The sequence below is a fragment of the Dipteris shenzhenensis genome, chromosome 14 (assembly GCF_047967505.1).
Source record: "Dipteris shenzhenensis isolate YYH24624 ecotype China chromosome 14, Dip_SZ_1.0, whole genome shotgun sequence".
NCBI classification, from domain to species: domain Eukaryota; kingdom Viridiplantae; phylum Streptophyta; class Polypodiopsida; order Gleicheniales; family Dipteridaceae; genus Dipteris; species Dipteris shenzhenensis.
The window spans coordinates 38,739,330-38,804,367 of NC_141609.1; the positions used below are offsets into that span (position 1 = coordinate 38,739,330).

At 42.4% G+C, this 65,038-nt stretch overlaps 1 protein-coding gene across 4 annotated transcripts; it reads left to right on the plus strand.

Annotated features, from left to right (window-relative positions):
* The first annotated feature begins 5,783 nt into the window (after positions 1 to 5,783).
* On the plus strand, positions 5,784 to 50,772 carry LOC147894594 (uncharacterized). 4 transcript variants are annotated; one of them, XM_087385127.1, is made up of 11 exons: positions 5,784 to 6,032; positions 7,409 to 7,501; positions 7,687 to 7,791; positions 7,975 to 8,088; positions 16,332 to 16,388; positions 16,548 to 16,673; positions 28,703 to 28,780; positions 35,657 to 35,758; positions 48,967 to 49,086; positions 50,405 to 50,477; positions 50,657 to 50,772. In XM_087385127.1, the coding sequence occupies exons 2-11, from the start codon at positions 7,490 to 7,492 to the stop codon at positions 50,770 to 50,772; spliced, it is 903 nt and encodes a 300-aa protein (XP_087241253.1). In that variant the 5' UTR covers positions 5,784 to 6,032; positions 7,409 to 7,489. The 4 variants fall into 4 exon arrangements, with proteins under 4 accessions (XP_087241253.1, XP_087241252.1, XP_087241254.1 ...); XM_087385126.1 differs by lacking the exon at positions 5,784 to 6,032 and having other exon boundaries at positions 7,205 to 7,501; XM_087385129.1 differs by lacking the exon at positions 5,784 to 6,032 and having other exon boundaries at positions 7,486 to 7,604; positions 7,968 to 8,088.
* The last annotated feature ends 14,266 nt before the right edge of the window (positions 50,773 to 65,038 follow it).

Sequence of the window (65,038 nt, forward strand, 5' to 3'; positions counted from 1 at the left end):
TGCTGACTCTACATGGTTTTGTCAACATCTAATCGGAAGTACAATTGATTTTCTTTCAAGAGTGAAAAGACTAGCTTCAGATGTTCTTTATGCTCCTCAACATCTTTGCTAAACACCAGAATATCATCGAAAAATACTACCACACAATCTTGGTGTTTAAGAAAGATTCGATTCATCATCCTACTAAAAGTAGCTGGAGCATAGTTAGCCCAAAAGGCATAACTAAGAACTCATAATGTCCCGTTTGAGTTCTAAAAGCAGTCTTACCAAAATGAATTTAGACATTGAAGAGTCCAAAATTAATGAAATGTGTGTTATAAATAATATATATCCTCTTCTACCATACGAACTTGATGATAGCCAGATTTGAGATCTATCTTACTGAAAACCTTGGCCCCTTTCAATTTGTCCAAAAGATCATCAATTCCAGGGATTGGATATCTGTTCTTCACTATGATTTTGTTCAGTGCACGATAGTCTATGCACATTCAATAGGTTCCACTTTTCTTTTTGACTAATAAGACATGTGCTCCATAAGGAGAACTGTTGGGTCTTATCAATCCTCTCTCTATCAGTTCCTCCACTTGGTTTTGTATTTCCTTTTGCTCTAGCTCGTTGACTCTATAAGGAGCTTTGCAAGGTGGAGTGTTGCCCGGTAGGATTTCTATCCTATGATCTTTAGGTCGAGAACATGGTAGTCCAGGCAGTCAATCCTCTAAGAAACAATCAGAAAATTGAGAAAGAAATTTTTGGTACGAAGGCTTAGTGTTTGGCTAAGTAGCCGTAACTGTTTTCACCAAAATAAGATATGTCTTCTCACATTTTCTAATTGCTCTTTTGACTTGTGTGTGGTTGAGTAAAGGAATGACCTCAGATTTCATTGGGCTTTTCAGACATATTTCTTGTTTGTCCTTAATCCACATCTGATGTGAATCGTAATCTATCTTAGGATTGTATTGATGCCTCCATGGCATTCCTAAGATGATGTCCACTCCTTGTAGGGGTGCCACTAGAAAGTCTCGTGTATCCTTGTAGGGTTTGATTGAGACTTCAAGATTCTTGACTTCTCTAGTGCAATTTGCTTCGTCATCAATTATGTGCACTTTCGCTGTCGGGGTCTTCTTTCTTTCAGGACACTCAGTGGCTATGTGTCCCAGCTTGTTACACTTGAAACACCTTATTTCTTTCTTCGGAAAAGTCCCACCGTTTGGCTTCGAAAAAAAATCTATCTTCTATGGTATAAAACCATTTTTAGATTTAAAGAAGGGCTTTTTATCAAATCTCTTTTTCTTATGGAAGTGTACATGCCGTTCCTGATCTTTTCCTTCTTTTGGAATCCCATTCTTCCTTTCACAATTCATTGCAAGAGAAATTGTAGAGCTCAGTGAGTGAGGATGAAACATGTTAATCTCGGCTCTCAGCTTAGACTTTAGACCTGCCACATACTTCCTTCGTTGATCATGCTCATAAATTTTCTCTAAAGACTTTAATTAGATCAACGTTTGCCAAAATCTATTAGTATATGTGGAGATCGTTTCCTTATCGAACTGCCTGAAAGTGTCCCATTGTTGTCTAGCTTTTGCTTTGAAATGTGAGGGAAGGAAATCTCGCTTGATGAGCTTTTGAAAAGACTTCCAAGATTTTGGTCACCTTTTACTATGCTTAGTGATGTTCCACCAAAGTGCAGCACTCTCTACTAAATGATTTGCGGCACATTTAATCTTATCTTTTTTAGAGAATTTCTCCCCTGAAAAATAATCACCTAGCTGACTGATCCAAGACAATACAGTGCGTGCTTCTTTCTTTTCATCAAAACTTTGAAATGAGAAAGCTTTACTACTTATCTTACTCTTCTTCCTCGAATTTTGTGCTCTCAGTGTGGTTTTGACTGTCCTGATAATAGTATCATCGTCAGAATCATCGTCGGATGACTCATCATCAAATGAATGCCTCTTCCTTTTCTTACCATTGATTTTCTTTTCCAATCTCTCCCTATGCTCACGCTCATCGATCAACTGTGCTTGAAGTGCGTCTAACTGCTCTTGGAGCGTGGGTGGTTGTGGCTGATGTGCCATGATTTTGCGATAAGTACAAATATAGCAGAGCGGAGAAAATAAAGATACTAAGTGTATGAGAATTAAACAGATGAAAAAGTGTGTTTCGAGTGTATGGCAAAAATGGATGGCGAAAAATAATGAGTGTATGAAATATAAAGCAAAAGAAATCACTTATCTCGCTCTTTGATTCAAAGGTAAAAAGGACTAGAGTGGGAGATATGTGATTGATGATGTCGCTTGTAGTCGTCTTGCACTCGACTGATCTCCAATTAATTGCTCGATGATTTCGTGGTTCCAAATCACCTTCTTGATTCGAGCTTTCAGATTTGGCAATGGTCCTCGCCTTGTCGAGCTCCGATCGCGCTCCCGATCGCGCTCCAATCGCCTTGTTGAATTTTCCTCTTCTTCTCCCCCTTAAAAAAAAAAAAAAGGGCCTTTGAACCTTTGGGGTCCCTTCCTCTCTTTTTTTTTATAAAAGAAGTCAAGGGAATCCTTTGACTTCGAAAGCCTGTGCTTCAATCCTCAAGAGAGCCGCAGACGCAAAAAAGACTCTCAATACCTCGTTCAAGCGGCACACGGATTAAGGAGTAGATTTTTATTTATTTATTTATTTTTTTTCGTGATGGTAGAAGACCTGCTTCCCTGTACTTCCATTCGAAAGTCGGAGTGCAAGAGTACGTGGGCCAAAATCTGCAGGCGGCTGCACGTTTGCTGACGAACGTGCGCAGAGGGAAAGAGACTTTCAAACTCTCTTAAGGCGACTGGCTGCTCGATTACTATAGGTCTACGATCCGCAGATGGGGTCGCACAACAAAAAGAGAGACAAGGTCTCGAAAGAGTGCTGCTTGGCTCCTTCTCCCAAATCTAGCAGCGTTTTTTGAAGTCTGCAGAGCTGCAAGACTACAGGTTACGGACTGTGGGATTGGGCAGAATTGAAGGAAGAGAGATTCAATGGTCCTGTGGCCCAATGGGTAAGGCGCCGGTCTATGGAACCGGAGATTCTGGAAGATTCTACAACGGCTGCTGGTTTGTGGCTGCAGTGAGGCACGCGCAGATGAAAAGACTCCCATAACTAGGGGTGGCTGCGCAAAAGGACGTATTTACTGAAGGCCATTCCGCACGTGATGATAGCGCTGACTGCACGAATGCTGGCTGGCGCGGATTTCTTTTTTTTGAAGATGCAGATGGGCGCACGTAGACCAAAAGAACCTCAAGTTCCCGAGGTGACTTCGCGGCTAACTGAGGAGTTGCGCAAGAAGAGCCGCATACCTCTTTCTTTCCGTGGGCTTTCTTTTTGAATCCACACGAGGAAGCTTCAAACTTTCTTTTCTTCACAAGAGCATGAACCAAGCTATGATACCACTGAAACCAGAAGGTAATTATCTTCACACGAATTCACCACTTAATCAATTGGAGTAAGAAAACACAATCACACCATGAAAACAACAATAGAATGGGTACAATCTCCCCCCCCTAGATGAGTGGCTCACGCTTCCTCATCTAAAGTATTTATGATATTTCATAAAAGCACCAAGGAGCCAAAATTATCCCTCTCATCCAAAAATGAGGGATTTGCTTTACATAGCCATCTTAGGGCCCAAAATGATTTATGTTTCTCAACAAAATAAATTGCTCAAACTTGCAATAATTAAACAATACAAAAATTGGCCCATGGCCATATATAATGCGTTGTGCGACACCTCAATCGGTACCCTCGCACTAACTCCAATCCTCGCTATGAGTTCCATCACCTGTACTCAAGCCACCAATTACATTAGTTATTAACAATCGATTGAAAGAATCACCAAATCAACCGATCCCAACACAACCGCGCTCAAAGCACAATAATCAAGCACAACATCAATAACACTAGCGACATCAGTATTAACATGGAATCACCCACAATACCGATCATCTAGTATGGCAAAACACAAGCTACTCAGGCGTCCCTAACTAACCACACAAAGTATCCACTAGGACCCCTGCCGCATTCGGTGCGCTCCTATGGAGTACTTTGCCATAGTCACACTCAACTAAAAATAATAATGTCCAAAACAAGATATATCATAAATATAATTTCCGTAACAATGATGCACCTAATAAAGTAATTGATTCAAACATCAAGAAGGGCAATGACTAAACTCAAATGTCAAAGTCAGCCTTAAAAGTGAATGTAGACAAAAGTAGATGCTAGGAAGCAGAAATGAAGCATAGAATTTGTGGAAGGACGAACATCTACAAGAATAGTTGTAATCAATTATTTTGAAATAATGAAAGCATTTGTTGGTCTACCAAAACTCTAGATGTAGTGGTAGTTTACCAAAACCTTGCATGTAGTGGTTAGGTTTCCAATTAGCCTTATTACCTTGAAAAGGTTATTGGATTGGCCCTTTTGAGATGGCTCTCTAAGATGCCATGTGTGCATCTAGCTATCCTTTGTCTCGAATCAGCATCTTGGCACGGTCCCTAGAGGCAGCACGATGACCATGCCCTTTGAATGGCCATCCCATGCTCTAAAAACAATGTGAGTTAACCTAAGATATGCGAATCCTAGCATCCATCGTGCCTGCTTTCGACAGGAGTAGGTGGTCCGCTATTCGTGTTGTGGAAAATTATGAAAATCACGAGAAGTTGTTAGAATAAGATGACGTGTTGCCCTCCCTGCGCCCTTCGATGCTCAACACGGATTGCATGCATACAAGTGGATGGGCTGATCGAGATCTCCTTCAATGGGAATGCTAGTACCATTGTTCACAAGAAAGCCAAAAACTATATACAATGAACCTGCAGCATTTTCATTTTCACATGTAAAGATTATTTTTACATTATGTTCTCAAATTTGTAAAGTTGTCAAAATTTTAGGCAGTTCGGTTCTATTTTAGCTAAAAAATCTGCAGATTCTCAAGTGAAAATTTTCAAAGATTTGTGAAATGTATGTTGAAAAACAAGGTAAAAATGTCAGTAGGAGTGTGAAAGGCCCTGAGATGTACGAACCCCCTCACCCTTAAAGTATGACAAAGTGTAAAGCCACTCTATGAAGGTACCCTTGTATGATAGCATTCATGTAAGCTGTTGCACAATTCAATAATAAGAGAACAAGGTGAATGGGATTCAACGGGCCTGCCCAACGAGGAGGAGAGATGAATGACCCAAAAGAGAATGATGTGCTAAACAAGCAGACGTGGCACAAAGCCAATTAGATCACCACAAAATGAAGATGCCAAATAATCACACAGGTTCTGAAAGGGCTTAGCACATGGAAAGAAATAGGATGGGAATGGGAAAAGGTGGTCCCAAGTGGTCCCATGCATATTTCTATCCTATTCCCATCCCACCATGTGCTAACAAAAAAGGAACTAGGGATGGGTTTAGGAGGAAGAGGACACATGGCATCATTTCATGTGTTTAAGAAGTGGGGACCTTGTGGGGACAAGGACACATGTCCTCCTTCCATGTTTTTGAATCCCTAGAAAAGGGGAACCCATTTTGGCTACGAGGGTCTAGAGGCCATGGTCCAGGATGGGAGAAAAAGTGGCTACTCCCATTCTAAATCCACTTGGTGTAGGATGGGAGTAATGATGACAAAAAGATTCCCATCCTAAACCCATGCTAGCCCCATCCATGTGCTAAGGCCGTAAGACCTAGCCTTAAGAGGGCAGGCTAATGATAATACGCAATGGTTGCGGTTGGAATGCCAAAAAAATATGTTTGAATAAGTGGCAGGGTTGGATGTGAAGAGTTTCTGAAATGCAAAGGCAAATGCATTTGTTAAACCAACGAACTGTGGGGATATCAAAGCCCCGTCCCTGCCTACAACAATGGCTAACAATCGTCCTTCCGCCGATTCTGCCTCCCACCAAATCTCAGAGTTGAAGAATGCTTCCAAAAAATCCACCTCAAAGATTACCATTATCCCTCCCACAGAAGTTCTTCCCACCGCCGCCAACCCTAATGTTTCGCTCTTCCCCCCCCCCCCTCCCTCCGAGGTCTCTCTCCCTTTGCATTTCATTTCCTTGTCATCGAAAATGCTTACGCGTTTCCTCGGAAAAATAAGCTTCGGGTTGAGCCCTGAAACAAAAAAAAAAAGTTAACGTTCCCGATGACCGTACTGTTACACATTACCGTCCCAGTCTGTAGCTGAACCAAAGTCAACCGTTGTGCTGTATTTCGCTATGCGAGTAGCACACTTTTTGACGAGAAAGGCATAGGGAAATTAAATTCATAGTCTACTATCATGTTTTCAAGAGGATCTATGAGTGAGTGTCTTGAGATTGTTAATGAGAACCTACATTCACAATCCGGACAATAATTTTGGAAAAGTTGAGCATTTACAAGTTGTATTTTGTGATTTTGCAGCTTCAAGCAAAGATTGAAGCTCAAGACATCGAAATTGCAAGGCTTATGTATTAATATATTTATTTCGTACAACTCTAAGTTAAAACGCAACCATTTTGTTTTCCTGGGGAAAAAAGGCAATCAATTGTTGTAAGAAAACGTTCGATAGTAAGAAATCATAAAGGCACTGCACATGAAATACTCACGTGTTCTTGCTGTCATGAACATTTATGGCAGGCACATGCTGCAAGTGCTTGCAGGGAGTGAAGGGCAAAACATCAGAGAAGCAAAAATCTTAGAGCTCTCAAAAAGGGCATGGCTCTTTCTCGTCATGCCTGCTGTTTCTATCATTATTAGGCTTGTGCATTTGTATTGTTTTACATATGCGGAATGAGATGCTGTGAATAACCAACATAGAAAACCTGGAATCTAGTTCCTGGTTGAAAATGGCCTGCATGCCACACTGCCATTTAGACTTTTTGGGAACCAACATCTCTTTAGCCGTCACTTGCTCTCCTTCCAGATTTCAATTGAATGTCTCTCGACAGTTTTAACATCAAAGGCATACACGAGTTGCTCATTGGCCCCTTTATCTCATCTGCATGATATAAAAGTGGAATTTGTTACCCCATGGGTATATTTGTTGGCCATGACTCTTAAGGCTTTTAGTGTAAAACTTGTGGTAGAGTCAAACTTGGAAGTTGCATGCTCACGTGATCGCGAAGTAAGGCCTTCTCCAGCCGAGTCCAACATTGTTTTCTATCTCATCCTCTGATCTGCATGATACCTTAAACATCCATGAGCAGGGGAACTTGAGAGGACTCTTCTGTGTTTAAAGTGCCTATGGGCTCTAGAAACATAACTAATTTTGATTTGACTTGATTCTTTTTCCTATATGAAATCTAACCACCAAAACCGTGAAAATGTTGGCCATCACCATGAGACATAATGTTTGTCACACGTAATTTTACTAATTATTTGGGAACTGGGGTACAAAGCTGACCAAAGTTTACTACCTATAGCAGAATCGTGATCTCAACTTGGCTTTAGAGAAAGAGCGACGATGTTCTAGGAAGTGGAAGTACCAGCTGGACTTAATGAAAGAGGAGGTATCATGCATGAAACTGACGTTCATCAACGCATACAACTACAATTAATGAGGCATTTGTGAGGCTTTTATTGATTAAAGCAGCTGTACTGAAATGTCCTCAGGTTCTGACCAGGAGATACTGTTTCTATTTCATTCCAACTTTTATTCAGTAAAATGGCTCTATATATCTTTGTCTCTTTGCAGCTATTGAAGCAGAAGCAAGAGGAAGAGGCGTTAGGGCTTCCAGCTGAAAAAAAGGCAGAGAAAGAAACTAAAGAAATCCAAGAATGGAAGGAAAAATACAATCAGGTAGAGGATTCTCACTCTATGCATACACAAAACCCAGCAAAATGACAAAATGCTTGTTGGTTATTGCATTAAAAGCATGACTGTTTAACCGAAAAACCTATTCATTATAAGCAACTGACAAAATGCTGGTTGGTTATTGCATTAAAAGCATGACTGTTTAACCGAAAAACCCTCAGTTTGTAGACGAATGCAAAACTACTAGAGGTTCAGGCAGCTCGATCGATGCTCAATGCAGAAGTGAGCAAGTTGCAACATGCCTTGCAACGTGAAGTTGGGGAGCATGTACCAATCTCTAAGGTTTGATCTGGACTACGAATATACATTTGCATCAACACATTTTTCATGTAATCCATAAAGACATTCTGTTTCGTTTTTATTAGATACAATTGTCTTATCAATCACGGGCGTAGGCACAAGGATTGTCCTCCCAGCCAACCTCAGTGGTAGTAAGCTCTCTATATCTTTCGCTACGTGAAGGCTTCTGCTTACAAATTCCACCAAGCCCCAAAATTCCCTAGATGGATCTAGTATGCCACATGTCTTCATTCTAAGGTATCTCCTAAATGCATCATTTACCCCTCTCTTGGGATAACATTGAATCATTTGCATTTAATGCATTCAGACCCTTTAGCCTTAGATCCACCTAGTCTAGTGCCATATCACCCTCACCAAGGACCTTGACTTTAATTCCTTTCTGATCATTTACGTAAAGCCCAACAAATATAATACAAACATTGATCCTCTAAAGGAAAACGTCGACTGACCCTTCCGAGGTCATGTTACCTCAACTTGAGCGTAACATTCCTTCCCTCTTCAGGCATCAGCGTCCTCGATGATAAAGTCTGGAAACACTCTCCGTAGCTGGTATACAGATTCCCAGGTAGCTTTTGATAGAGGTAAACCATGCCTTGCAACTAACACCGTGGGTATCCTCCTCCGATTGCGTACTTGCATTATTCCTCGGTCCAGGATTCTTGTTGGTTTGCGTCTTGCATTATCCTCTATCTCCTGAAACAAAACAACACCCTCGATTAGTGAGTCACCTGTATGCAAAAATTTCTTTAAACGAGAAACATGAAACACTGGGTGCACCTTACAACCCTGTGGTAATTCTAATCTATAGGCTACCTTGCCTATTCTTTTTAGAATTAACCATGGCCCACAATATCGAGGTGATAACTTAGCACACTCTCCTGCAGTCAAAGACTTAGAGTGCGAAGGAACTCTGAGAAAAACTTTTTCTCCTTAAATTCTCTAGCGGATTTGTTTTCATCCGCATACGCCTTAGTTCTATCCATAGCTTGGTGGATGTTAGCTCTCGCAAGTGCTAGCATCTCCCGCATCTGAACCACAAAGTTCGCGGCACTAGGTACTTTCTGAGGTATTCCAACTATAGTTGGATTCGTTGGTCTATAACCATAGTTCAGCTCAAACGGACTGAACCTTGTAGAGGAATGTTTTCTATCATTGTAGGCAAATTCTAACAATGGCAACCACTTGTCCCATGTATGTTGCCTCAATGACACATATGCTCTAAGCATATCCTTTAAAATTTGGTTGATTCTTTCCGTCTGACCATCCGTTTCTGGATGATTCCCACTACTCATTCCCAACTCAATCCTTAGTGTCTTAAACACCGCAATCCAAAAATGACCAGTAAATTTGACATCCTTGTCTGACACTATGGATTTGGGTAATCCATGCAAACGAAATATATGTTTAATAAACAAATCCGCCGCTTGCGTGGCACTAACAGACTCTCTAGTTGAAATGAAGTGAGCCATCTTGGTAAGACAATCAACCACCACAAGGATAGAATCATATCCCCCTTGTGTCGTAGGCAGACCTACAATAAAGTCCATGGAAATGCTCTCCCACCTACCTAGTGGTATTTCCAAAGGTTGTAAAAGTCCGGGTGGCTTCACCCGCTCTGCCTTACTTACCTGACACGAAAAACAATGTGTCACATATTCATGAATATGTTTTTTCATCTTTGGCCAAAAGAAATCTCATCTCACGAGATCATATGTCTATCATGGCATTGTTGACTGGCTCTCTGCCTGAGATCATTATGATTAGGTACTACTACCTTGTCATTTCTTTTTAGCATACCATCACTTATGGCATATCTTGCATAAGTTTGGCCTTTTCTGGATGCTAGGTCATCCTTTTCCCCGGGTTTGAATACATGAGCCTTAGGCCAAAGGCTCTAGACGAACTCGTCCACCTTTTGAGTTTCTCTAATCTCGGTCATTAGAGCACTCTCTAATACCGTGAAACTCATATTATGCATAATGCGTGACAACGCATCAGCAAGTTTATTATCCTTCCCTCTTCGGTACCGAATCGTTAAGTCAAACTCCTGCATGAGTTTTGCCCACCTAGCTTGGCGGCCTCTCAAGTCAGGTTGTTTACAAAAATGTTTCAGAGTATCATGATCAACATCAACATAAAAGTCTAACCCATACAAATAATGTCTCCATGTTTTCAAAGCATGGATAACAGCATACAACTCTAATTCATGAGTTGGCCTTTTTCGTTGAGAGGGAGAAAGCTTCTTGCTTTCAAAGGCTACTGGCCTTCCCTCTTGGAGGAGAACTGCTCCTAGCGCAATGCCACTTGCATCGGTTTAAAGGAAAAACGGTTTCTGGGGATCAACTATTTTTAACACCGGTCCTGAGACCACAGCTTATTTTATGGTGTTAAAAGTTTCATGTTGATTCTGTCCCCATATAAAAGGTACTTTATCTGAGGTCAGATCAGTCAATGGCGATACTATTTCGGAATATCCTTTGATATGCCTTCGATAAAATTGGACAAATCCCAAGAATGATCGCAAAGCGGTCAAACTTTGAGGGATTGGCCAAGTCAGTATCGCAGCCACTTTCTTTGGATCCATTTCTACCCCCTCAGGAGTAATTATGAATCCTAAATAATCAAGTCTTACCATACACAGTATAGTTTTCTTTTTATTTACATAAAGACTGGCTTTCCTCAAAGTACTGAACACTATTCTTAAGTGTTCGTGATGCTCATTAATACTTTTACTGAATACCAGAATATCGTCAATAAAGTCTACTACAAACTTTCCGATATACGGACGTAGTAAATCGTTCATAAGCATGACGAATGTAGCTGGAGCATTGGTAAGTCCAAACGGCATAAGCAAAAACTCATAATGTCCAAACCTGCTTCTAAAAGCGGTTTTATGTACATCCTCGGCTCTAATATGGATCTGATGGTAGCCACATTTAAGATCTATCTTACTGAAAATTACAGCCCCATGTAACGCATCTAGCAAATCATCGATCTGAGCCATCGGATACCTGTGCTTAATAGTGATATTATTCAATGCTCTGTAATCTATACAAAGGCGAAAAGTATCATCTTTCTTCTTCTTTAATATCACTGGCGAAGCAAAAGGTGAGAAACTTGGTTGAATCTGCCCCAGCTTGAGGTATTCTTCTAGTTGTCTTCGTACCTCCGCTTCTTCGGTAAAACTCAACCTATAGGGAGGTCTATTTACAGGTTCTGCCCCTGGGATTAGTTCAATCTTATGCTGAACATTCCGCTCTGGAGGTAATCCATAAGCTAACTCATCCCTAAAACAATAAGAGAACTCCTTTGTTATTTGATCAGCCAGCTTGACCATCTCTCCATTTTGGGCAACATTAGTGCTAGCCGAAGAATCATTAATCGGCTCTACCAATGCTGTACAAAGGAAAAAAAACTCTTCTTGAGCTTTTCGAATTTCCATTACGGAAACCAACGGTCCTTGAGGTATATCTTTTCCACCTCGTAAGACATACAGCACACCATTCATCTTGAATTGATAAATGTGCTTTTTCCAATCTATGGCTGGATTCTTCCTAGAATGCCAAGCCTTACCCAGGGCTATGTCTGCATGAGCAAGCTTTGTCATTTCAAAATCAAGCTTCTCAGCATAGTCCTGAATTCGAAGCTCTAACTGGGTAACCCTTTGGTCCCATACTTGAGTTGAACTTCCATCTGCCATTCTGATTGTATATGCATACTCAAATGGGCTAGTCTTTAGTTTCAGCCTCTTTATAAGCTTGGAGTTAAATCACTATTGCATCAAATGTCCTAGGTTGAAGAAGAAATAAGTAAGAGAAATAGCCTTAATAGAAGCCTTTTTAGGGGAAGAGGAAAGGAAGGTAATGATTGCTAAGTCATGGGTGGCTGAGTGTGCGCTACACTTCCGGGTGTCGATGGAAACTCGATACGAAGACCTTTGTATAAATGGATGCTGAAGTATGTGTGGGTGTGTATATTGTATGTGTGAGAGCATGTGTTTATACTATGGTCTATTGTATATTGTATGTGTTAGAGCATGTGTATATTGTATGTGTGAGAGCATGTGTGAGGAAGACATTATATGAGTAGATAGTGAATCTCTTGGAAATCAAAGTTGTCTCTTGAGTCCTTTCACCCTCTCTGTCCTTCCCTTTTTTCTTTCATCAATGTCACTCCAGGAACCAAATCACACCATGTATGAAAAGGCCATTCAGATCTAGAGAGAGAATATTCAGATCAACAGCCAAGAAATTATGTATGAATATGAAGAACCAAGTACAGAATCTGTCAATATATGCACAGGTTGGCCCACTTTAGGGGCCCTTACAGCTTGCTTGTTGGCCATCTAAGGATGGATGGGGGAGGGGCAGATTATGTTGGCAAATCTTTGTCTCTGTTCACTGACTGTTGTGTGCTCTTCCTAGAGATTCAATATCTTCCAGTGGATTGATGGCTAATGCACAAGGTGATTGATGACCAAAAGATTGCCATTGTAACCACCGAGTCTTATCTTTTGCCATCGAGCTGTATCAGTCCCTTGGACCTTGTAGAGGATGTTAAAGCCTAATGTCTTTCATAATTGAAGAAACAAAACCTAGTCTTTTGTCAATCTTATCAGTGGTGCAAAGAAGAGTGATTGGTCTCCAATTATTGAACAGGGTTTATTTTTTCCCTTGGTGGAATAAACGGGATCAAGCCTGAGAAACTCCTGGCCCAAAGATATCACAATCCCTTAGTAAGATGTCGGGAAAGATGATGGCCTATCAGATCCCAAAATTTTGCAAAGGAAGTGGTACAAGGGCCATCTCGCAACCTAAACATCTATCTAGAGAGTTAGCCTCATCAAACTTTGCCGAGGTCAATGGCTCATTCAACACCTCTATTGTGTGAGGTGTCACCACCTTGGGGATATGAGTCCAACCAAATTTCTAAGTTGTACTAAGAGCATGGTTGCTGTGTAGAGATCTAAAAGGGCTGACAGTCCAACCTCTTTAAAAACACTCTCGCAGAACAAGTTGACCTTTTGAATTCAAAAACTTTGTTTTTGCTGATTTGAGATTATATTTGGTCAATGCACGACCGCCTAGAGCATCTCGGAGTGAGGGGAGGCCTATGTTCCACTTGCTATGAATCTATGAATAAAAAGGGTCACTATTGCATCAAATGTCCCAGGTTGATGAAGAAATAAGTAAGAGAAATAGCCTTAATAGAAGCCTTTTTAGGGGAAGAGGAAAGGAAGGTAATGATTGCTAAGTCATGGGCGGCTGAGTTTGCGCTACACCTCCGGGTGTCGACAGAAACTTGATACGAAGACCTTTGTATAAATGGATGCTGAAGTATGTGTGGGTGTGTATATTGTATGTGTGAGAGCATGTGTTTATACTATGGTCTACACCCATAGACTTAATAGAAGCCTCTTTAGGGGAAGAGGAGAGGAAGGTAATGATTGCTAAGTCATGGGTGGTTGAGTCTGCGCTACACCTCCGGGTGTCGATGGAAACTGGATACGAAGACCTTTGTATAAATGGATGCTGAAGTATGTGTGGGTGTGTATATTGTATGTGTGAGAGCACTAGATTGGATTGAATTATGTGGGTGTGTATATTGTATAAATGGATTGAAGTATGTGGGTGTGTATATTGTATAAATGGATGTATGAGAGCACTAGATTGGATTGCATACTAGTGATTATAGATCATGTTGCTTGATCGCCTCATCTAGAGTGAGGCACCTACCCCACACAATCGCAAAGTTTGTAGTGAGGGGCTCTTTAGCTGAATTAGCATTATGATGGAAACGAATTAGTCTCCTTTTTGTATGTACAGCCGTTGTCAACATGCCTAATGGCAAAGGGATCCTAGTGTCTTATAGCAACTACTATCTTGTGAGGTTCTCTACTGATTTGACACATATTGGTTCTGCTAAGATGAAGCCCGGTTTATGTGCCATGTTGGAATAGGCACGAAGCTTACATACTCTATCACTAACTGAGCCTATACTCTACAGATTGTGGAAGCGTGAATGCTAAGGGATTAAAGGAAGAGAGATTCCTTTGGCATCAACAACTCATCATATTTTACAAATAACTATGATGGAAGTATGCTTACTACTATCTTTATTAGGGTTAGCCTTGGCAATTGCCAACAGACCACTGAATACACTTGTTGGATACCCTTAATGAATTGATGTGAACACAACATCTGGATCCTCAATGGAGAGGTTGTATCTGCTAAGTGAAGAGGCTAGGGTTTAACTTGGGTATGGCTTATGGCTGCAAACTGCTCCCACATAAGCACTAGATACGGAGAGGCTATGGTGGCCGTAGAGGCTGCTTAGGAAAAACTGATGGCTTCTGGCCGCAGTGCTGCTCTGATTGATGGTCCCAAATGAGGCCTGAGGGCTCTTTTCATAGCCTGATGCTGCGCCAAATCTGTCTGACTTGTAGGCAACTGGCCAACCCCAGCAAGCTGTTATACTGCTTTTAGGGACCTGAACTAGTCGTTTATATGCAAGTTTTAAGTGGGTAGATATTTTTCCCAGTTTGTTTCTTGTTTACTTAGATATACGTGTGGCATTATGCGTATCCTCTATGATATTATTGACCCATTCAATTCGACCATTACTTTGTGAATGATCTGTAGTAATCATATTTAGAGTAGTATCCAAGCTCTAAAAAGCAGCCCTTCAAAAGTGATTGTTAAATTTAATATCCAATCTCGACCAGGTCTGTGGACTATCCAACTTGATTTGCCCTCTATAAACCTCCTCCTGCCCCTGTACTCACTGCAGATTGGCTGGCAAGCTCTGCTTGCTCGTGTGGCTTTGTTGGAGGGTTGATCTGCCCCGTTTGCTGTTGTATATTGTAGTGGACGATACGCTAGTGTTTGCGATTGCCAACTGGACCTTCTACTGCTGTTGGATTGCTGCCATGCCTCCCATGGCTAAATCTAAGCCTTTACTGTTTGTGGACATGGCAGCCCTGAGACTGCTGGCCTGTGGTAAAGTAGATGGCCAGGGTATTCAAAATTGGAATAGAGGAGGGTAAGTCTGTAGACACTTGCTCAACGACTGGCAGCACCTGAGGAGCTGAGGAAATGGCGGAGTCCCCTTCCATTAACTAACCTACTATGCTATATTTTGAACAATGTGATTGTCAAATTGGGGCCTAGCCTTGAGATTCAGATTAGAGTCTCAGCTTGTCTTAGGTTTTCTCTCCGATCCCCTAGGCATGGAATTTGGGCCTTAGGCATCTCACCTTATCACTTTATCTTTGTGTCCTTGGATGGACTTATCACAAGTTGTATCAATGCCTCCATCTTGGCCTACATTTCATTTCCTTACTAGTGAATGCTATAAAAACATTTTGAGGCTTCGAAGGTGAACTTGATTTGTACCTCACATAGGTGCCCCTTTGAGATCGGTACCTTGTCAACTACCTCATTCACCTATGCCTCAATTACATGTGTATTTGCCTTGAGCTCCAAATTTTCCTTAAATGTTTCATCTTTATAGCCTGAGTGCTGCTCCAGATCTGAGCAACCAGGTCTCTGACCTGTATGCTTTTGGCCAGGGTCCAACCCCATCTGTAGCTGACCTGACTAGATCTGTGGGCTACCCAACTTGATTTGGGACGGCATGAACTCCTCATGCCCCTGGAATCTGCTGCAAATATGCTGCCTAGCTCTGCTTGCTTGCATGGCTGTATACTGTTGTGGATGATGTGGCAGCCTGCATGGCTACATGGACCTTTTTCTGCTGTTGAATTGCTGCTATATCTACTGTGACAGCATCTAACCCTGGCTGAGGGTTTGGTAGCCCTTGAGGCTGCCCTGTGGTCAAGTAGATGTCCACAAGCTATTTGATGCTCGCGACACGTCTAGAGCAGCCCCCTTATGCCTCCACTGTAGCTTGAGCTTTGGCATCCTATCCCTTTACCCTCTTAGAGTTTGCCCTTGATCCTCTTATTCCCCCCCAGGCTTTTGCATTTTTGGCGGGCTTTCAGTGGCATATTTCGTCTATGTTGCAACTGTTCTTGTTTCACAGATAATCTAGTCCCCCACACACATTGACGTACATTCTGCTAAACTGTGCTGCAGATTGCAGGATTTTTCTTTCCAAAATGTATTTCCATTTCTTTCCCCCATTTTGATTTCATATGAGTTGATAAAAGCGTGGAAGTGAAATTTTACAACGCATGTAATGTTTCAATTGATGTATGTGGGAAGGTTTTAGAAGATGGTGGAGATTGGAAGGGTCGCAGCCAACGGATATGTATATTAAAGGTGCATTCCTTTTAAATTGGTCCTTTTGAAATTGTATGCATAGTTTTGAATTTCTCACATGCGTAAACCAAAAAAATGTACTTTTGGGAAAGTTTGGATTTCTGCAAGTAGACTGCGATTTTTCCTTTTCATAGCTTCTTTTAAAACGAGTTGATGCAGGATAAAATAGCTGAGCTGAAGTCCAAATTAAAGAAGAGTACTGTTGATGAATCTGAGCATAATCAGTGTGAATCTTTTGACGCTGCTCAACGGAGGGACTACGAACAAATGGGCATAAAGCTGCTGGTTCGATCAATACCTTTTTACCTTTACAGTTTGATGACAAGCAGCAAACTTGAAACGTTGTCCAAATATCTTGATTCAAAATCCAACAAAGCAATTGACAAAGAATTGCCCATGTAAGAGCATGTGCAAGAAAGATAAGGCTACGATAGGATTAAATCTGATATTAGAACCCAGTAGGTAAAAAGTGTCACTTAAAAATTCAATGCTTGAGCAACCCCTGAGTTCAGGACCCTCTGCACGAAAGGTGACTTTTGAATGAGAAGCATTGAAGTACTGCTATACCCAAACCATAATGGGCCCTCTTCAACCATTATTAGGGCGTCTGTAAAATCTTCACTGCTGAATCATCTAAAGCATAAAATAAGTACGTGTGTCAGAAAGGAAGAAAAATATCAGATGTAGGAGAACAGATTCTGCAGAGAGTGTGATGAAATGCCTTGACAAGATCAATAGGGAATGCATGTGTAAGGAACCATTTAAGAAAATATCAACAATGGAGGTAGATTTTCTTTTATGTTGGGGAAAAGAGCACCCAAGGGTTTTACTCCTAGGGGGTATGAACGGCCGAAGATCTCCCTCAATCACAATTAACTAAATGTTGTAGGTAGCACATCAATTCCCTTTTATGTTTGGGGAAAGTCCACTTAAGGGTTTTACTCCAAGGGAAAATGAATGGCCGAATGTTTCCTAGAGTCACATAAGTAACGTCATAGGTAACATGGTTGTAAGACACGTTAAGACACAACACGTTAGACACGCTTCAGACACGAGTGTCTAAAGTGTCTTAAAGATAAGACACGTCATTGTAATAATAAATATTTAATTAATATATGTATAAGTATACAAGTGTACAATTTGCTAGCATAGCTAGCTGCTTGATTCTAGAAGTACAATAAGCTACACTTAAACAATGCAAGAAGTAACAATGCAAGACTCACTACTCAAGAGCTTGCAAGTTAAGAGTCACGACTCAAGAGCTTGCAAGTCATGACTCACAATTTTAAAGATTTAACAACATCATTAATCAATACACATAAATATCATGGCAACACTCTGTCAATCACATGTGACATGAATGCAGTATGCATCTCGATACATATAATTGAAAGGAAACTTTTGACTCTCAAGATTCATCCTAATCCGAATCTGCGAGGTCACTGCCACTGCTAGATCCGAAGTCACCATCAATGATAGCATGGTTAAGTCAAACTCGATGTTTGTTGTTACACCCAACCCACTTAAAAAAACAAGAGTGTCTAAAGGTGTCTTAAGGTAAGACACGTGTCTTAAGTGTCTTATCGTAAGACACGAGTGTCTTAACAACCATGATAGGTAACGCATTAATTGGACACCATTTGTTAGCATTCTTATCCCTTCAATGTATCGTGAAGTTGACCATTTCGTGATGCCCTTGATGTTTCCAGGCCTTTGACTTGCAGTCTTGCAACTTATATTTTACCATTAAGTTCATTTCATTGTGCAGTAAAGGCTCAGACCCAATGCCCATGCATGCATTTCACTACACCCGACAGTGATGCCCTTGATGTTTTGGGCCTTTGACTTGCAGTCTTACAACTTACATTTTACCATCAAGTTCATTTCGTTTGCAATAAAGGCTTAGACCCAATACCCATGCATGCATTTCCATTATACCTAAGTGATACTCCATGCGCATGAATGGTTGTGATGGACTCATATGAAGTGCGTTTAAATATATTTCTCATCACATCAAACAATGGTGCATGTTGCATAAGGCCTTGTGCATATTCCATTAGCATATTAATGATATATGATGATTTTATCGCATTTTTATATAAACTGCAAAAACTAGGGTGATAATTGTACTAAAGTAATAGGGTTCATCCTGTGCATAGATTCCAATCTCTCGCACAAGGGGGCATTGGTAGTAGTGGCACCATTGGATTTTTCACAAAGGTCCCTCTAATGGCAAAGGGGCTGCCTTTATGAGGAGCATGATGAGGGTGTGGTGGCATCTCTCAATCGGACTCATCCGGACCAGCCGTGGTACAAAGAGGAGTTCGAGTGTCAGCCCCTGATCAGAAGGTACACATGCTTGGACACGGTCCTCAAATCGGCAAGGCACAGTGGGAGAGAGGACATGCCTGATCCTTGGGAGCTTAGATCTTGTTCTAGAGGAGCTAGAGGAGCAAATTCATCACACTTGAGGGGAGCTAGTCTCAGGATAGAGGAGATTGGTGCAACCATCCTAGAGGTGAGGTGGCGGGAGGGGATCAAGGCGGCCCCAAATCCAACAGATCCCCTCGATGGTTTGGCTATTTTCTAAGATGGGTTTTCCACTCAAAAGTCTTCTATCTAGATTGAGCCTCATCAACTCTTGTATAGCATGGATTGTGAGGTCTAGTGTAACTTGATTCAAGATGATTCCAAAGGATCAGAGTGGTTGGGTGCTTGGAGAGGAGATGGACCATCAACCCTAGACCTTATAGTGATGAGCTCACTCAATGTCATCTATGGATTTACATGGGCGCACTGCTCCAAGATATGCATTGGGATTTTAGGGAGTGGTTTTGGACATCCATAATAGAGTAGTTAGAGAGGGTAGACGAGGTGGCCTTCTTCCCTTATGCCATCCACATTGGCAAATGTCTACAATTGGATGTCTCATTTTACTAGAGCGACATTACCTAGAGCAGCATGTGGAACCCTTATCAAGAAATTGGGCAAAGAAGCGGTGATGAGAAGTTTGTGCATGCTTTAGAAAGCTACTTTCACCGCTCTTACCTGAATTCGATCTAGTGGAGGAGGATAGATAGGTACATCTTTTCACCATTACTTGATTGTGGACATTTGGCAAAGTTTGTTCCTTCTTCCATTTGTCGACGTCACCCTTCCAAGTCATATTGATAGAGCGCCGATCTCCATTGGTTCGGGGTTCTTGGCCCCAATGGGTTTTCCTCCCTTGGCTGCTTCCTTTACTCCAGGAGACAATCCTCGCAAGGAGGAGTTGATTCCGCCACTAGGTTGGGGAAGTAGTTCCATGCTTCTTCCTGAACGCATAGGACTGTGGCGGTATTCCTCATTGCCACCGTAGGCAGCTGATTCGTAGTCAGCTTCACTGAGATGTCACTAAGGGTCATATCAAACTTCTTTTCATCTAGGAGCATAAGTTGGTTGATAGAAGAATGCAATAAGTTAGGTAAGTTGCTTTCGTGTCACACTTTTAGTCTTCCGCTCTTGGCACTAGGGAGGAGAGATTTCTGTGTTTCAATGGCTTCTATGCAGGCTTTGGAGTGCTAGGGATGTACTCTCTACTTGTTCTACCTACTTCAAACAAGAAACAACAAAAACAAGCAAGTTTGAAGCAAAATAGAGTGTTTTTCTCAAAAAGAGAATTGTTTTCATTTCCACGACCTTGAAATACTTACCCAATCATCACTTTTTAGCTTTTCTTTGAGGATTGGACAGCATACAAAGCTTAACAATGACCATCTATACCTTTTCCTAGATTTGTGCAACTCAAATGACTCGAAATGACTACCTATCTCTCTTCTCACTCACTCTTCTCTTTTCTCAGCTCATACCTTACCAAAAAACACCAAAACCAACTACTTTTCACCTAGCTACTCAGTGCTTGGGCAATGAGAGAAGCACATGCAAGCAAGAGCATACCTCTAACCCCCCGGCAATGGAGGAATAAATGTGTAGTTCGGCGGTGACTCACGTGTCGTGGGGACCTTGGAGGGATGCATGATGTCGATAGAACCTCCTCCTCCAAGCTACTCCTTGTGGGAGTTATGCAAGCATGAACGGTCCAAAAGTGTCTCTCAAATGGCTCTTTGGAGTTGTTACAAATGTGAATCCTCATGAGAAGAAAGGGGAGGAGAGAGAGGAAGAGGGAGAGGGGATGGGAAGCAAGAGGCTAGAGAAGGGGAAGGGGGATGAGAGGCGTTCACAAAAGGCAAAATGCAAGAAGAATACAAGACACAACTCTTGGAAAAAAAGAGAGCTTCTAGTCCTAAAACTTGCAAACAGCAAGTGAAGACCAAAGTGAACCACTTGGCCTTTTATACATGCCACCTTTGAAGGGAGGGCCAACCCTATTCTCTTTATACCACTCTCAATCCTCATTCTTTACAATCATCTTGGGCCCATTTGGCTTCAAGGCACAAGCTCTATGTACTTGCCATCATCCATCAAATGACATTGCCAACCAATGTAGAAAAAGTGGATTGAGATATTTGGAGAGCACTCTGCTGCATTATGGTTTTTGAGATGCTTGGATTAGGGGGTTTCCTCTTTATATGAGTCAGCCCACAACCAAGTGCTATCAGACGAGTTAGAGGAGAAGAATTTCAGACTTCCAAATCAGTCCGTCAAGGATGCCCTTGCCCCCTTTTTGTTTTATTCATGGATGAAGCTATGAGCATCTTCTTGAGATCTTAGGCAGATATTATTGGCTTGAGACTTCCCTCAGGTATGATGAGGAGTTCCTGGATACTGAGCTTGCAAATGACATTGCTGTTTTTTTGGATGCCACTCCACAAACTCTTACCTCCTTTAGGAAAGCCTTGGATTTATTCTGCATTGCAGCCGGTACACATATTTATTGGAATAAATCCAATGGCTTTTGATAAGTGATAATGGCACCTGAGATTGGGTGACTGATTTTGGTTTTACCTAGATTTGGAGGGCATCTTTGTAGGTACTTGTGATGTCAAGTTGGTGTGGGCATCTCTCCTTTGTGGTAGTGTGCTCTAGTATTGGAGAGCATCAGGAGAAAACTCCTCTTCTGGAGTTCTTTTAGACTTGGCCTTGCTTCTAGAGTGGAGTTGTCAACCAAGTGCTGCTAGCCACAACTTCGTTTGCTTACTTATGTTGGTGCCATTTTAGGGATTACATTACTCAGCTCAAAAGGCCAACTAGGAATGTTTTTGTGGAGTGGGCTTCATGGTTTTGTAGATACGACATGGCTTGGGAGACCTTGATTCTCCCTTGCATGAAAGGGGCCTTAAGCCATCATTAGGTGGTGATTGAACGGACAACAGCAAGTAGGTTTTTACTTCAGCACACCTTAGGATACCTTCCTCCCCCCTTATGGCTGCCATTCTAAAAGCCTGAACCAACTTAAAAAATCTCTTTTGAGGATCCCTCCATCCTCAATAGGAAAAGATTGATAGACAACCTATCATGATACAACCGACTTTGATGGTTTGTGGCTTTGTGGCATAGAAGCAGTCCACTAAAAACCATTCCACATTTGATAAAAACACTATGCCATGTGAATACACACATTTTTAAAGTGTGTAAGCAGGGGCTAGTCTGCTTAACTAGTAGGTGCTTCTCTTTTTCTCTTCTCTGAAAAAAATGAAGCCTTGCAAACTGCCCAAAACTAAATCCCACAAAAATCAAGCACCCTTATCACTTTAGCCCAACTTTTTTTTTTTTGGCAAGAAAAAGACTTATATTAACCGCCCTTGAGAAAACTCTCGGGAGAAAAGCATCATGCCGTACATGAAATACACCTTGGAAGGGCAAAAAATAAACTCCTAAACGGAGCAATGAAACAACCAAGGTTGAGGCTGAAAGTGCCATCTCAACCTTGTAGGTGATTTCGAGAAGAAAGGGGAGCCACTCCATTCCCTGAGAAATACCGCCCTCCTCGTAGAGGCTGCGCGAGTGCATCCTCACCTCTATGGCCATCAAAGTATGTACTATGTATGTCCAGATACTAGCCAAGGTGTGAGCGAGATGGACCTGGGAGCCATCCAAGGTATCCGTACATCTAGACCTCCAAATATGCCAAGCTGATATGGTCGCCATAATATCCCAAGACGTACTGACCTATGTATGTGCAAGTCTGTGCGGAAGTATTGGAACATCATCCAAGGAACGTGACTCAACTACATGTCGTCGAATCAATAGAGTCTAAGAGAAGTCATGCCTTGTATAGCACCTAACTTTAGCCAAACTTTGGAAGTCTACTTAGGAAAAATATGATGAAATTTGCTCGGAGAACTACGTAGCAGCAGCCCCGTCAAAGTAATCCGCTGGTACAGAGAGAAATGTTCAGTAAACAAAGAATACAGATATTTTACTCCAATACTCAAAGCTTTCCTCTAACAAACAAGATGCAACAGCTTCCATGGCGTGACTTTTGAGAAACAACAACGGAACAACCGCCTTTATGAAAAAGCGGTGCCGTTGCTTGTTGTGTACTATTCAATGCAAGTCCAGTTGTTGCTTCTGCTCCAAACATCTACTGAACATTTTTATTTCACTTGGTGCTTACTATGCACCTTGCTTTGATTCTGTTGGAGTCACGTCTGCTGGTTGCTACTTGCTAACAACCAATCGCTTGTTGCTACTAGTTGATACTTTGCTGCTTATTGTTATGGGCTTTGTTGGCTACTGGGCTCTTGGCTTCATGTCATGTGCATGGTGTACCTAGGGTTGGATAGCAGGTGAACGTGGGTTACAGGATAGCATAGGGCTGGATGGCTATTTTTAGCTGAGATCGCTATATATACAGATTGATTCATATATAGTGCTCGCTTTATATGGAGGGAGCTATTCATAGCATTGTGCTATCTATAGCGGGTTTCCTTCTATATAGAGGGAGGGCCAGTGCTATTGTGTAGATCAGTTGAGCGTTCCTCAATTGATGGATGGGGCTTGCACCCAGGCCGGGAGTCTGGCCATCTACATGGCGGATCATAGGTGGTGTATCGAAGGTCCTTTGGATGGGCTCAGGTGGTATGGGATGCCTGGGTTAGATACGGGCCTATGGATGAGTCGAGCTGTAGCCCACATGCTCGGGGGTGGTCGGGAGGATCGAGGCACCTGCTCTATGATTCTGGTTGTATTGAGGACAAGATTCTAGGTCAGTGATAGGGTCAGATCCTGTGGGGTCGTGTCATCTGGTATCAGAGCCATCCTATCATGATTGAATTCAACGCAAGGTATGCAGAAAATATGTCTTCCAGGTACGTTTTTTGAGATTGCTATTGCAAATCTGAATTTTCGCTCATGTATGGGCCGAATTGTTGGCTGATGATGTGCGCTCATGATTGGGAGAGTTGTGGAAGAAATAGAAGTCCATAGGCTGTGTGCTCTCTCTCGGTTGCTATGTGTTTGGAAATCGTGATTCCCTAAGAAGGGTAGGCGATGAGAAGACTTGATGCTTTCAGCAAGATGGATCGTTTCTGACCCTATAACTACCCACGCTTGGGTTGTTGATGTGATTGGCTGTGTGGGGACGTGTGAGAGTGGGCTGGTTAGGGAAAGAATTTGCTCTAGGTTCTCAAGGATGAGATTCCTACCCTAGAGACCTAGATTTGCTGCAGTTGAGAAGTAGGAGGAAAGAGAGGGCGTTCATAAGCCGGAAAGCGGCTTGTCTAGGAGATTCGGGCACCAAAGACAGGGGCGATATGATTGGGGGCAGGCGCTTGGCTCTGGGAAGGAGCGTATGGCTTGATTTTAGCGTGTTTTGGCTATTTTTGGCTGGCTGGAGAAAAGCGGGACAGGATCTATTAAAAGCGAGACTGTTTTTTGGTTAAAAAGCAGGTTGCTTTTTTGTTTTTCTCTAGCAAGGAAAGCACTTGCTCTAAATCTAGCGTGTTTTGGCTATTTTTGGCTAGCTGGAGAAAAGCGGGACCAGATCTATTAAAAGCGAGACTGTTTTTTGGTGGCCCTTCCTGGCTATTTATATACCTGGGATTCCTATCTCTTTCTCACTTCAGCACTTCAGCGCATGAAGGCAATTTCTCACCCTCTTTCCGTCTGAGATCAGCCTATCAGATTCTGCCATCTTTCTTGCTGTCCTCTACTCGCCTTCTTCCTTGATTCCACGCAGCACCAAATTCCCTTTTGTTAGTGTGAAGAGCATGCGTTTGGACACAGCTGCTTTTCTTCTAGTCCCTCTCCCATGCGAGATATTTTCCAGCCATGGAAGGACATGAAAGTAATGAAACACCTACGTTGGATTACTGTTTTATTGAGATGAGATGGAGGGCGAGGCTACATCTGAGATTATTCCTTGTAGACCTCATGACCTGCTACGAGAGATGGATTCCTTGATGGATGAACTCTGGGCAGCTCTTCACTACTATAAAACCCCTCAGTACCAGAAATATATTGAAGAAGGCTCATGCTGTTCTAACTGTAGACAGCTTGTTTTAGAGTCTTTGTACTGCTTCCAAGTTATTGAGAAGCGATGAAGAAGTTGAAATCCTCAGTTTCGACTGACACCTAATTATTTTTTGCTCGACTGGATCTTTTGAACCACTCTTGGTTCAAGAAGCTCCCCAATTTTGTATGAATTATGTTCTAAATTGTCTTGTTATTAAATTGACCAGGTTTTGGTTAATTTTGGATTTGATATGTAACTAAGTGGCATTTATAATTTGATTGGTTTTTTCAAATTATATAACATGTACTTTTGTTCCATATATCTTGCAGTTTTTTAGATATATGGTACATTGAGGATGCCTGAGACTTTGTTACATCTTCAACTGGACTCAACTAAGACAATTGGATTTCCCTTTCTCGAATCTTGGTGCGTAGATTCCTGTTTGGTTTCTATTTGAAGTTTTGGTCTCGATGTGATTGTGAGTTATGGCGTTTCTTCGAGTTACCGTTTGGACATATCAAGGTTCTTATTGATTAGACCAGGATGAGTCTTGTTGGATACCTTCTTTGAATCATGTCCAAAGGCGGGGTCATTCTCTTTTAGCCCGAGGTCATGGATAGTCCGGATTCAAGAGTTGTTAGGGATGCTACCTACTGGTTTTCTTCTTTGACCTATTGGTAGGGGTATTGTAACACGAGGGGGTGATATAATCACATTAAGAAAAGGATTGAGAACAGATTTGCCACCCTGACTCAATCTGGGATCATCTGAGTTGAAGAGGGATTGACTACCTGATTCACTCATATTGTCCACTGAGTTTTTTATTTGTAGTATACTTTGGTGGTATGGGACACTAAGGTATGTTACATTTAAGATTCTCTGATGGGGTGGTATAATCCAACGTGAAATAATACCCAAGGACCTCTAGGGTGAAGTACAAGTAGGCTGAATTGAATTGGGGGCAACCTGATTAGATTTTTTACGAGGGCTGACTAAGATTTTTTACCCTGAGTGAAGCCATATACTTTTTGGGTTCAACCCTGGAGCTCCATAGTCTAGAGTCAATCTTAGGGAGGGTTACCACATCTCTTCTGATGATGGTCTGTCAGTGCCTTGTTTGGAACTTGATGTTCCTAGATGAGAGATCCTAAGAACTGGATGATCCTGTGATAGGAGCGGTTTATTGTGTGCACAAGTTTATGCAAGATATCCGATGGTGGATCTTATTTTAAGAGATCTCGGATTTTATATTTCCGTAGTCTTTGGATCATATAGGATGTTATTCCTATAATGGTTGACTATAAACATGTCTAGAATAGTACCATTGACTGGATATAGCCAACTGAATTTTTACTGATTATCCTCATGTAGGGGCATTCCGAGGATAGATCAAGGGGATTATATTTTTTGTCAGGATTTTGCCTATTGATACTTCCATGAAGATTCTTCCATCATGAGTTATGAACGGATACCTAATTGTTATGCGATGGAAAGTCTGTCATGTATTTCAACCCAAGAATTTGAATTACAAGGGTATTCCGTTGAGGGATTTTCAGAATACTAAGTAATTCAAGAATCAGGGTTGATAGAAATTGGAATCCAAAAATTGACCTCGAGGGTTCAATTGATGGGGTTGTTCAAACAATGATTCCTCGATCTCAACCTAAGATTTTGAGTTCAAGGATACTCAATAGTTTAGGTTGATAGAATCTTGTCAACGGAACTAACTCTGTGGATTCAGGCGTTACTTGATTTTTTGAGGAGAATACTCGATGATACGTAACCTTGTTTAGATTGCGAGATTTAATTTCCTTGGGTTGGTTATCAAAGATTGTGGCTTTGGCCTTAGATTCTCTTTGATAGGAATCTCATACTCAAATTGATAGTCAGAGTATAGTTATTGGCATTGACTCATCTTCACAGAGAGTTTTCGGGCTTTCTGGTGAACTCAGGAGTGAGTTCTTAGAGGAAGGGGAGTATGTCATATGCATGGTGTACCTAGGGTTGGATTGTTTGAAGTATTGCTATAATTTAGCAGTGACCAATGTAATGTAATAAGTAGGTTAGGGGCACTTTTCCCTCACTTAGAGGTTTTTCCCCCTAACCACAGTTAGTTCACTAACTATGGTTAGTGAAGGATAAGGTTTTGTCACTTAGACAAAACCTATCACTCCATTCAGTTGTACTACACAATCATCTAATTGCAACTACGTTTTCAGCTCTCTCTCTCTCCTGCTTCTTGTTCTCACCTTTGCTCTCTCTCCCATTCTCACATTTGGTATCAGAGCAGGTTGATCCTGCTCCCTGCTTCTTTCTTGTTGTCCTCCAGCTCCAACCCACAAGCTCTCGTGCTAGCTCGCCGTAACGTCCGTACAGATCTATACGGACTGATTTCGTAAAGTCCGTACAGTATCTGCGACGCCCGTACCAGCACCTCCTGCATCATCGTCGTACAGCCTCTACTTGCATCGTACTACCTATTTCGTACGTACCTGCACGTATCATCGCTGCTCGTTTGTACCTTTTGCTGGCAGTTCGTCTGTACTGCCGTACGCCCATCTCCCGAAGCACGCTGGGTAGCTGTTGTTCCATACAATTCTTGTGTTGCAGGCATCCGTACAGGTCTGTTGCACGTTCGTCTCCTGTTCGCTACCTGCCCGTACAGTGGGTGTCCGTAGATCGTATGGTCGACCAGCTGTTGGTACACGTCGTACGGCACTCCTGCGCCAATCCGTACCTGCTTTGCCGGAGCCATTGTTTGGCTAGGCAGATTTTTGAATAGATTTGAGCACATTCTGTGAATTGGGCATTTTGTTAAATTTGGGGCTTTTGTCAAACTGCCCCAGGTTGTGCTCAATTTCAATTTGAAGCTTGGGGCTTTTGTCCATTTTTTGGCACACATTGCAAGCAAATTTGCAAAGATTGACCAAGAAATTGGGGCTTTTGCAGGAGATTAGCTATTTGGGTGAAATTTGGCTCAATTTCAACTCCAAATTTGGGGCTTTTGTTTCGAAATTGCAGATTTGGGGCTTTTAGTAAATTTGCCCCTTTTTGGTTGCAATTTCAAGCCACAAATTGGGGCTTTTGTGTTGGGAGAGCAATTTGACAGATTTCAGTTCACACTGCCTCTCTGTGAGTGTTTTGAAGCACTCTTGGCAGGTTTTGGGAGAGATTGAATGCCCTGGCAGATTTTTGACAGAGACATTACAGAGATTTGAGTTGCATTTTTAAGCCAGTGTTCCACCGCTGGTCTGGATAGGAGAGGAAATGGGCTAAAATCCCATAACTATCTTTGAAGAGGCAGTGGAAACGTCCTCGGGTCTCATAGTACACAGGACACCTGAGTGGCCGACAACACTCTATTGCCGACTTCATGCCTCCACTGCCTCATCCATCTTGATATCTTGCTGTTGCTGGGGATGATGATGATATTGATGATGATGCTGAGATTGATATATAGTCGACCACTGACATGACTATGTTGTACTTAGGACTTAGTACTGCCATTCTGCATTTTTGGCATTTTGCATTTTGCATTGGTATGGACGCTCGTTTAGTAGCTCCACTACCACAGCTCGTTGTATCAGGATTTTCACAGTCTCATAGACCCATTGGTCTTCTGAAGACTTTAATAAACTTTCTTTCTTCTTTCTTTCTTTCTTTCTTACATGCCTCATTCTAGGTCTCTTACATGGTAGTAGATATCCTTGCACTTTCTCTCAATCATGATTCAGAGCACAGTTAGCTTAGATTTGCATTCTCCCCTCTTCTAGTCAAGATGCTCAATACAAGTCCTTTATAATGTGTGGCAACTCTATGCTGTGGATGCTATAACTTTTGTATACCCAAATCCTTTTGATCAAATTGTGAGTGTGTGCACTAAACATGCATCTGTTATGTTCTGCTGGTGACTTTTCAGACCTGCAGGGAGGAGTTGAGAAGCACCAAACAAAAGCTAGAAGGAGTGCTTGCCCGAAGAAGTGTGCTGGAGAATGAGGTAAATCCACGTCATAAATAAACGTTTGGTTTTTTTCATTTGAAGGTGCATGTAAGGTGTATTTCCCTCTTTCAATAAATGCATATTGGATTGATCTTGTACAGCGAGATTAAAGAAGAACATTGCAAAGTATTGCTAGAGTCAGTTTGTCCACCAATTATGTAAAGTAATGCAAAAGAAAGAGATTATTGGAATTCAAAGTTGATTTTTTTTGTTTGACTGATGTTTAGGGATCTTGATTGTGTGCACTTAAACATGGGAGATAATCTTGGCAGACAATGTAGGGGGAGAGCCCAAGAAATAATTCTCCCTATCCTCTCCAAGGCTCCAAAAAAACCGAAAGCGACCAAAATTTTACGTGTCTTTAGAATAGCCATAGGGCAGGGCTGGTTGGCATTGCTGAGTAATACCCTTTGCCACCCTTGTGAAGAAGACCATGGTTCCATGATATTAGAAACTCCTATCTATGGTCATTCCTCTCTCCAATTTCTTTATAATTTATTAATGATGATAAGATTCCTGTCAAAACTATGTTTGTCGAGGTTGTAACATCCTCAAAACCTCTCAATGCTGTTGAAAGTACATTTTGAAGATACTCTTAACCTCTTGGAGATCCCTCATTCCTCCCATGCATCTCCTCCACTTTTTGCCCATGCTGTTCTCTTCGCTGAAGCCAGTTTTCTCAGTCCATTCCGGCGAGTATGATGGGCTTCCTCATACCTACATGTTTGCAGCTGGAAAAGGAAGAGATAGTAATAGTAATAGAAACTAATAACTTGGTCCTCACTTCTATTGGATTTTTTTCTGCATTTCTTTTTTATTACTCGAGTCTCATTGATACAATATAAGCCATATGTATAAGAGGCATAGCTGCAGGATCCTAACCCTCTACCTGTATCGAGAATGAATGGGTGAGACTTCCTCCCTTTTAGTGTTAGACGTGGTGCTGATTAAATATGGAGAGAGAAAGGAGAAGAGTGAGATGATAAGAGAGGGGACAGCTAGAGAGTGCACCACAAATGACTGACTCTACACTAGATTAGTTGTAGATGAAACCAATGTATACAAACTCCTTATGATTAGGGTTTCCTACTCTTTTCCCTTTTTAGCACTCAAATGGATTAGTGATTATCCAAATTATAAACATCATGTCGAGATGAATCTTCAACACCTTCCCTCAAGATCAAGATTATGAAGAAGTAGGCCTTCCTCAAGAGGATTACTCTGGGGTTTGAAGGAGGAGTGACCTTAATTGCTCTGTCGGGTTGCTTTAATGTCCTTTCTCTGAGTTAAACAAAGAGCTTGTCGGTGTTTCTATAAAAGCCCTTTTCCAAGTGGTTTGGTGAAAATATATGCAACATTATCTTGCTTGCACAGTGTTGCAGGGTGATATCTGCATTGAGTACTCTTTCATAGATGAAATGTTCTCCAACATCAATATCCTTTATCCTTGAACATTATAGTGGATTCTTTGCCATGGCTTAAACTGATTGATTATCACAATATATTATTGTTGGCTTTGTTTCATTAAAGTAATTTGTTTGGATGGTCATTGGTTGAGCGTGTAGGGATCCTCAGGAGTGTTTTTTCCTCCAGGAGTGGAGAGGTTATCCTTTCAGGTGGCATTTTCAGTCTCAAACCTAGATCTTCTCCAAATTTTTTTGTTGAGTAGGGATTGATTCTCTCTGGTCTTTTCGGATGGTGTATTCTTGCCTTGAGAACTTTGTTGTTGGGACATTTTTCATACTTAATAGAAGCATTAAGTTTTTTTTAAAGATAATCTACTTTTCTCGGAATGCATTCCTCTTTTAGTTTAGTGTGGTAGAGACTCTTGGTCAGATGATGCCTTTCATGCTATGCCTTCCTTACTCCTATTCTCTTGGTTGAATAGGAGACCTCACATGCCCGTTCATGCATGGATTGATAGATTCTATGTTGATGATTGGTCATTGGATAGAGGTGGCACTATTTGCATTGCCCTAGGGGTCTCCCCTTTGGATAATTTTCCAGTGGTTTTGTTTATTTTAAAGCCACGTTTGCAAGCCCACTCTCCCAGTATCAGGATTCCAAATGCATTGTTTACAGACGAGGGCCTCTCAGAGGGTGTGTTACAAATTTGGTGTCTTACTTGCAGGGTGGTGGTGTGTTCTCACCTTCAAATCTTGGAGCAGCCCTTTTTGCTATCAGTGGTTGCTATCATTGTATTGCTCGTACCATGAAACAGACTCTAGTACTAGGCTTGATTCAATTATAGAGGGTCTCATTCATCTTATCCCAAAGTGGGGATGCAGAAATTAGATCTCTCTGTGGGGGCCCATCACCCTTTTGGGCAAGAGCAATTAGCATGCATTTGGAACCCTTTCTAATCCATGATACGCAAATAGGCTTTGTGCGTAGATGGAGCATTTATTAAGCTGGAGCATTTTTCATAACATGTTTTCATTCTGGGAGGCTTCAGAGAGGGCTATGCGTAGAGACCAAGCTTTGGGCATTCTACTTTTGGACTTTAAAAAAGCTTATGAGAGAGTATACTGGGATTTCTTGGAGGGTACCTTGTTGTGTTTTTGTTTTTCAGATGCTTGGATCAAGGGGGTTCTCTCTTTGTATATATTAGTCCACAACCAATTGCTTATCAAAGGGGTTAGAAGAGGCAGATTCAGATCTCCTGATTAGTCCCTTTAGCCCCTTTTTTGTATTTATTCATGATTGAAGCCATGAGCATTTTTTTGAGATTCTAGGAAGATATTCTTGGGTTGAGACTTCCTTTGATGTAGGATGAAGAGCTTCTAGATAGTGAGCTTGCAGATGACATTGCTATTGGTTTGGATGTACTCCACAGACTTTGAGGCACTTCCTAGTGTCTTGGTTTCCTATCATAGTGGGATTGCCTCCTCTGGGCTAAAGGTGTTCACTTCTCTGGTTCTTGGTGAACCCTATTCAGGACAACCTTGGTTTTATTTTGTATTGCAAATGAATCCATAGGTTTTTGGATCAATGAGGAGGAGACCTCAGATTAGGGGCTGATCTTGGCTTCACTTGGAATCGAAGTATGTCTCTGTCAGATATGTGGACTGCCAGGTCAGGGTGGGCATCTCTTCTTCACAACAGTTTGCTTCAGTGCTAAAGTGCATAAGGAAGAAACACCTGATTGGAGCTTGGATAGACTTGACCTTGCTTCTAGAGTGATATTAGTCAACTAGGTATTGTTGGCCACAGCCTGGTTTGTTTGCTCATGTTAGTGTCACTGTAAAGGTTGCATCATTGAACTCAAGAGGCGATCAGAAATTTATAATGGAGAAGGCTTGATGGTTCAGCAGATATTAGAGAAAGGGTGACTTGAAAGACCCTAATTCTCCTTTTGTAGGATGGGGGCCTTAAGCCATCTCTGACAGGTACACGAGCGGTGGAAAAGACATAGAAGGTGGATGGGGAGTCTGAAAGGCATGGATGGTGCAAAAGGCATGACTAGGTCAAGAGCTATGGCAAAATGAGAATTTAGAGGAATGGTGATAGTAGAAGTTGGAAGTGACAAGAAGCCAGTGTTGTAGGTCACAAGGTGATAGTAGAAGTTGGAAGTGACAAGAAGCCAGTGTTGTAGGTCACAAGGTGATAGTAGAAGTTGGAAGTGACAAGAAGCCAGTGTTGTAGGTCACAAGGAAGAGTAGTAGTAGCGCTAGTCGAGCTGCTAAGTCAGGTGGTCTAGTTGTTGCCATCCTTTACGAAGTGGCTACTGCTGAAGACATGGCTTCAGAAGAGGAAGGGATGTACTCTTGACCTTTGTGAGATTCAAATGAAGCTTTGTCCTCTTCGCCTTCCTCCTTTACTCATTCTTTGCCTTGCACCTCTTCCTCCGAGTCACAAATTTGGTTTGACCACCACCACTCTTGCTGGTCCAAGTCCACAAGGGCTTCAATGAAATTGGTGCTTTGGCCATTGCTCTCAGATTGGTTCACTATGCTCTACTAGAGGACTTCTTGAGCTTTCTCTACTTTGCACCTCTTTCTCCAAGTCACAAATATGGGTTGACTGCCACCAATCTTGCTGATCTAGGACCACAAGGGCTTCAATGAACTTGGTGGCTTTGGCCATTGCTCTCAAATTGGTTCACTTGCTCTATTAGAGGACTCTGTCTCACGTACCGCCGATACCTCCTTTGGTCTGCAAGGGCTCCCAATTCTGTCCCAATCATACGTGGCCTATATACCTCCCCCACTGCTACTACCTCAATCATATTGACCTGAGGTGTTGGTTCCTCTCTCCCATTGGGATAGTCTCTATTATAGTGGTCATTGGTGCTACATTGTGTGCAAGATGATCTCCCAAACAATCGTGTACAATCAACTTGGTAGTGGTCGTACTCACCACATCTACAACACATGATTGGGGTGCGAAGGTTGGGCCCTCTGCCTGGTCCTCCACGACCTCCTCGAAAACACTTCGCCGACCTCGTGGGTAATATGGTCCATACCCACCTCTTGGAGCAAGTGGTTGGTACAGTGGTTGGTATAGTGTATAATACTGTGCGAGAATAGTAATATGGGGAACCAACTTGATTGATTGCAAGAGCTTGAAGCAAAGGGGGATTAGGAAGCAATGGAGGCGAAACAGTAGAAGGTAAAAGTGGCTTTGATACATTCATAGAAGAAGGGGGTGTACGTAAGCTAGGAGGCATCATCTCCATGAATTTCTCAAAAGGTGCAAAAGGAGGTAGAAGTGGGTACCTTACATTTGAAGGTAGAAGTGACCATGACTAGAACCTTTGCACTCGATCCACTGGAGACCACCTTTGATCTCGGTTTCAAAGGATGAAGACCCCTCTACCCTTGTTCTTTCTTTAAGTCCTCCTTTGTTTTCTTTCAAGTCCTTCTTGAGGTGCTGTGCCATTTGATGATTCCAGAGAGAGAGAAAGTAGACGATACACAGCACCAGGGGGCAGAAAGAAGAATTGCACCCCAGAGTACAACTCTTCAAGGATCTTGACTTTTATAGACTTGGCCTAGCAAAAAGTTAGACCTACTTTTTTGGAGCTATCTTTTACAAAAGCTAAGCTTTCTTGCTTTTGCCCACCTTGTGCAGCTTTTATAGAGTTTTTAGAACCCATGGGGTCCTACACAAACACCAACAGTTTAACCCATTAAAGGTTAGCAAAATGCATGCATTCCTAGTTCTTGGACTAATCCTAGTCCCTTGTGGGCATCTCCACAGTTCTCTTTTACCAATGCAAAGTAAAAGTAAAAACAACAAAACTTATTCTAGTTAATCAAAGTCAACATTCTTTGAGTAGAGTCAATATAATAAAGATTCTTCTTTGTTTTTTGGGAGAGGTACCAAATGGTGGAGACAGCTTGTTTCTTCAAAGCACGTGATGTATGCTTGTAGACTGCATCCTTAGTTATTTTCTTTCCACAGTATAACATTACCAGCCTTACGTTTGTTGATGAGTTCAAAGAGGTTTTATCTCTTGCTCCTCTTAAAAGCATAGGATGTATTGAGCTTGTAGACTGTATTCTTGGTTGTTGTTTACATGGTCTAAAATTTAGAGTAGATTTTCAAATGAGTTGGATTCAAACTTATAATTTATCTTTCAGGTTCATGCAGGAGGCAGACTCCACAGATCTTTAGAGGACATTCTCTTGGAGGCTCCTTTTCAGCCTGTCAAGATTGCAGGATACATGGAGATGGGTAGAGACTCATAGTGGTATCTTGATCCAGACCCCGTTCTCCTGGGTCTTGGATCTTGGAGGCTTTGGTTGTATGGAGGTTCCCCTATTAGATCCTTGCAGTGGGATCCAGGAGAATGGGAGTGGATAGAGGAAGGGCACCAAGAGAAGAGCATCTCCTTCTTTCGTTACACGGTCAGAAATGCCAGGAGATTCTAGCTCAGTTGTAGAGGTTGGAGGCCCTCTAGAGCTCCTCATTGGGATACCTTTCAGATTTCTACAGAGATGCAGAAAAACTTTTGGAGGAGACTTTGGAAATCCCTCAAGAATAGGAAAATCACGTTAGTCATTTGGCTTACTATTCATGGAGGGATTGCAGTGAACTTGTGGAGATTCAGGTTCAGAGCTGACCCTACATGTCCTTGATGCCACTCAGCGATTAAGTCAGTGCAGCACTGCCTTTGGGAGTGCACTCAGGCGAGGACGATTTGGAAGGGTTTTGCTAGGATACTTTGCATTTTTCATAGAGAACCCTTCTTCTTGACCTGGGGATCAGTTGCTTGGTTATCACTCACTGGTCCACAGGCTTTTTTCGAGGGACATGACACGGACACAACTTTCTTTGTTCGACGACACCTTGTGGAGTTATGCTCCCTCTGGGATGTTCCATTTACTCCACTCAGAGCTCCCCATGCTTTTGTAGACACATCTTGGGAGATTCTAGCTAGTATTACAGCATGGCATATTTGGAGAGCCAAATGTACAGACGCTTTGGAGGACTTCCAGGTTCACCCTTCTTAGACTATGGCCAGTAATATCTGGGCAGATACTATACACACTTTGATGGCCATTTGGGCAAACATACAGGGAACCTCCAGGACTGCTACTGCTAGGAGGGTTGCTTTTCTCAGAGTCTGAAGGGGTTCTCCTTTCTTCTTTGACTCGCCTTCAGGGATGAGGTGGCATTTTCAGCCGCCACTTGGGATTTTTATTTGGTCATTCTGAGCTGTTTTTTCTCATGCTTGACATGATGTACTCTTGCACTTGAGCTTGCTCTGTGGTTTTTATGCATACTTAATGAAGTACTTTTCTTGCAAAAAAAAAAAAAACTTATAATTTATGTGTATTCACATCTTTCTGTGTACACCAGTTGATTGTACAGGAGTAACATGATGGGAGATATCCTCTGAATATTCTTCATTGTATGGTGTTGCAGTTGAAATGTGCAAAAGAGAAGATGTCTATGTTGATAGGGAAAAGCGACAACGATGACAGATTGATTACTGCCCTCCGCCTTGAAGTTGAGGCGCAAAAGCAGGTTATTAAATACATTGTTTCCTAGCCTCTAGTTCACAAGGTTTCTACATTCAAATATGTTCAGCATATGTATATCACTGCTTATATTATGTATTGTTTATGGTTGTGGAAGAAAATCTCCATGTGAGAAAAGGTTTATTGTTGAGACATGTCTAAAGATGTTGCTGTAAAGCTACTTAAAATCTTCTACTGCTGTATTGCCCCTTTCCCTCTTTAAATGATATCCCAAATGTGGTCTTTAGAGAATGCTTGACAATATCTCTACGAAGAGTGACTAAGATGAGATCCAAGCCAGGGGTTCCCAATCATTACAAAGAAAAGTATCTTCATGCTATGGATTAAATAGTGGTTCATTTTATACTCAGTAGATGTAAACTTATCAATTGTGCAGGAATTTCGTGAACTGAGTTTTCTCTTAAACTCTGGGGGATGGTTTGCGAGCCAGGGGTTCCCAATCATTACAAACAAAAGTATCTTCATGCTTTGGATCAAATAGTGGTTCATTTTATACTCAGTAGATGCAAACTTAATCAATTGTGCAGGAATTTCGTGAACTGAGTTTTCTCTTAAACTCTGGGGGATGGTTTGCGAGTGTGATTCCTTAAGTACAACTGCCATACCAGTTTAAAAAATACCACATTACTTCCCTTTATAACTTTCAAGAATGCAGCCCAATCGTATGCAATTATTTGGATCTCCCTGTTATCTTAGTCCCAATGAGCTTCTCTGCACCATTCCAAGTCACAGCCAGCAGGGATAATTCTTCCCTATAATCAGAAATTTTCCTGGAATTACTCAAGAAGAGGGGAAAAAATAGAAATAAACAAAGATTTCTAACAAGTATAACAAAAAATTGAAAGAATTGGCAGTGACCCCTGTGAACATCAACATCCAATATGTTGGTTACAAGAATCAGGCTGAAAACGGGGTTGGTGCAGTCAGGGGGGCCTGGAAATGTCACGAAGGGCATGTCGGAGAAATCTATGGTCTCAATCTTTCATGAAATGCTCTCCTAGCCAGAGTGGTCTGTGTGGGCCCTGAGTTTGATCCAGGTGACCATGAGAGCGTGAATAATGTTATGCCAGGTGATGCAGATAGACTGAGAGGTATAAGACCTGAGTGCCCTCTATGAACTCTGTACATTGGATTTGAGATATGCCAATATGTGAGAAAGCAATAATCTCCCATGCTAAGTCTATGGACGAGGGTTGGGGTCTGAACGTGGAAAGTGGTATTGAATTCAGTTCAATGACTTGGGAAAGGCTCTAGAACATTGATGTTCTTAAATGTGTGAGCTGGGCAATGGGTTAGATGCGAAGCAAAGCCTATAATGCATGGCCTCACCCCAAGTTTGAATCCCTGTATTCCATCAAGCGGGACTACAAACTTGTGGATGAAAATCATGACTATTTATAAGACTATTTCAAGTGTGAGATGATGCCAATGATAAAAGAGCGTGCAGAGATGAAAGGTGGAGCTTATTGAAGCTGAAAGAGAGAGTAATTAGCTTTGGAAAGAGAGCGTGCAGAGATGAAAGGTGGAGCTTATTGAAGCTTTGGAAAGAGAGAGTAATTAGCTTTGATCTATTTCCTCTCACAATTCAGACACAGACAATTTGCGTAGATTGTGTAAATGGAACACACAACAAAAGACAGGTCTAGTCCTACACCATATACGATTCTGGAGTGTCATGTGTCAAGCTAATATTTTTTACTGAACCCTTCAATTCATAAGCTACCCTAGCTGAGCTTAAGTTATGCTAGATTTTTAAACATGATATTTGTAATGGGTTAATGAGCATTAACTTTTGGATTTATCATGAACCATTTCTCATAATTTGAACTATCGTGTGGGTCCTCATACAAAAGTAGGGTTTTCCATTGATAAAATGCCAATCTCTCGCTTGCCCGTGACTCCATGGGCCCTCCAATGTGGAAAGAGTGTCCTAGTGAGAGACTTGTTTCTGTTTTCAACCTATATGCAAGGTGACTGAGAGATGGCTGATGAATGATTGACTCTGGCAGGGTTTTGCATACAGATCTAGATATTGTCATGCAAGTTGCCTCAGATTATTATAACTCCCTCCTCTCTATGAAACGTGACACAATTGATAGAGATAGTGCCAGATTAAGGGCTTGCATATAGCCCCACTGTTGGTGAAGATCTCACTTGATACACCGTTCATCAACGTGAAATTCAAGACTGCATTACTTGCCCTTCAAACGGTGCCCACGTTGAGATGGATGGGCCCTCTCTTTCTTCAATGCCTTTGGTAGGATATTGATAATATATCACTACAGCTCTGTAGACATATGGGATGCTAGTGTTATGCTTGCTTTACTTTCTAACATTCTTATTCATCTTATCCCTAAGGGGGGGCGTAGGAACTTGATACAATAGTGGAGGCCGATCACACTTCAATGTTTGTCGGACTAGGGATATAGCCAACGGAGGTGGCAGTGGCACTTGTCCGATGGAGAGCTAGTGCAAGGAGACCACAACAGACCTCGCACGTTGATTGACATCACGGGTTTTATCCCTCCACAGTGCCAGTTCCTAGAAGAGCCTTCGTCTACTGACTCTCCTATCCATTCTTAGGTGCCTCAGTGGAGTTGGTTCCTCAAACAATGTACAAACGACCGTCATAGTGATACCTCATTGAAGATCCATCTTTCTACCCATGTGTTTATATATTTTGTATTAGTCTTGGGTGCAAATGCCCAATTAGGAGCTCAACCCATTTAGCTCATTTTACCTGGTTTTTTCAGTTTCATAGGCCCTTTTAATAAACTCTCTTTCTCTCTCGTCATTTGCAAGTTCATTGTCTAAAAGCTCCTCATCTTGTCTAGGAATCTCAAACCAAGGATGCCCACTTTAGATCTTAGGTAGAGACTCATAGCCTCTACCAATAAATATCACATGGGAGAAAGTGGGCACCCTTGTTAAACAGATCTCATAATCTGAAATCTCTCGTGTCACCCTTGATATAAGAATGGGATTGTGGACTTATCTATAAAGAGAAGACATACCTCTGAGGGAACATCAATGCGTTGGTGAGTCTAGCGTGTCTCTCGCTTCAAGTTCTCGACTGCATTGCCTCCTTGGGGACTTCTGGTCCGTACTATCTAATTGAAAAAATCAGTAATCACCCTTTGAGTGGAGTCTTTTCTGGGCCTCACATTTTTGTCTCTATGTCTTGAGCAGCTTGTCTTTGTGTCATACAGCCTCGTGAATGAAGCTCGCTAATCCAAGAGGTTGGAAAGGGGTCCAAATCTATGTCTAAAAGATAGTAGTGGCAGCCTTGGATCTCATAATACACATGACGTCTCAAGCGAAGTGCTCGTCCAACTCAACCTCCTATAGATCGTAGATTGCAGATGCGTCCCTCTCTAGGTAGGCCTTCATCTTGTCCGATCTTAATATGTATCAATGGAAAGAAACACGGAGATTCCCGATTGAGATCCTCAAGCACTGGGGAAGGTGGATCCGTGGGTGGATCAATGAAGCCCTTCTCTGATATCTATAGGTAGTTCTCTCTGTAGAAGCTAAGCTTCACAAGAAGCTTGATAGGTGCTAGCTAGGTCTTGTATGTGTGTAGCTGTGTAAGATGGTTGATTGGAATCAGTGACGAGGACACTCCGGATTGGGGAGCTGAAATTGGTTTCACTTGGATTTAGAAGGCAGATACTTGAGGTCGGTATGGGCATCTCTCCATCACAGCAATTTGCTCCCGTTTTGGAGAGTATCAGGAGGAAGCTTTTTTGGAGTTCATCCAAACTTGACCTTGCTTCCAAAGGGGTGATTGTTAACCAAATTCTGCTGGCCACAACACTCCAAGGATTGCATCACTCAGCTTAAGAGCCCTTTAAGGAATTTTCTTTGGAGTAGGCTAGATGGTACAATAGATGCTTTGGCTAGGGTGGCTTGGGAGACCTTGATACTTTCCACATTGGAAGGAGGCCTCAATATCATAGATCCAGATCTGCAGTGAAGAGCCTTGCTTTGCGTGGACAAGAGCCATGGAAAAGTTTCTTTATTCGTTGCATACGGTCCTGACCCCTCCTTCAGGTGGAGAGTGGATGAATAGTACCAAGTGGAACTTTACTTCAGCCCATCTCAGATCTTTCTCCTCTCCTCTTATGGTTGCTATCCTAAAAGCTTGGGCCAGCTTTAGGGGTACTCTTCGGAGGATTTCCCCTTCCGCTCTTGAAGAGGTTGATACACAGCCCATCATGTGGAATTATAGCATACTTGATGAGCATGTCAGACCACTTGGCACTTCTCATTACATGCATGGTCTAGATGGTAGAGACACCCTGTCTCCTTTGTGGGATCTTGGTAAGCTTTCATAAAACTTCCAAAGGACTGTAAATTATAATTGGTGAGTCACCCTCAAAGGAACTGCAAGGAGAATTCTGTCACGATCTGTGACGTATTCCTTTCTCTATACCTTAGACTTATGGATGGTTTGATGAATGGACACTTGTGGAAGGGTATGCCCTTTCGACGGGACACTTCCTATGAGACACAACCCTTCACAAGAGACATTCTATTGAAGAGACATTCCTATTGTAATGTACCCTCTCATCAAGTGTCACACCCTTCACAAGGGGTACACACCTCTTCATGCACATACACTTTGGAGTACACACCTTTTCATGTGTGACTCTTCACTCTCTATATAAGAGAGGCCCAATTGTATGGATGACACACACTACAGATACACTACAGACACTCAAGCAATACAATTATTCCTTGTTCTCTGCTATTTCAGTCTCCTTTCTATTCCTTAGCACATTTTTAAATATAGTAAATCTAGGATTTCTTATAGTGGTATTAGAGCAAATTTCGCTCCTGCCTGTAGGAAATGCCGCCCACCTTCTAGCGCCTATCTGATACATCTCTTTTCGCTAGAAGGATATCCGTGCACATTGTGCATGGAAGAGATGGAGAGAATGAGCGTAAAAATTTTTAGCGCCAACCCTGCCTAAAGCAATCAATGGCCTCTCCATCTCCCACACATCACGAGTTGATGTGAATGGACACGACAAAAATCGTGTCTTTTCATGTGCTTGGGCTGCCCAAAACCAAGGGACGCATCTTTCCCACCATCGGACACACCTTTTGATGAAGAGTTTTGACTCCTCACCCAAGGGACACACCCCATCGTGGAAAAAAGGACACACCTCTTTATGTGGGGACACCCCTTTTAAAAACAGGGACACACCCCTTCATGAAAAGGTGCACCTATTCCAAGGGTCACACCCCTTCGAATAGGCACACCTTTTGGAACCAAGCACCTTATAAAAAGGGTACCTAGAGGGGTTAAAAAGGAAAACCCAGCCCCAAACCTTAGGTTTATCCTAGATTACCCAAGGGTCAAATAAACCCACCCTTTAATTTTTTGGGCAACCACCCACCATAGGCAGCCACAAACGAAAAACAAAAGGGACGCTCCATTTTGATTTGCCTCCCTACGCAGCCCTGCCCTCGCTGGTTTGCTGCTCCTGCCCCCCTCGCCATATGCCGCCCTTGCCCTCGCTAGTTTTCGGCCCTGATTCCCTGCCAGCCTGCCATTTCTACCACAAATCAGCCTTGGAAGCCTGCAGCTTGGTTTCGCCAGCCTCTATCGTGATCCAGCCTGCAGCCTTGGAAGCCTTTTATCGCAATCCAGCCTGCAGCCTGTTTTGCCATTGACAGCCTGACCCCCCCTTGTTTCGCCACCTTACCTGCCAGTTCAGCAGCGGTTCAGCCCTTCAATCACGATGAAGACAGCCTCTGAGATTCGCCCTGTTGCTGCGTTCCAGTCCTGTCCAACCAGTCGAAGCTCTGTTCCTTGCACCCCACAGGCATTGGTTCTCTGAAATCAACGCAGGAAAACTGCCTTTTCTGCATCCAGCCTCTGCCAACGCCTCTGTCTACCTCGAAAGTCTACCCGGCACCTATCTCTGGTTCACACAGCCACGTGGATTTGCAAGGACAGCAGTATGGACTTCCGGACAGTGATCTGCAGGCCTTTTCTACGCAACAAATTGGCAGATTAAATCAATGCCAGGTGGATTCTTTCCATTCTACTTTTAAGGATTCTCTTGTCATTATCCAATTACAGCAAATGAAAGACGCTCCCTTAAAGCATGGAAACCCCTGGTAATTCACCCGGCATTTCAAGGACACCTCAAGCATCATCTACCACACAATATCGTGTTCAGATTGCACAACCAGCCCATTTCGGAGCTTTGGCATCGTGGGTCTTCTGTGTCACGTGCCCTCCTAGTGATTTGGACCACATACTATACCTTCTGCGTGAGGCACCTTAGTTACATTACTTCCTCAGCACCGTCCAGGTTGTGTTCCACAAGACACGAAGATACCCAGAACCCGATATTCCTCACGAGTTTGCTGTCCATCTTTGGAGAGATTTTTACTCCTCAGTTTTAGCATCTCCAGGGTACTCTCCACCTCCTTCAGTTCCCAGATATCCTCCTTTACAGGTTGTACCTTCCCCAAGACAGTATTTACACTCTGAAGGCACTCCTTCTCCTGGATATCCTCCACTTCCGACAGCAGCTCCTTATCCCTTCTCAGATCCGTGGACTCAGCAACCTACTCTTATACTCTCACGAGCAGTAACACCCATTTCGGCATCACCAGTGTTACCTCAGACAGGACCTCCTTTACCAGATTTCCACGGGTGGTTCCATCCTGCCTCGCCTGCCTCCTCCAACATGAGCAACCTTAGGGAGCATCCTGAATCTTCTTCCAGGAATGGTACAAACTAGAGCGCAGGTTCGTGCTTTTCTCACGGGGACCTCAAATATGTCGCAACGCTCGCGTGCAACCTCTCCAGAGATCAAAGACTCAAGTCCAAAAAAGACCCCTGAAGTCAACATACAAGGCGAAACATTACTGCAACTTCAAATTTCCCAGCTTCAAGACAGCATCTCCGACTTGGTTCAGAAAGTCCAACAACTCCAAGATTCTCGCAGTATCACACATACAGAGGATGACATGACGCAACCAGACGACTATGCGGATTCATTCCCACCAGAGGTAGCAAACACTGAACTTCGTGCCCTCTACCGTTTACTCCAAGCTTCCAAAACTAAAAGACTTGACATCAAACTTTCGGAAGCCTACACTGGTCAACGCAATCGCCGAACAGTTGACCAATGGCTCGCAAAATTGCGCATGTACTTTGATACTGTTGACCTCACTGAAGGCAAAAAGATCGCCTTGGCAGCCTCCCTCCTCAAGGATATAGCTTTTCTATGGTGGCAAAGACGCTTAAAGGACGGTAAAAGTGTGTTAACATGGGAACGTTTTGAACACGTGCTCCGTAAGCAGTTCATACCTGCCAATGCAGGCTTCCAAGCACGTTCAAAACTCCGACAGTTGGAGCAAACAGGCTCCGTGTTCTCTCAGTTCACCACATTGGTGCTGGAGATTGATGGTTTAACTGAGGATGATCGCCTTCATGCTTTCATCTCAGGCCTAAATCCATCGTTACGCATTGATGTCCTTAAAGCAAATATCACCACCACAGCTGGCGCTATTGCTTACGCAGAGCGCATTACAGATTTCCAAAACACAGGGAAGCAGAGTGCTCATCGCACATAGAACTCTACTATGGCCAAAGGTGCTTGTCCTCAAGATAAGCTCAGGTTTCGAAAAAACTTGGGTCATCAAGGTCAGCGACAGTCTCGAGATCCCCACAAGTCTCTGAAATCATATGCTGGATTCCAACAGAAGCACTCCTCCAAGGATCGCGCCTCTTCTTCTTCACAAAGTCATCACCGTCATCCCCAACATAAAGGTGCGGCCACTGACAAGAAGAATAACTCCAGCACAAAAGGACTTTGGACCATCTGTACAGGCGACCATAGATGGTTCGATTGTCCCAAGCGACCAAAGCAAAATTCCAATATGAAACCTAGCATTTCCCAAACAGAAGATGCTACCCCAGCACAAGACAAGAAAGGCGAAGCTGTTCGAATGGCGAATACCATGCATCTGAACCTTGCCAGCAACCCCGAACCTTCCCTGGCCACTCAAGTACTTTGTGTTCAAGGATCGATTCGTGAAACAACGGTCACTATCCTCATCGACAGTGGCTACTCTCATAACTTCCTAGCTAGTTCTATGGTCGACAAACTTCGGTTGACCACCAGTCCTAGTCTCATGGACTATCAGATTGAACTCGCAAATGGAACTACCTTCTTGTGCAACACCAGGATCAAAAACTTGTCTTTTCGCATCCAACATTATACGGACAAGTTGAACTTCGACATCATGCCTCTTTCTCGGTACGATGTCATACTTGGACAACAGTGGCTCTACAACTATGATCCATCAATCAGTTTTCGCAGCCATACTATCCAGTTGGTCCATCAAGGAAAACTTATTGAGCTAACTGGTTCTAGGGACTCTCCTTCAACCCTAGTTGCCTCTGCCCTACAAGTAAAGAAGTGGGTTCGTAAACACCAAGTAAAGACTTCACTTTCGTTGGTTACGGCAGTAGAGGAGACACCAACAAAGGATCCTCCTGAATACCTCAGCCAACCTTTTTTCCAGCCCTACTTGGATATTTTTCCACAGGAATTGCCAAAGCAGTTACTACCTCGACGACCAGTGGATCACCCAATCGAACTTATTCCCGGAAGTAATCCACCATCGAAACCTCCTTATCGGCTTTCTTACACTCACAATGAAGAAATCCAAAGACAGGTCACCGAACTACTCGACAAAGGTCACATTTGGCCCAGTCGCAACCCTTTCGGATCTCCTGTACTACTTGTGGAAAAAAAGAATAAGTCAATGCACCTCTGCATCGACTACCGAGCCCTCAACAAGCTCACTATAAAAAACAAGTATCCATTGCCTTGCATCGATGACCTCTTCAATCAACTTCTACACGCAACACAATTCTCAAAGATTGATCTTCGTTCAGGTTATCATCAAATTCGCATACGAGAAGGTGATGAGTACAAGACAACTTTTCGAACAAAGTATGGACACTATGAATGTTTGGTCATGCCTTTTGGGTTAAACAATGCCCCGGCCACATTCATGACACTAATGAACGACATCTTCAGGCCTTTCCTCGATAAGTTCGTCATCGTTTGCCTCGATGACATCCTCGTTTTCAGCAGATCCCTACATGAGCACAAACAACATCTTCACCACGTTTTTGAAGTTCTCCGCGCAAATTCTCTCTACATCAACATTGAGAAGAGTGAGTTCTTCAAGACCCAACTCGAATATTTGGGACATGTTATTTCAGCTCAAGGCATCTCTGTGGATCCAAGAAGGTCGAGGTAATCCGAAACTGGCCTACTCCTAAGAATGTTCATGATGTCCGCTCTTTTTTCTCGGATTGGCAAACTTCTACCATACAAAGGTGTATCAGTTTTTCGAAATCGCAGCTTCTATGTCCGAATTATTGAAAAGCACAACAATTTTTCAATGGCTTCCCGAACAGAGTATAGTTTCCAACAACTCAAGCAAGCGCTCACTACCACACCAGTTATGGCTATTGCTGACCCAAACCTTCCATTTGAGGTCATGATCGACGCTTCCGACATCGCTACAGGAGCAGTCTTGATGCAAGAAGGCAGAGTTATTTCTTTTGACAGCCATAAACATTCTGATATCCAAACCCGACACCCGGTTTATGATAAGGAGTTTCTTGCCATTGTACATGCTTATCGCTCTTGGAAACATTATCTCATGGGAGCCGACTCGGTGGTCAAGACAGATCATCACTCTTTAAAGTATATCTTTACTGAGCCAGTCATGAATGCTTGACAAGCACGCTGGGTTGTTTTTCTGGCCAACTTTCACATGACCATTGAGTACATTCCAGGACTACGCAATGTAGTTGCAGATGCTCTTAGCAGGTTAACTCTAGCATCAGCTATGGTAATCTCTACATTATCTGTGGATGTTCTGAATTCATTCAAAGGAAAGTATTTCAATGATAAAGACTTCGGCACAGCAATATAAGTTCTTTCAAAAGATCAACCTTCGACTTCCGAACAGAGGATTTCCTCATCCTATTCTTATACGGACGACCTTCTGTATTATCAAGATCGTGTCTATGTACCACATGACAAGGATGTTCGACGTCTTTTGTTAAAAGAGCATCATGTAGTTCCTTATGCTGCCCATCCAGGCATCAACAAGACTTATAGGTTACTCAGTGCAACGTACTACTGGCCTCAGATGAAAAGCGACGTCATCAAAATGGTTACATCTTGCTTATCTTGTCAACAAATGAAAGCAAGCCGATGACTTCCAGCAGGACTTCTTCAGCCTCTTCTAGTTCCAACTGAAAGGTGGGAAAGTATTTCCATGGATTTCATTACAACACTACCACGATCCTCCCGAGGTAACACTCAGATTATGGTAATTGTTGATCGATTGTCCAAAATGACACACTTTGTTGCTTGCAAAAGTAGTGCACAGGCTCTGGACATCGCCAAACTCTTCATACAACACATCTTCAGATACCATGGATTGCCCAAGAATATCATATCCGATAGAGATCCTAAGTTTACCAGTCACTTTTGGATTTCACTGTTCGAATCTTTGGGTACAACTCTACTGTTCAGTTCAGCCTACCACCCAGAATCAGATGGCCAGACTGAAAGAGTCAACCAAATTCTGGAAGAAATGCTTCGACATTATATTCAGTCACGCCTAGCAGCTTGGGAAGAGTATCTACCACTCCTTAAGTTTGCTTATAATAACTCTTTCCATAGTGCCATCAGCATGACTCCATTCCAAGCAGCTTATGGACACACTCCGATTGTACCAACGAATTTTGTACTTCAACATCGAGTGGCCCTAGTTGATCAACTCGTTCAAGAAATGCAAGACATTCTACTCCAAGTCAGGGATCATATGCGAAAAGCGCAAGAGCGGTATCAACGGTCTGCCAACAAACATAGACGTCACCTGGAATTTGACACTAGTGACATGGTGCTATTATTTGTAGCCCCACATCGCTATAAGATGGTTAAGTCTGTGTTTCCTAAGTTGCGACCAAGATACTATGAACCTTTCCGGATCGTCAAGAAAAATTCACCTATAAGTTACAAATTGGAATTACCACCATCATGGGGTAAAATCCATCCGACATTTCATATTTCTTGGCTAAAGACGCACATTCCAGGCGATGAAGCAGCTCCTCCTGCAGGTGATTATGTCCCAGAAATCGAAGACGATTATGTTCTCGTTATTCCTGAGCGTATTCTGGACCATCGACAACGAGAGACTCAACATCGACTTATCATGGAATTCCTTGTTCTTTGGCGAGATCTGGACGACTCTGACGCTACTAAGCAATCTGATGAAGACTTATAGCAGTACCCTAACATTTTACAGCAGTATTTTCAGAATTTACCATGATATTTTCTATATCAGTTCCTTATCTCCACCAGGGTCTTATTTTGAGTGGGAGGGGATGTCACGATCTGTGACGTATTCCTTTCTCTATACCTTGACTTATGGATGGTTTGATGAATGGACACTTGTGGAAGGGTATGCCCTTTCGACGGGACACTTCCTATGAGGCACAACCCTTGACAAGAGACATTCTATTGAAGAGACATTCCTATTGTAATGTACCCTCTCATCAAGGGTCACACCCTTCACAAGGGATACACACCTCTTCATGCACATACACTTTGGAGTACACACCTTTTCATGTGTGACTCTTCGCTCTCTATATAAGAGAGGCCCAATTGTACGGATGACACACACTACAGATACACTACAGACACTCAAGCAATACAATTATTCCTTGTTCTCTGCTATTTCAGTCTCCTTTTTGTTCCTTAGCACATTTCTAAATATAGTAAATCTAGGATTTCTTACAAATTCAGCAAATTGATGCAGCCATACCCATGGATTGGGTTGACACAGATGCAGGCCTGTTTCTTGCTCTACGTGGATGGGGGCTTTCACGGGGACAAGTATTCCAATTCAGGTCATTACACTACGACAAGCAGATTTTTAGGATGCCTTGGTCTTTAATGTTCAGACGGGGGGTAGGTCATCTAGATCTACACATGATATACTGTCGGAAGTTCCTTTTCAGCCTGCCAAGATCTTAGGTTATGTGGAGCACGGCTCGGATTCACAATGGGACCTAGACCCGGACCGGCTTCTCTCTTTGGGCTTGTGGAAGATTCGCCTCTATGGAGGGCTCTCCATAAAGCTTTTACAGTGGGACCTCAGAGCGTGGGAGTGGATTGATGTAGGGCACTGAGAGAAGAGCATTCCCTTCTTTCATTACACAGTCAGTAATGCCAAGGGATTTTGGCTCAGTTTTAGAGGGTGAGGCCCTCTAGAGCTCCTTATTGGGAGAATTTTTAGATTTCTCCTAATTCGTAGAAAACCTTTTAGAGGAGATTCGTATCAGTCCTTGTCATGATGGAGGCATATTATCCATGAGCCTCAGATGCTGTAGAACTGTCATGCACCTACCATGTGTGTGAGAGCTCACAATTCATTGAGTCAAATCAAGTAATGCATCTTATTGACGTGTTAAATCCCGCAGAATCTGAGAGACCTTTGTGCCAATATTGGTGCTAAGGACAAAACAGAAGAGTACACACTTCTGTCAAGAGCCTTGCCCCCCTTCTTTTGCCAGTTTTCCATTATAGCATCAAGTCTTAGTTGAATGTAGAGAGGATGCTTTGATTTCACACCCTGCCCACTACAAAGGCCTTTTTCTCAAGGGGTAGTACATGGATTATTTTCAACAATTTCCTTCTTTGGATTCTCTTGAAGATTTTTTCCTTGTTTCTGTAATTTGGAATGCTGGACTAATATATTTATAATTACAAGAATTAATACCACTGCGGTGTGGTGGGTTGTGCGTTGAACTTACCAGTAAATTGGTTCAGCGCATTTTTAATACCTCACATGGTTGTTTTATTGGTATCATTTCCAGAAAGATGAATTGAAAATTTCCTGCAGTTCTTTTGCTGAAGTATGCTTTTCACTGATGCAATTTCCTGTTAGCTTGTTAACTTTGTGTATTTTTCTCTTGTAACTCTTGTAAAGAGTGATAGTTTTCTTTCTTCAGCGCATACGGAAGGATTGACATTGGAAACTGGTTCATTTAGCTCATGAGCGATTATGCCATAGTTAGTAAAGTTTCTTTTTCAAGCGTTAGTAACAGTATTGTATTCTTTGCTAAAGGGACAAGGACCTGTACTCTATGGGCAAAAAGTTGGAGGACCTCTTAGCCTAGACCTAATACAACGCCAACACAGACTTGCGGGTTCCTTCAATGATCTGAAGAGGCACTGCTACCAACAGGTTGGCATCCCTAATAACCACAGAAATAGTGCGTTAGTTATTCATTATCATGATTTTAGTTATCTATTATCATCCCTAATAACAACAGAAATACTGCGTTAGTCATCTATTATCATGATTCTAGTCTAATTTGATTTTGTAGAGTCTCTTGAGAGTACATCTGCAATACATTACATTAAATTGTCTTTAGTAAATCATGTGCAGGAATGGTATCTTAATGCATTAAATAAATCTATTAATAAGGAGCTTAATATTGGGACAAAGTGTATGAGGGATGTATTAATTTTTAAAACCCTGATGGCCTAAAAGTGAGCAAGTTATCTTCATTTCTTCCTCCATGTGAAAAGCATCATAACTTGAATTGAATCACACTGTTAGATATTTTTTAAGATGTCATGATTCGGAGCATGTGTTCCTGAGCCTAGGGCACACCTCTGTACAAATTTCTGTTGCGGGAAGTTGTTCCGGGTCAAAAATCCAAATTTGTCAAAATTGGAGATATTTTACATCATTCTGATTGCCTTGCCATCCTGCATCGGAGACCTAAACTGCTCGTTGTGCAAAATTCTTGGTCTGCACGTTGGGGCTGAGAGCTGACCAAGGCAGAATATGTGATTTGCTGCGATCTAATAGAGTAATTTCATTATAACTGGATAATCTGAAATTGCAATCTTCTCTAGAAAGTGTGTACCAAGTATCTTTGCAATTGGAGTTTGCTTGAGACCAGCCATGTGAAAGTGTAATTGTGTGCATACGGAGAGGGTGTCATGGCTGCAACTGTAGAGTACCAAGTCCTGATGGAGGTTGAAAGAGTTGAGGGAGACTTTGAGGAGAGGGTAGGCGAGTCCATAATTGGCTGTCTGTAGAATCCCCTAGCTGAACCTAACTCCTTGGGTTGGGTTGGGGCTTTAGCTCAACTCGGGGTTAGGGTTAGGGGTAGTTTGTTGTTTAAAGAAAATTAGGGGGGGGGGGGGGTTGTTGTTGATGACGGGACTGGGGGGGCAGGCGGTTGGTGACTGATGACTGTTGGGGGCTGCTAGCTTCTGGCGGCGGCCCTGCTAGTAGCTGGTTAGCTAGTTGGGTAGGCGGGACATGCGACGAACGGAGGGGACGGTGACGGCTGACGACGGGACGATTGAGGTGATGGGTTGAGCGACGGTGACGGGATGAGGCTGAGGCTGAGCACAGAGAGAGAGAGAGAGAGAGAGAGAGAGAGAGAGAGAGAGAGATGCAAACAATATTTGTGATTATTAGTTGTCTATTATGATTATAGTTTATGTCTTGCTTTGTATGATTATGACTTGTTCTTTGTACATAGGAGCTACAAATCCAAGCTCAAGCAGAACTCATAGACTATCTTCGTGCAATAGCTTCATCTCAACATGATGAAGGTTGTCTTACTTTCCTATGCTCTTTTACTATTCAAAAATCTTTTTTTAAAGTAAGATTTCTTTTTATTGCTTATAAGAGTTTTAATTCAATCAGTTAGGAGTTCTTTGGTGTGGAATAGCAAGGAAAGAGAGGATAAGCCTAAGAAATTGAATTTCCATATTTTTTATTGCTTCAACAGAAGTTATCAAAAGTGGGATCTATGAAATGGAAAATAGCACTAGTAAAGATTCTATAACAAACCAATCACGTCAAATATGCCACTTTGATGGTAATAAACTCTTGGAAGTCAAGTAAAATATGTTAAGACTCTTGCAACCTTGAAATTGTTACATCAATTTTGCTTATTGAATCTGCCTATCTTTAAATCTTTTTTTTTTAAATTTAAAAGAAAAGTGGAATATATGTAGTTGTAAGTTCAGCTAAAAAAACACTTTACCTAAGAGCTTCATGGGAGGTTTTGTAATTGGCCTAAAAAATACACATATTAAGACATTTTCTTTGATGCTTTTAAATCAATGCAGTTATCATTTTACTACTGCAACTATTTCTTACTTCGTGCTATTTCTTATAAAACAAGCTTGTGAATATAGAAGTATTAAAAACAATGGGATTTTGTAGGAGAAACTATGTATAGAGATGACATGTGTTTCTAAATAAATAATTAAGAAATTATTTGAATATATACCAAAATTATATAAGATCTAAAGTCCATTCCTCATTGAGAAAGTTTATATGGAGAACTTTGTATGTCTACATTTGAACCTCTTTAGAGAAACCCTCATTGAGACTTGCAAAAAAACCTACTTGAGAAAGTTTATATGGAGAACTTTGTATGTCTACATGTCAACCTCTTTAGAAAAACCCTCATTAAGACTTGCAAAAAACCCTACTTGAGAAAATATGCATTCCTTTTGAGCTGGGACTAGCATGATACAATGTGGATGAAAAGGTACATAGTTCCTTTGGTATCTCTTTTACCATGCATTTCAAATTTACAATCCACTAAATATTTCCTTCACAAATTCTAGAATTATTTACTCACTTTATAATGTTTACATATGAGGACCCATGGCCATATTTTGCTTTGATTTTGGAATAGTGTCCTTGTATGGGTTTGTGTGATATTTTGGAATCAAATGAAGAAAACATGGATTTTAAAGTTTGAGGATGATATCAATTATAAAGAACACCAAAAATCGTACCATAACACTTTATTTACGTAAGACCATACAAAATGAAGGGAAATTCATATTCAAACAAGGATGTCTGAGATTGTGGAGTAAATTAAAATCCAAAAGGTTACTTTTGTAGTATGGATGTGTCACAATGGAGTTATTATTGTTGCAAGAAACAATTCATGTAGGGGGTCATTCATTTCAAGGGCACATGATAAGATTCAAATCGAATAGAATGAAAAGGAAACTATGCCTTATCTTCATGAATGCATCTTATCATACACTCAATCCATGGTGCAATACGTAAGTCTCTTAAGATACTAGGACACACTTTCAGTCCTTTACTAATTTTGGTTTCTTTAGTCTCATGGACCTTTTGATCTTTTGTAGGCTATAATATTCTTTCTTTCTCTCTCCCTTTCTCAAGCATAGTGAAATAGGCAATTATGAATTTTAGGCTTGTTTAATCATGGGAAATCTTTGATTGATTATAGAATTAATAATTGGTAATCTCTCTCTCTCTCTCTCTCTCTCTCTCTCTCTCTCTCTCTCTCTCTCTCTCCATCTGCCATGCTGCTCCCTGCTCTCCCCCCCCCCCCTCTCTCTCTCTCTCTCTCTCTCTCTCTCTCTCTCTCTCTCTCCCCCCATCTGCGATGCTGCTCCCTGCGCTCTTCCCACCTTGCTTCTACTCCATGCCATGCCTCCTGCCATGCTCCCCTCCACGCTAGCTCTGCCATGCTCCGCCTTCCCCATCGTGAGGCCTCCCCGCCTGACTGCTCTTTGCTTGTCCCCCCCGCCTTGCTTGCTGCTCGCCTTGCTTGTCATCGCCTAGCTCCTCTAGCCCACTCACCTTGCTTGCTATCGTGGGAGCCCTCTAGGCCATCGCTTGTCCCTTCTAGGCCCTTGTGCGAGCCCTCCAACCAACGCAGGTGCCCTCTAACCATTGCGGGTGCCCTCTAGGTTGCCATCGCCTGCACTCGGGTCTCTTCCAAGCTGTCGTGGGGGCCTCTCAACCCCCCTTCTTTGTCGCGGGACTATGGCATGTGCTATTGAGGTACTGACAGAGCCCCAAGGACCATGGGCTGCTCAGCTGTGCCAACTAGCGCCATAGGGAGCCCTGTGGCTCCTAGCAGCCGTGCGCTGCTTGTGAGGTAGCCTTAGGATGCCAGACATCGAGGCTGACCTTGTGAGGTAGCCTTGGGATGCTAGACATCGAGGTTGACCTTGGTTGGCCAGCCCCTCAAGACCTCAAGGCTTGCTTACTCCCCACTTCCTTAGTTCTCGACTCTAATCTGCACCGAATCTGCAGCTGCAAAAAATACTCAAGAAAGGATCAAGAAAGCAGTAGGAAGGCAGCCACATTTGGGCGAAGGCGGAGAAGATAGAAGACCCGAATGTCAAGGCTTGCATATCAACACTCAAGGAAGTATGTAAGATGCAAGACACTGAGATTGAATGCCTACACAAGAAGCTGAGGGAGACTAGAGAAGACGAGCTCTCAAACCTTCGAGTCCAAATGCAAGATGAAATGAAGAAATGGCAAGAGGAAATGCAAACCAAATGGACATGTGAAAAAGGTGGACATGACTCGTGTTCTAGGTGAAAAAAGCAGTCATTTGGCCTCTTGGATTGAGACATTGGAAGCCCATGTTGCTACCCTTAAAGATGAGAATGACAAATTGAAGGCAAGTGCACATTGGGAGTGTTAAAGTACACAGCGCAGCGGAAGAGAAACTGAATAAAGAATAGAGAGTACACAGCAAACTAGAGAGGAACAAACTTTTCCTTTAATACTGATGTAGTACAGATGACAGCTCCGTCCACCCGTGTGCTTCCACAATGGAGCTTATATAGCAATCTAGACTGATACTAAGTGAAGAGCTACTAGCTGGAAGATCTGATCTGATCTGAATTGATATGATGCAATGGATTAGGGAGGTCGCCTCTTTATAGCTATGAGGACGGTAGTCGGATCAACGTAGTAGATGGAGCCGACCAGTCAACCTAGTCGGTGGAACCGACTAGTCGTTCATGAGATATTCAGGGAATATTTCTTATACCATCGCCTCGGGGACTCTCGTCCTCGAACCTCCACCAGGGGGGCTGTTGGCACCCTAGGATCCCCGAGTTGGGGGCCAGTTGGCCCCCAAGCCCTAGCAAGAATAAGGGGATCCTATACAATCACCTTTCTACCATCAACGGTGTCATTCATAGACCTTATCTGACATGCAAGTCAGGATCCATCTAGTGTCCCGAGCTCACACATGGCTTCTCCTCATATGGGGGCCTTACAACTTGAGCACCTTGGATCACAGGTGGTTACTAGGAGGGTGGTTACTAGGAGTGTCCCGAGCTCACACATGGCTTCTCCTCATATGGGGGCCTTACAACTTGAGCACCTTGGACCACTGGTCGTTACTAGGAGGGTGGGGCATTGAGCATATCTAACACCTCTCCTCAATGTCCATAGGTGAACGACCTTCTCGGCCCAATGCCAAGTCTCTAAAGATCACCGTGAAGCTAATCCTTCCCGAGTGCCTTGGTGAAGATATCTGCTCCATTTTGCTGTGTTGGACAGTAGACCAATGCATCCCTGCATTCCAATGATTCTCTCGGGGCTTATTGGAGAACCTGCTCAAAACGCCAACAGCAAAACTGATGTCCGGTCTGGTGTTGCACAGATAGATGAGACTATCGACTAACTTCCTGTACCTCCCGATGTCTGCTAGTGGTGAGGTATTCTCCATAGACAACCTTGCATTTACCTCCATAGATGTAGATATCTCCTTGCACTCGGACATACCAAATGCCTTCAAGATCTCCCTTGCAAATTTCTGTTGAGAGATAAAGATCTTGTCTCGCTCTTGCTAGACTTCAATCCCCAAAGAGTAGTGCATCAAGCCTAAGTCTGTCATCTCAAACTCAGTGCTCAACGCCTTTCTTGTCTGTTGGATCATGTCTTCATAGTCACATGTAATAAGATCATCTACATATAGAACAATAATAGCAGATTTTTCGCCTTTCTTGTACACATACAAGTTAGCATCTAAGGCACATCTTTTGAAGTTTAATTTATGAAAGAATTTATCTATCCGTTGATACCATGCTCTTGGGGCCTATTTCTGCCTGTACAGAGCCTTCTTCAGGTTACATACCTTGTTCTCAGAATGGGGGGCCTCAAACCTAGGTGGTTGAGCCACGTACACTTTCTCCCTGAGGTCACTATTCAAGAATGCTGATTTAACATCCATTTGATAAATTGGCCACTTTTTATGAGCAGCCACCAATGGTCATTCTAGCAATCGGAGCGAAAGATTCTTGAAAATCAAACCCTTCAACCTGCAAAAATCCTTGTGCAACCAATCTGGCTTTGTACTTTTTCAAAGTCCCATGGACCTTGTTAGTCAGATCAACGTAGTCGATGGAGCCGACCAGTCGACCTCGTCGGTGGAGCCAACCAGTCAACCTAGTCGGTGGAACCGACTAGTCGTCCATGGAATATTTTGGAAATATTCCCTATACCATCGCCTCAAGGGCTCTCGCCCTTGAACCCCCACCAGGGGGGCCACTAGCCCCCTTGGGACCCCCCAGCTGGTGGCCAACTGGCCCTTAGGCTGCAACAAGAATAAGGGGCTCCCACATAATCACCTTTCTACCATCAACGGTCTCATTGATAGACCTTATCTGACATGCAAGTTAGGATCCATCCAATGTCTCGAGCTCACACATGGCTTCTCCTCATATGGGGGCCTTACAACTTGAGCACCTTGGACCACCGGTGGTTACCAGGAGGGTGGGGCATTGAGCATATCTAACAGGGAGGAAGGGGAGTTTCAACCACCTTTAAATGAGGAGCTGTATGCCATTAAAGAACAAATGCAACAGCTCAAAGATGCAAAGGGGACATCAGAGAAAGGATGCAAGATCATTGGTGTACTGAAATTAGAGAATGAACAGCTCAAAAAGGAAATGGCAGATTTACAAACAATGGTATAAGGGAAACATGCTGAGTTCATATAGCAAATCATGAAGGGGAAGGCAGATATGCTTGCATGAAAAGATGTACTAAAGAAAGACACAATAGCAAAGAAAAGGGAGCTCATCTCTGAAACACTTGAAGAAGAAAAACGACAGGGCAGCAAGACTGTGAATGTGCTGGTCAAAGGTCTAACAGTAGGTGATAGCCCTATGCCAGATGCCAAAACGCTTTTTGACAAGATGGGAGTTAACCTTACCTATGAATCAGCTTGAAGAGCAAATGCACCGATGAGGCCCTTGGTTGTAAAGCTACGAACAATCACAGATAGATCCACGCTCATGAGTACATGGGCAACATTGAAGGGGACCAAGATCTTTTTGGATGAAGATCTCACACTCCTTCAGCAAGAGCATAGAAGGAAAGGAATGGTGCGGGTGATGGCTGCAAGACAAGAAGGGAAATGGGTAGTTTATAGAGATGGCAAGGTGATCATTCAAGCAAGGGCAGAAAACAACGTACGAGATGCAGGAGAAGGGGACAACACATGATGGCATCTGAACAATGGGATGAGTATGCAAAACAAATTGAGGATGGCAGTGTGGAATTGTAATGGCACCAAGACACATGAGAGCCCAGAGAGAGGGCTACCCACAGTGACAGGATACACGTGGGAGTCTACTCATAGGAGGGAACTGAGGAGAGAGTGGGGTACGAGGATTTGAAGGTGTGGCTGTTCTCTTCAAATCACATATGAGGCCACTCCTCTCTATGATACGAAGGGAGGAGCATGCATGGCACATGTGGATTCGTGTTCAGTTACTAGACGCACGACCAATCTTCATTGCAGTGTGATACTTTCCCCCATACCCATCATATTATGTGTGAGGTTGCCACTGGCGAGCACAACCCATATGAGACTATCCATGATGACATCACAGAGTTCTCTAGACATAGGGATGCTCTCCTCCTTGGTGACTAATTCACTAGTTTAGCACTTTAGCTTTCAGCAAGGGTCTTAGTGAACCCTTTGCTTCAGCCCTCTGTGGCTTGTATGAGTGACTTTTTGGCTAGTGCTTTGTCTCATAGGCCCGCGAGGCCTCGTGCAGACATTAATCATCTTTCTTTCTTTATCCAATGTTGAGTTTGGAAAATTTTGACCCAAAACTAGAATTGTGGCAGGCAACCTTTCTATCATCGATCATGTAACTACTAATTTTATCAAAATTTTAATGAAAAAAATGAATGAGTAAAAATATGGAAACGAGACATGGCACATTGTTCATTAAGACTCGATTCTCTTTGCAATTGTCAGGGGTGGTAATTTATTATTGACTTAGTGATGTCCATATTTTGAGATTTGAAGCCCAATAAATACATGAAGAAGGTGATGCTAACAGGAGCTCATAATTAATTCTTATTGCAATCTATATAATATTGTCACATGGACTACAACCATATCCATAAAGGTGTCTTCATCCTTCAATGTTGCATTTAGCTTTCTTTGCTCCCTCGCCTCGAGAACATGCATCAAAAGACAGGAATGTTGTAGGAAACTAGATTGAAAACAAGGAATTTTGAATGAATGAACAATTAAAATATTTATATGATAATCTATAATATAATTATTATATAACCACACAGAGTGGTCGGGGAGGCGACGTGTTTTCTTCCCCAAAGAGTTATGATTCGAGGAAACGGGTGCTTCCTCGTGCATCGAGAATATTAGTGTCAAGAATAAGCCTTGTGAATGCATAAGATACTGGCATATTACTTGAATGTCAATAGTCATAATTATAGTCGAAGTTTGATAAAATTACCACGAGCGGTGCGTTAGGAAGAATTCAAATTCTTATCGTCTTTTGGTGATTCTTTGATGGGACAAGAGAGGGGATGCTTCAGCTTCGTTTGATCTTAGTACGTTGGATTGTTTCACATGTAAAAAATCGCTTCAAGCTTCCAGTTTTTAGATACTGCTGGCCAAGCTAAGGTTGCTTTAGATGGTATTAACAAGAACTCGCGCCGTCACGTGGATCTCTCGCATATGATTGAAAAGATAAGTCCACATGTACTAGTGGGTAGCGTCTCGATCGTTAACAAAGGTCAAAAAATCCATGACACGCAAGGAAGGCATTCTAGGAAGTACATAAATTGCACATGGACACCCTGATACCAAACCTTCTTGACAGCATGTAGTCTAACACCAAGCCTCCTTGTTGTTTCCAAAGCTAGGGTAGCCAAAACACTACTTGTCACCTCAATTTGATGAGAATCGCTTGTCGGGGGCAAGAGAGAGAGGGAGAGGGAGGGAGGGAGCGAGAGAGCAAGTGCGAGAGAGAGAGAGAGAGAGAGAGAGAGAGTCCACAACACATGCAATGATGAAGGTGGGATCTTTACACTGGCTTCCATCAATCTCATGCAATGGAGAGAGAGAGAGAGAGAGAGAGAGAGAGAGAGAGAGAGAGAGAGAGCATTGATCATGCATATCGCACACCATTTCGCATTGAGCGCGCATTCCATTGTTGAATGTCTCGAATTACGATAATGTGCGTACGATAATTTTCAAAGCTTTGCCAGTTGATCCATCAACAAAAGTCCGTAGAGTGACCTTTCCTCCTTTAGAGGCTTTCTGGGTCTTCTTCTCCACTTCTGAGTCGAACTCTCACTGTTGTCTTCAGGGCTCTCTTTGAAATTGTCATCCTCCAAACCTTGATCATTGTCATCTGGCTTCTTGGATTTCACCGATTTCTTCTTGGCTTTGGCTTTCGAGGATTTGTGATTCTTGGCCACTCTGTCGTGCAGAGCCTCTCTCTCACTCACATCGCTTGTTACAGAACCGTTGTGAGCCTCATTTGGACCCGATCCACTGTAGCCAAAGGATAGGCTAATCTATCACGGGAACACGTTGCAAAAGTAGACGAAATTGGGCCGCATAATCCTCCACATCTTGATCTCCCTAAGCCAACCACCGCAGTCCTTCCAGAGTTTGCGGTATCGTTTTCTCTTTACAAAACCGTCCCAAGAACGCAGTGCGAACAAGATCATATGTGGTGAAATGGTCCATCGCATACTCTGAAAGCCATCTTACCTACCAAGGTTGATTCAAACACTGCCTCTTATTGGAGTGCCACCACAGGTGGCGGGTTGTCGCATACATCTTCTCAAACTGACATGAGCATCGGGGTCATCGCTTTTCTTCCCCAAAAACTTGGTATATTTAACTTGGCCTGCCATCGGTCCACCTCTTGTGGGTGGAACAATCTGTCCTCCCCCTCCTAATGGCCCTCCCCAACCAAAGAGCTTGTGCGAGGCAGCTGAAACCACTGTCAGAGAAGAGGATGCGCTTAGCACCCTGCATCCATCCAACGAAACCCACACCCACGGACCTAAGCGCATACGAGGTGGTGAATGTGAATATGAAGGTGTTCCTTGGTGACGATAGGATCCGCCAGGGGAACCCTGAGACATCTCGTCTCCATGACTCGGGTCACTCCTTCGACGTATCCGTGTTGGTGTCAAGGGATTAGAGGACCCTACGAATGTGTTCGTATGCATGCTTATTGTGAGGACAGCAATGTAGAATTTGCTCCCACGACCATCGAATGAGGTTGTTTAGTTGTGATTTGCCGAGTGTGCCGTGCTATGGACCTGAAGAGGACTGACCACCTATTTTCACCTAGTCCTATCCACACAGACGCCACGGAGAAATACAAATGAATACACAGCGCATCATCTACTAAAAACACAGAGTATAAGAAAAGAAGAAGATCGCCACAATACTGAGTAACATGTATAAAAATCAGAGCAAGAGCTCATATATCTCTCTGGAAATAACATGTTGGAATGCTAGTAATAGCATGTGTACAAGAACAAGATATCGGTTAGGAACCATTGAAGGCCCGAACTGTTAGCCATTGCGATTAACCTACCTACACACACCCCTAGTAGTCACTGCTACTAACCCGCATAGTTATGCAATAACACTTTTTGCACTTTTTCCTCGCATTTCATATTTATGGACAAGCTTCACGATTGCTAAGGAAGAAGGGAAAGAGAAAACAACAAATGTGTGGGATAGAAATCGTGTTTTCCCTTCTAAGCTACAGGCACTACATGATAGAACAACGATGTGCACAAGTGCTATCTTCAAAGCTCATCTACTCTATCTCCCACAATTGGTTCAAAATGCTTTACACCCTATGGCTAGGCCTCCTTTGGGGGGGGGGAGAGAGAGAGAGAGAGAGAGAGAGAGAGAGAGAGGCAACATTTGTAACAACAGGCCTATCTATATGCATGCAACGACAAAGCTCTAGAATCTTCACATCGGCTTTCATCGATATCTACCCTCTATCTCCATTCCAGAGGAAGAGAGAGCTCACAAGGAGAGGGACATGCCCTTTTATAGAAATTTAGCCTCTGTTTTCACCTAGGTTCTCTCAACCCCTTCGTCTCCCAGCTCCCCTTGCCACCCTCATTATCCTAACATCCCCGCCAACTCTTGACATGGTTGTAACTCTCAACTAGTGAGCCCTATTGCCATTGTCATTAAGCAAAAGTCATATTGAGGGTCCCACTAGTTTGGCCCACATTATTCATCATCATTTCCCCCTCATTCTTCACCTTTCACCCTTCACCTCTGTCATCTAGTGAAAGTCACATTGAGGGTCCCACTAGTTTGGCCCACAGTATTCATCCTTCATCATTTCACCCTCATTCTTCACCTTTCACCCTTCACCTGCTGATACACTTTTCATTCTTCCTTTTGGTTCCAGAATTTGTTGTTCATTCCCCCTCAACTTGCCCTTCGTTCTTGGGTCTTTGGCTTTCCTTCTCATCTTTGGCATCCTTCGTCCTTTGGTCTTAACCCTTTTCTTCTTCGATGTTAACAAACATATAAAAAGCATTGTCATATTATTACCTTTTTTATATGTTTCTATCTTTTCTAAAGAACTCAAATATGTTGTTAAAGACATATCTTTGCGATGGTGGGTACAATGAGTTGTCAAATTGGTCTCCATGTTAAGTATTGCTACTGTTGGTTGTGTTTTCTCCCCTATGTCCTAAAAGGTACCAGAAGAAATAACAAATATATCCGAGTTTGTATCATCTATCTTAAGAGAATATGGTTGATTCTTGTACACGAAATAAGAAATGGGTAATGAATTTTGGACTTTTTGTTTAAGGTGTGAAATCCACTAGAACTTTAGTTAGGTGCACAATATTTTACATTGGATTTCAACATCATAGCTGTATGGAGCAATGAGTTATGAACAAGGCTTCTGACACTTGGTTATTGTCAACCCAACTATACACACTCTTTGTTCATCCGTGTTTTTTAGGAGTAAAATTCCAAAACATTTGTTGAGATTTATTCCTACTTAAATCGATAATCTCATAGATAAAGAAGCTTAATGGACACAAAAAGAATAAATATAGAAAACTTTCACTTGGAGCACAAGGATTCAATGTTGCTATTAGAGTATGGATCAAACCTTTTAAAAAATCTAGCTTTTCATGTGAACTCAATGGTTGGAGGAGAAGATTTGTTATTTCAAGCCCAAAAAAGACATTATCGAATTGCAAAGGGAGAAACCTACATAGTGGGAGCTCACATACCTACTTGGGTAGTGATGGAAGATTACTTCTATGTAACCAATGGGAACTTTATCAAGACCTCTTAGATGCAAATCGTTATAGTAGTAGACCCCTTTTCATTCTTATGAAAATCATGGCTTTCTTTTCTTTTTCAAATGTAGATAGATGTGTCTCCATTAGTTTCTCCATATTATGGTTGATGAATTTAGCCATTTCTTGTTCATAATCTCTTTGATCAAGAATGTTTCTCCCATCAAGAAGGAGCTCAACTTGCAAATATTTGCAAATGGCACAAAAACTCTCTCGATTGTCTGGTAAGAAAAAGTGGATTGTTTGCTAGAGCAGAGGCAATTGCATAGGGTTTTGTTTGCACTATCCAAAAACTTATGCCACTTATCTAGGGAATAGGGATGCTAGAACAAATGCAATTGTATTGTGTTATGTTGGGTTTTGTTTGTAGCATCCAAAAACTTGTGCCATCTATCTAGCAAATGGGGAAAATAGGGTTGGACTGTGAAGTATCTAGTTATGCCAAAAATTTATGCCACTTGGTATTTGGTTAAGAATGGGGAAAGATCGTCGGCTTGGACTGACAAGTGTCCAATTAGTACATTATAAGACTCCCCATTTGGGGTTTGTCTTTCTAGTTTTGGAAAAGGTTAAGGATAAACTCAAATGGTTGTATGGGAAGCAAGTGGGAATAAACATTAGAGTTTGGATCATTCTAAACATATTTATGAGCTTCCACAATCTATCTTGCATGCCTATGGAGCTTTGATAAGTCCCATTAGGAGGTAGTAGTGCAAGAGCCACTAACAAGTTTCTCATTCAATTTGGTATTCAATGTCCCTTTGAGCCTTCAATTGGAAGCTCTTGCATGCACGTGAAAGTGGGAGAACTAGGGATGGGAGCACATACGAGAGGGGTCTAGGTTGAGCTAGGAGGTCATCTCGAGGGGGGGCCTTGTGCACTTCACCGCATGTGCATGAGGGCTCGGGGTGAGGAATGCTTGAGAGAGCATACTTTCACGTGCGATATTGGATTGACGCCTTTCTTGAACTAGTGCAACGAGCTCTATAAGGTTTGGTTTTCAAGCGACCCTTGTTGATTTGTGTTTGATTTGTGTTTGGAAGCTATTTTGAGGAAAGCCCAGGGCGGGCTAGAAGTGGGATATTTCTCAAAGTGTGGACCGCTCACGTAAAACTTGGTATCATAGCTAGTCTAGGAGCTACTCGTTGTGGAAAGACAAGAGTCTCTAGATGCTAGGGAAAATCTAGGTGGTTGGAAGGTACGAAGAAAGTAGATCAGGATGCCGTAGTTGGATCTTCGTAAGCCACGTGAAGGATGGGTGGAAAGGGGTAAACAAGCTCATGAATGCAAGAGAAAGGGAAAGCAGCTCGAGGCTGAAGGGTCCCTCAATGAAGGAGGGAAGAGGGTGCGCTTCCTGAGCCAAAGCTAGAGGTTGATGAGATGAGAAAGAAAGAAAAGAAAGCTCTATTAACATCTTCGGGAGGCCTCACGGACCTATGAGACAAAGTACACATAAAAAAAGAGTAGCTATTACATCTCTGGGAATCAGAGAGTTGAGGAGTGCACATGTCATCTCAGCTCGAAGTTATTTTAAGTGCACAGCTATGTTTCTAGTCTTACCATAAAGTGGCCTTCATTACATCAATTCAAGACTGAGAGTCTTTGGGTTTGGATTTGAAATCCTTAATCAAAGCTTTCCCATCTTGATACACGCCCCATTAGGAAAAAACGGAGTTCATTTTGGGACCTTTTACGTTAGACAAAAAATAGAGATCCTTTAATGAGAGAGAGGCCAACATTACGTTGGAAATGCTTTTCTTTTTTCAAAAAAATAGACTTTATCTCTCTAGAGACGCTTGTTACACACATTTTGAAGTTCCCGCTCATGTTTTCTAGTGTGTCATAAATGTTACACCAAATGCCGAAATAGATACACTGACATTTTGAAGTTCCCGCTCGATCGTTTTTTAGTGTCATAAATGTCATCCTGGAGAGTTCAAAATGATCGAATCAGGTGCCTGACTTGGGGCCAGTGCCCAAATCGCTTTCTTAAGCACAATCCTATAAGGTGCTTGTTTTGGTCATTCTGACCCCTCAGGGAGGCCAAATTTAGTGATTTAAAAGTCATTTTGGGAGTTTTCACCTACTTCAAACACAATAGTGATGCTAAAACCACCAATTCTACACCAAAATGGTAAAAAAAAAGCATTTGGGTCCTTGGACATAGCATTTATGACACACTAAAGAATGCTTGAGTGGGAATTTCAAAATGTCAACTTATTTGTTTCATAATTTATATCTCCATTCGAATGCTTGGCCATATAAATTTGTGCTTCTCACTCTAGAAAATTTTGATTTTGAACCAAGAAAATTAGAAAATCACGAATTTCTTACAGGACCCCAAAATGAGCTCCGCTTTTTCCTAATTGGCATTTGCCTGCTTTACGTGCTTCCCTCACTTTGATGAGCACTATTCCTTTGTTTGAGTTGAATTGGAGTGAGCTCCTCAGATGTACCCCTCTGTTTATGTGTTTGTCTAAGGATATTAACTCTTGCAGCCCTCCCTCTGAAGTAGACATGTGCTTGTGTTCCGTTTTGGCTTATATTGCATTATCATTCTGGTCCCATTCAATTTTTAGTATTTTTGTCTTGAGGTAAGTGATAATGTCTTCTATGGAATATTACTCATCATCATGAAGGCACTCCTCTTTCAACCCCCTGATGCATAAAATCATTCTATTATGCACTCTGGATTCAGCGCTATCTACCTTTTTATCGAACATCAACAATCATCTCTCCTTTGAAAGATCATTTCCTTAACCGTGGAGATGAGCTGTGGTGCTGGTGGAGATACGCTTCACTTGTGTAATACTTCTGCCATAAATTTTGGTTTTCCATTGCTCTTCATGTCTTGTACCTTCCTTCTGAGAGTTGCAAGTTGGAGCTTGATCTCTTGTACTTCTTGTTGCAAGTAATAAATCTATTCCTACAGGTCTAAAATGATCCTTCGCTTCAGATAAATATTCGCATAAGGGGAGGGATGCAATGGTCAAGTAAGTGACCTTGTTGGTTGACAAGGCGAAGGTCTTGACCTTGGGTTCCATGGTGGCCTCTGTTGATAACGTACCCCCTTGTTTGGACTAGCCCCTGGGTTGGGCTGGTAGTCCAGCTCAACTCGAAGTTAGGGTTGAGAACCTTAGAAGCTTAGCTAAGCTAAGGATAACAATGGTGGCTCAAATTGGTAGGCGGCTAGTGACGGAGAATAGAGAGATGCCCCCCACCCAACACACAGACGATAACGATGACAATGATGACAACGAAGTCAAACAACAAAACAATGGCTAAACAGAGGAGTTAAACGCAATTGTGTGAGTTGAGATGGAGAAGAAGCTAAACGCGAGAGACAGACACAGCTAACAAGCGGCTGAACGAACCGTGAAGGAGGGAGGGAGCCGATTGAAAGAACTTGTGGAGGGTGATACGGAGGGAGGGAGGAGAGAGGGACATGGATGTGTGCCCAAGAACGAATTTGAAAAGGAAGGTTAGAGAATGAAAACTGAAATCAGGAATATGACCACCATGGTCACATCCATGTATAATATAATGATGACCCAAGACCCAAACAAGAAAAGGGATGAGCTTGATGACAGGAGGTTGAGGATGGTGACGAGGATGAGGATGGCGATGTCAGAACTCAAAATAGTGAGCTCAAAAAGTACAAGTTGCAACTCCCTGAGAAGTACTCAGGTGAGAGAGAGTCCTTGATACAAATGATTATGAGATA

Excerpts from the sequence above, each read along its gene's own strand:
- LOC147894594 (XM_087385127.1), top strand. Across the intron at positions 16,389-16,547 it reads AACGGATATGTATATTAAAG|GATAAAATAGCTGAGCTGAA; the intron begins GTGCATTCCTTT and ends GAGTTGATGCAG. Across the intron at positions 49,087-50,404 it reads AGAGGCACTGCTACCAACAG|GAGCTACAAATCCAAGCTCA; the intron begins GTTGGCATCCCT and ends CTTTGTACATAG.